General features: G+C 36.4%; 5 protein-coding genes across 7 annotated transcripts; 3 read left to right on the top strand and 2 right to left on the bottom strand.

Moving 5' to 3' along the window:
* Positions 1-15,309: 15,309 nt before the first annotated feature.
* Positions 15,310-17,653, bottom strand: LOC105168708 (protein STRICTOSIDINE SYNTHASE-LIKE 5). Its single transcript, XM_011088843.3, has 5 exons — positions 17,176-17,653; positions 16,573-16,880; positions 16,342-16,474; positions 15,625-15,916; positions 15,310-15,549 (listed from the first exon to the last, which is right to left on the bottom strand). Exons 1-4 carry the CDS (start codon positions 17,572-17,574, stop codon positions 15,641-15,643), a joined length of 1,116 nt encoding a protein of 371 aa, XP_011087145.2. The 5' UTR covers positions 17,575-17,653; the 3' UTR covers positions 15,310-15,549; positions 15,625-15,640.
* A 12,991-nt stretch (positions 17,654-30,644) lies between these two features.
* On the top strand, positions 30,645-31,597 carry LOC105165017 (uncharacterized protein At2g29880-like). Its single transcript, XM_011083895.1, has 2 exons — positions 30,645-31,010; positions 31,097-31,597. The coding sequence occupies exons 1-2, from the start codon at positions 30,645-30,647 to the stop codon at positions 31,595-31,597; spliced, it is 867 nt and encodes a 288-aa protein (XP_011082197.1).
* A 6,857-nt stretch (positions 31,598-38,454) lies between these two features.
* On the bottom strand, positions 38,455-39,042 carry LOC148787705 (uncharacterized). Its single transcript, XM_088881334.1, has one exon. The coding sequence runs from the start codon at positions 39,040-39,042 to the stop codon at positions 38,455-38,457; it is 588 nt and encodes a 195-aa protein (XP_088737460.1).
* Positions 39,043-41,579: 2,537 nt separating this feature from the next.
* LOC105165020 (two-component response regulator ORR24) lies at positions 41,580-46,773 on the top strand. Of its 3 annotated transcripts, none has more exons than XM_088881220.1 (9): positions 41,580-41,807; positions 41,980-42,234; positions 42,375-42,988; positions 43,335-43,487; positions 44,101-44,481; positions 44,720-44,796; positions 44,870-45,173; positions 45,278-45,953; positions 46,422-46,773. In XM_088881220.1, the coding sequence occupies exons 3-8, from the start codon at positions 42,868-42,870 to the stop codon at positions 45,934-45,936; spliced, it is 1,695 nt and encodes a 564-aa protein (XP_088737346.1). In that variant the 5' UTR covers positions 41,580-41,807; positions 41,980-42,234; positions 42,375-42,867; the 3' UTR covers positions 45,937-45,953; positions 46,422-46,773. The 3 variants fall into 3 exon arrangements, with proteins under 3 accessions (XP_088737346.1, XP_088737344.1, XP_088737345.1); XM_088881218.1 differs by having other exon boundaries at positions 46,404-46,773; XM_088881219.1 differs by lacking the exon at positions 41,580-41,807 and having other exon boundaries at positions 41,841-42,234; positions 46,404-46,773.
* A 14,633-nt stretch (positions 46,774-61,406) lies between these two features.
* On the top strand, positions 61,407-67,213 carry LOC105164530 (ubiquitin family protein). Its single transcript, XM_011083181.3, has 7 exons — positions 61,407-61,684; positions 63,298-63,430; positions 64,510-64,589; positions 64,674-64,752; positions 64,825-64,934; positions 65,629-65,693; positions 66,872-67,213. Exons 1-7 carry the CDS (start codon positions 61,583-61,585, stop codon positions 66,963-66,965), a joined length of 663 nt encoding a protein of 220 aa, XP_011081483.1. The 5' UTR covers positions 61,407-61,582; the 3' UTR covers positions 66,966-67,213.
* The last annotated feature ends 4,876 nt before the right edge of the window (positions 67,214-72,089 follow it).

Genomic DNA, 72,089 nt, shown 5'->3' with positions numbered 1-72,089 from the left:
GTCTCCTCTCCTGGCCTCCTGGACCTGCTTCGATTGTTTCTATCCGGGGATTTCTAGCAACTTGATTCTTAAAGTAACCTTGGTGTACGAGTCTCTCGATCTCGTCCTTGAGCTGGTAGCATTCTTCTATGTCGTGGTCTTTCTCGCGATGGAATCTACAGTACTTGTTGGAGTACTTTTTTGCCAGAGTGAATCTTGTGTGTTTTGGCCATTTTAAGACGTCGGTCTTCTCGACCATCATTAGTGCCTTTGCTCGCGTCATATTCAAAGTGGTATAGTTTTGATACCTTTGTTGGTATGCTGGCTCCTTGCTTTAGTCGCGTCGTGGTCGGCGATCTGTCCGGTCCACCCCACTATTGTGACGCCTCGAGTCCCTTCCGCGATTCAAACTGATCCTCCGTTCCCCATCTTTCATGGCGTTCATCTCTTCTTCGTCGATGTACTTTTGGGCCACGCTCATGAGCTGCTCTACATCTGTTGGAGGGTGCCTAGCTAGTGCTGATGCAAACAGTCCTTTTCTCAATCCGTGAATGAGGATGCTGACCATCATGTCAATCCTCAAATCCTGCACTTCCAATGTCTCGTTATTAAATTTGCCCATGAAACTCTTCAGGGTTTCATTGTCGCGCTGGCGGATAGTGAATAAGTGGGTTGCAGATAGCTTCTGCTTCCATTTGCTCGCAAAGTGGAAAGTGAACTTCTGAATCAATTGCTCATGCGACTTTATGCTCCTGGGTGGCAGATTAGTAAACCACTCCTATGCCTTACCTGCCAAAGTAGTGACAAATAATTTCGTGTTAATAGGACCGGATTGTCCGTACAGATTCATTACCAGGTCGAAGGTGGCCAAATGTTCCTGCGGATCTCTGGTTCTGTCGTATTTTGGCAAATCTGGCATTCTGAAGTTCGGACTCACGACTTCAATAAGGATTTGGTTACTGAAGGGTGAATTCCTGTGTTGAGGCACCAATTCTCCACGTCTTTTCAGCTCATCAATTTGTTTGCCTATCATAGCAATTTACTTGGATACACCTTCGACCTCTGCTCGGGAGATAGCAGGTCCTCTGAAATGGCTTTTATCTCTGCTACTCGATCCGACCTCCAATGGCGAGCGGTGGCTTCGTTCTGGGTTCTTCTTACTGGTCATTTCAAATGTTCTTTCCACTTCCTTTCCTCCAAATACTTTTCTTTTAACAGCTTTCTTTTCAATAGGCCTGGCGGTTCTTCGTTCGTATGCTACTATTGCATTTCTTCCAGCCTCTTCCATCATTTGTTGCAGTTCTATCCTAGTCAATTGGATAATTCTCTCTGTATTTCCCAGGTTCACATCGGCGACTGGAATGTTTTCTCCTGTGTATTCTTCCATGTTCTTGTATAGTATTCGATGTTTCCCACAGATGGCGCCAAACTGATCCTGCTCGAAAATGATGGTCGAATGTGATGACACTGATCGTCTAGGTGTTCGATCTCGACGTACTTCTTCGATTGGATCTGTTAACTAAACAAGAAAGGTTAAGACAGTCGAGGTCGTCCCCAACGAAGATAGCCCAAGTTAGAATCTCAAAGCTATATTTGAAATGTTGAATAATTGTTTATTGCTTGTATGAAAAATGACATTACCTCTTTACTATACGGATCCAGTATTTATAGGTTGACATCTGTCGCATATGGTAAGCGTGTGTATCGTGGTTTAGCCTTCCTCTTATAGGTCGAGCGTCTAGACTGATTTATGCCTGGTGATTAGGTGGCAAACTAACCTTCTTAATCCAAGGCATAAACGTGCTCAAATGATTTCCTTCCTTTCCAGCGAGATCTATCGTATCTTTTCCAGAATTACTCTTTTACCCTTAGATAGGGTCATACTTTTCTTTTTATTAATCCTACTGTTATCAAGCTCCAATCGAATATTTATACATTTGGCTTTTCAAATGGACGGTGAAGATTAATTTCAATGGTTTAGTGAGAAGCTCTAAATAAACTCTTTTAAAAATATTTTTAAATACCGTAAAAGCTTCTAAACTTATATATAGAACTTTCCTAAAATTTTTCTTAACTTCTATATTTTTCTAAATGCATCCACAAACTTTCATATTTATATAAAATATTCTAATTTTTCTTTTAACGTTCTATATTTGAAGCATTTAGCGCTTTGAATATTAACCTCTATAGCTTTGTACATTCCTTTAAAACATGTCACTTTGAAAGTTGTTCATATATGCACATTTCTCTTAATTTTTTCTTGAAAATTGAAAAGGAGATTTTAAATATTTTATCAGTTCAAGAAGTTCAGAATTAGAAAAAACTGAGCAATGTACATTGTGTAAGAGAAGGATTAAAATACATAAAAGAACTTTTTCGATTTTGTCCCCAAATCAACACAACACTAATGATGCAATAAATATTAGTCTAACTTTAATTTATTTCAAACTTTAAATTATAAGATTAATTTAAAAAAATCCATAATATCTTTCGCATATCCAAATATATCTTATATAGAAAAATATGAACAGTGATGATGCCCCTAAAATTATTGGTTCAAGTCCACAAGTTAGACTTCCTAGCTTAGTCGGGTAATAGCCCAGCTGGCTTATCAGTAGAACCAGCAGGACAAATAAGGCCTATCAGTAGGGAAAAAGGCTCACCAAGCTCACTTGTTATCTTATCGAACTGGCAGGCCTAAGAATTAAGCTAATTTCAATTAGACACGTCATCATATAACTGAGAGGCCACGTAATACAACTTTCCAACATATTTCTACACATCACCCTAAAGTATCTCTAGGTGGTTCCAACTAAATCAGTGGCTAATGAGCTAAAAAATTCACAAATAACGAACTCCCGAATTTTTAGGCAAACTTGAAAGTGTTCAGTCCAGCTCACGTATCTTAGTCAATATTTATCCACATAAATGGTTTGTTGCATATGACAACCAACTCAAAGAGCTTTCTAATGACGTATGGAACTCAGTAATTGACTCCGTATCCAACTCTGTACAAGCCTATAAATAGAGTCCTTGTGCAGTCATTTGGTAACATCACTCTTCACTCTCAAACTCTCACTTATCTTCTCCATTTTCTCTCTGTTCTTAGGCTATTCTAAGTCTATATTTTGCACTCCATATGAATATTGATCATCTTTAATAATATCTCACTAGTCCTCAAATAATCTTAAAATTTTCTTAAAGATCCTTCGACTCTTGTAGTGTGGCCAAATTTATTGTACACATCATTGGCGCAATTTGTGGGAACACTTGAGCTTTGGCGTGAGAAATGGAAAATTCCAACAATGGAGGTGACTACAGATCCTATGAGGGAGACTCTTCCCTCCCTGTTGCATCTAGACTTACTATTCCACCTGCTAATCGCACTTTGGGAGATGCTAACGTCCATGGTCCAGATCCAGCACCATGAGCTAATGCTCTCGTCCCGGCTCCAACTTTTGACCAGGCAGCTGAACCTGCTGTTTTGAACCCAATCTTCTGTGAGCAGCTTTGTCAGTTCATCATGGAGACCATCAACTCAACCCTCTGCGGTTCTCAAGCCAGCAGAATAGGTCCCTCTTCCCAGCTGGAAAGAGGGGGAACACTAGGAAGCTAAGGAATTGATGAGTAGATCCCTATTGGACTCTAGTAGGATCACCCCGCTGATTTTGTAGGTAATGAGGTAGCTGGAAATCAGCCCCCTGGTATTTGCAATCCCTAAAGAAGGAAATGGTGGAACTTCACCAACAGGTGACAAAAGAAACCATGCCTTTTGAGCATGGCATTTCTTTCAGCGAACACTTCTGGTAGAAAAACTTCCTGCTCACTTTTGAGCCCCTTCACATCTACCTGCTTACAATGGTAACACTGATCTAGCAAATCACATTTGTAAGTTTGAAAACACAGCCTTACTGCTTAAGTATACTAACGGTATCAAGTGTTGTGTTTTTCTTATTACACTAACAAATTCTGTCCAATAATGGTTCGACCAGCTTCCAACTAGATCAGTTATATCTTTTGCAGAATTCAGCTTCCTCTTCCAACATCAGTTCGCTAGTAGCAAGAAGTACAAAAATTTAACCATTACACTTTTTGGGATCAAGCAAGAAGAGAAGGCTCTGAGGACCTATGTGCAGCATTTTGACATAGCCATCTTAGAGGTCCCTACAGCCCTCCAGGATGTGCTGGTTGCGTTCACTCAGGGTTTTCCTGGAGGGCCTCTGTTTGAAGGAAAGGTCCTGCATAGGGCAAAGGACTAGTGGGAGGAAAATAAGGCTCGCAGTCTAATTTATGCAGGTTGGTTATGGAACAATGCAAACAACCTGTACCCTACAAAAGCCTTGAGTATGAGGAATGGTCCTGCATACATCAAATGACTAGTAAGAGGAAATTTAGACTCAGAATCTGATTTATATAGGTTCATTATAGAATAATGCAAACATCACTTGTAATCGAAACTTTAACTGACCATCTTAGTTCTCGAAAGAACGATCAGAAAACTCCGGTTACCTGAGAGGTACGAGTTTTTGAAATTAGACAAGGAGAAACGATCTAGGACATTGATCTGGATAAATGGCTTGGAGCTATAAAATCCTCTATGGAGTTCATACTAGGTTTGGACGTCACACATACTTATTTTGACAAGATCATAAGGTAAATAACTTGGTTAAGAACAAGGTAGAAAGTCAGTGGGAGCTTAATTGTGTTCTAAGTATTTTAGATGTTAAAACGTCTTTGATCATTTGAAATGATAGAAAGATGTTGTGGAAGTCTAAAATATGAATGTTGTTCATAAGATTCTCCATAATAGGAATTGAATTCCTATCTAGGTTTGATATCCCCACAGACTCTACTTCAGTGTGTAGCAATATCAACACAGGCATCACAACAACGGGTATCCTGTGCTGTATATGATATGACGTTGACTGAGATGATGATGACTGGCAAAATCATTGATTGATGTACTCCAACTAGAGTAGTAAGATTCTTAGTTAATAAATGATAACGTTAAATATTATGTCATGGGTTAATTTACAGTTCCAGCATTTGCCGTTAGATACTGCTATAAAATATTGTTATCATGGTTATCGGACTTATGCCTCCTAGTTTGTTGATGCGGTTTATCCTCCTTTGAGTGCTTCCACCTCTTTTATGCATATGCAGGTTTTGAGTTAAGATGCACAGTGGGCCAGTCCGTGCTGGGCTAACCCAACCAGGATCAAATTGAACTAGTAAAATAATGGGTTGATCAGCCAAAGCCTGCTTGAGAGCAAGCTAGTCTTGGGCTGATCCCAGGTATTGACCAGGACCACCTGGTCTTAGATTAGGCCTAGGTCTGGCCGATTGGACCCTTTTTTTCTAGATCCAGACAGGAGCGAATCAGGGACGCCCTTGGAACAGTTCCTCTTTTACATTAGAAAGGAAGGCCACGGAGATTCCAAAGCCAAAGTCTAGAGAAGATCTGATAATCGCATCTATCAAATCTATAAAATAATAGAGGTAAATAGAGCGGATCTATCAGATTTACAAGAATTGGCGGAATCCTTTTCCCAAGTCGGGATCGTGGATTTAGTCAATATCCGAACAAATGAAATCACTCTAGCACTACCGTCAGAGGGAAGTACATGTTCGAATGATCCTCCACAGGATCAACCGATGAAAGAAAGTGCGGATTTCCACAATAATGCCACTCCAACGTTTCTGGGAACCAGGCTAAAGGAAAATCCAAGGAGAAATCAAAAGAGAGTGTCGGAGAATACACCTTGGGCGAGGACCATGCTCCAGCCCTTACATTCATATGGCGCTATACTGAACCTGAAATATTGATTTCCAAAATACTAAGAAATTGATAGATGAATGGGTTGCAACAATCAAGATAGCAGCAACTACCCTAGAGCTCGACAAAGAAAACTTCATGAAGTTTGTGGAGTTGAGCTTGGAGGGATCTGTGAAGATCGGATGGGATAATACCCCAGAAGATACCAAAGCCAGCATCCTTACCGGAGATTCAAAAGGCGTGATAGCAGACCGGCTAGGTAGACTTATCAAGATACATTTAATCGGAGATGGATACTTCGAAGGAAGTAGAGCAGAAAAGGCTAGAGAATATGCACAGGCTCTCTTCAGCCTTGAACTTAGGAGTATTTGCGCAGTAGATGAATACATCTATTGGTTTCGCAAGTATTTCTTCCAGAGTGGAGTAGCAACGAAAGTAGCAGCTCCAATGTTCTTCACAAAGATGTGCAGTCCATGGAGGGAAATGTAGATCCAGTCATACAAAGTACCTGAAGGACAACTAGATTCAGTGGCGCGAAGAATGTCTTTCTTTAAAGACAAACTGAAGGATTGATACTATCAAGCATCCATCTAGAAGAATATGAAAAGACTGAGACGTAAAATCAAATAAACCCCTCTCTGTTGTGATAACAATGATTTTTCGACTATTATAGGAGAATCAAGCGAGCCGAGGAAAAGGAGGAAGCAAAATAGTGACTCCTATGCCAGGAGTTCCAAAAGAACCTTTTCCCGATGGAGATCATGGTGGTCCAAGTCCAAAGCCATAACATATAAATCGGGACAGAGGACAGGACCAACAAGGGCTTCATACCAAGGATCCAGACGAACAGATGCAAGATCCACCAGAATAACCCCTACAAGAAGAACTTTCAGACGGGCCCATACCCGAGCCAATGAAAGTTTCAAAGATTGCAACTGCTGAACTTGCGGAGCAAAAGGACATATATCTCCCGATTGCCTGCAGAAACGTGGTGAATTGAGAAAATTTACAGCCACGAATGATATCCTAGATGCAGTTTACTATGGCGATTTGGTACCCATCTACCAATTCGAAGATCTTCTTCAAATGAAAGCATCTATGAGGAGGAAATAGAGACTAATTCAGATGGATCTTCAATCGAGTCAGAATAATTACAACGAGGGAGATAGGAACAAGATCAAAGCTACTCTGAAGGTCAAAGATGAATGCAAATACGAGTATGTTCGATACAAACCTATCCAGATGAACATGGAGGATAAGAATGATATGCAGATGATAATCAGAGAGCATATTAGTCCTGGACTCATTGAACCCGGAGTCTCTACCTATAGTAGCCCTGGATTTCTGGTAAGAAACCATGGTGAGATTAAGAGAGGTAAACCTCGGTTGGTTATTAACTATCAAGGTATTAATAAGATATTAAAATTTGATGGTTATTACATACCTAGTAGAGAACACTTAATCGATTGTATTAAAGGGGCAAAAGTATTTTCTAAATTCGACTGCAAATCTGGTTTTTATCAGATTAAGATGGAGAATGAATCAAAAAAATTTACCGCATTCTCCACACCACAGGGACAGTACATCTGGAATGTGCTTCCAATGGGTTCAGCTAATGTACCTCAGATATTTCAAAGAAAAATGGATAATCTTTTCAAAGATTATTTTGAGTTCATGTTTGTCTATATTGACGACATACTAATTGCATCCAAAAATATTAAAGAACATATTAAACATCTTGAAATATTTTCCCAAGCATGCCATAGAGAAGGTTTAGTACTTTTTGAAAAGAAAGCAATTATTATTGTCAATAAAATTGAATTTCTAGAAATTCTTATTGACGAAACAGGGATTGAGTTACAGGAACATATTGTGGAGAAAATCCGCAATTTCCCAGACGAGCTCAAAGACAAGAAGCATCTACAGAGCTTCTTGGGAGTTGTTAATTTTGCAGGTATCTTCATTAAGGATCTTGCAAGATATAGAAAGGATTTCTGACCACTCTTGAAAGAAATGGAGAGTTTAAAGTGAAAATGGGAAGAAATCCACACAAAAAGGGTTCGTGAGCTGAAACAGGTTTGCAGTAACCTGCCAAAACTTACTATACCGTAAGACGAGGATGAATTGGTAGTCTATATAGATGCCAATGATTACAGATGGGCAGTAGTGCTCATGAAGAAGATAACTACTTGGGAAGAACCTTGTAGATATACAAGAGGGTTGTTCTCAGAACAACAAGCCAAAGTTTGGCATATCAACGAGAAATAATTCTTTGTGGTTCGGACGGCTTTTAAAAATAGCCTTTATTCTTACTTTCTAAAGACTTTACTCTAAAAATTGATAATATTAATGTCAAAGCTTTCCTAAAGAATACATTCGAATAAGAAATAGAGAAAGCCCGTATTATCAGATGGCAAGCTGAATGCCAATATTATTGTTATAATATTGTCGTTATAAAATCTCATGAAAACGTTCTTGCGGATTTCCTGACGAGAGATGGAGGCATCTGAAGCAAACTCCATCATGTTGAGACTTAGGCACCTTCGGAAAAACCTCGAGGAGCTTGACAGAAAGTTCGGACAGCTAACAGTTAATGCCCAAGTTGCTGGAAAAATTTAAAGAGCTGATCTAGACACTGTCCAAGTCATAATAAGGAGTTTCTTATTAGCATCCACCTCGCTATGGAACGACTTACGGGAACCAATTAGGACTGCATCACCTTTGGGGATGGCTCACGAGTTGAGGGAATATGACCCAAAATATGCCTTTAGAGTACAGAGCTCTAGACCTGTAGTGTCGGATTCAAGTACCGATTGCACAAGGTCATCATCAGACTCTAGCGAAACGGCAACAATTGAGTCTCAGTAAGTGCAAACTCCTGTTAATTCAGCACCTCCGAGGTTAAGGAGGGAGAGATTAGCCTTAGGTCGATGACAGACACCTCTAAGGTTAATACTAACGAGTTAATATCTTCTTCTGCTTGGCAGGACTACCAGCGTATGTGGAAAAAATTAATTTTCCACAAAGGAGTAAACCCAGGTAAGACCATTATCGAAACATCCGGAAAATATAACAGAGTCTGGATGTTAGAGAGGTCTAAACCAGAAGATGTCCGAGAATGGTATGATTTTGGAGCTCTTGCTTTAGTTCATACTATATCACCAAGTTTTTCGAAAATCTCAAAACTTCCGGTTAGTGGGGCGGTCTTTGATTCATGGAAAAACAACCCCCACTTAAAGAGAGGCGACATTCTGGAGATAAAATTCGTTTCAGTAGCTTCAGAAACTGCAGGAAAGGGGTCTCACCCAGCATTCCATTTCATGAAGCTGCAGAGGCCAAATATGGTAGCTTTCAATAAAATCAAAGTTGCTTCAGACAAAGCTCCCCTGGTATCGGCTATTACTGAAGAGAGTATCTCTACCAGAAGGGCTTGGAGTTTATGGGTCTGTCTCACGAAGATGGACAAAGTCAAGTATCCGTTAAAAATCTTCTCAAACAAAGTGAATGGATCGTTCCTATTAAATTCCATGACAGGAAAAAGCATTGAGTTCGCAGAAAACTTATTCGAGAAAAAGAGGATGTTAATGTGGGAAAATAAGCTGCCAGCGACTGAAGCCACAAGAATGAAGACATGCAACATGCTGCATGTTGGGCAATGGCATAACCATTTGTTCCCTTGCTGCGAGAAATAAGAAAAGCCCCTGTTCGGACCAAAGATTTGGGTCACAAAAAACAAACCTGAACCGGACCAAGATAAGGGAAAGAGAAAAGGTTTTACCAAAAGAAGTAAAAATTAAACGATGTAAAAAATCGAGAGGATCAGACTGTCGGCAGAGAACAACAAAAGCCAACAATCAGCAAAGTAGCCAGCTGAAAATCATGTGACCGACAAACCATTATGACCGACAGCTGGAAATCATAAGGCGATGACGAACGTAATGACGTCATCACAAAAAAAGTTTGGAGTTCGAATTTCAAGTCCGCGTACACCTATAAATAAAGATGCAAGGTCTCACGGCTCTCTCGTTGGTTTCTCTTTAGGTCTGTAATTTCTGCCTTCAGATCTGTAAGACCCTTGTGTAGATCGGGAAGGATCTTAATAATCTCGTCCACCTTTTGGCTCAAAGATTCTATTTTTATAGGTATATGGATTAACCTATTTCCATAGTCTTGAACCGTCTTTTGTATCTCCCTCAGGTCTTGAGAGATCTTTGATGTATCCGGCTCGAGTTCTTTCCACTCAGTGATAATTTTTAGAACTGAAATTATGTAGGAATTTACCCGTTTCGCTTCTCGTGGTTGGGATTCTACCATGGACTTCAGTGGAGTGTAAACGCCTCACTATATTCCCTAGTAGCACTTGTCGGACTTTGAAATTTCTCATTCATTTTTTTTCCTCTTCCGGCGTGAGAAGTCTTGGATCAATCCTCTTGGGACCGTTATAACACTTGTCAAGAATTTTCATAAGAAATTCTCTTCTCTGTATTTCCAAAATCTGGAAATATTCCCTATTTTCAGAGTAACTCGAACTTTCGTTCAGTTCCATTTTATCTTGAAAAGTCTCCTCCATTAGTGGATAAATAATATCAAAATATAATATAATCATATATTTTTCTTCAATAAGCCTAGGCTCTGATACCATTTTTCGCAAGTTGGGTGTTATCATGCCATTTAGAGATGAAATGGGACTAAATGTGTCAATTTGATAGCAAACTAATGGACTAAAACTGTTGACCCCGAAAAGTAGGGATCGAAAGTGAGAACTACCCTATCCTATGGGACTAAATCTGTCATTTTCTCTCAACCAATTAACAAAAAAATATCAAGTAACAAGAAAAAAAATCTTCTTAAAAATGCTAGTCCCGGCAACGGCGCCAAAATTTGTTGGGTGTCAAGACCACAAAAAATAATTCCTACAACACTTGTGAAAATGAGAGTAGGGTCAATTCCACAGGGACTGGTATAAGTTGATTTCTTTAAGAAAAGGAAAATAATGGGGGGAAATTTGATGATAAAAAGAAATAATTGAAAACTAAATAAATTAGAAAATAATTGAAATTACCTGACGAGGATATGAGAGAGAGATTTTTCAGTTAAGGCTAGGATCATGCTTGATTCTTGTGAGTTGATCATTGATGCAAAAATAACACTATGTAAACAAATAAATCAGTTATGGTTGTTGGTACGACCTAACAACCTCACATTTTCATACTTTTCCGTCAGCCAAGGTACGACCGTAGGCTAGATCTCTAATTAACAGAAAACCCTAGGAACGTCCACAAGATTTAATCTATTAACAGCATTAAGAATTAGAAAAGCCCGATTCTAGTCAACAAATTCCTACGAGGATAATTCGTTTAAACTAGATCATACATTCCCCATAACATAACTAATTACTAATGACATAATTAATCATGCTACGTTGCCACTAAGTATTGAACTAAACAAACAATTACACGGATTTGTAAAGTCCAATTAGCTAAGCAAACATTTTCTATAATGAACAATTGGTCATATCATTCAAAAATCAGATGTTTGTAATAAAAGCACAGAGAATAGCATGAATATTCATTTAACAAGTATAAAAAGAGCATATTAGATCTCACAACATATTACGAATCAAGCAATCACCATAGCTTAATCAGAATTTAAAGAATTTAGTCGGACATGTTAATGGAAGAACACACTAAGAAGTGGAATTTCATTAACACCGGCAATAAATTAAAACTAAAGAGGAGAGTATGAGAGTGAAATAAGCTAATAAACTAAAGTATTCTATTCATTTCCAAGATCCTCTTCTCTAATAAAGTGACCAACCCTATTTATAATAAAAGTCTCCTACAAATCTAGACGGGAGGGGGGGGGGGATAAGTACATAATTAGTTCTAAAAAGGTAAATAAATCACAAATAACATATTTTAAGGAATCCTTTCCAAATCTAAGCACATCATTCCTAATTTTCTCTTGTGGAAATCACGCCTTTCCTTTCTTCATTCGTGTTGACCAAATCACTAACTGTGGGCACATTTAATGAAATGAGCAAATCTGTTTTGAGATCTTTTCTTCCCTTTTTGATGCCTTTGTTATCCAGTTTTAGCTCGATTTTGCTATCTATATCCCATATCATCCCTTTTTAGCTGGATATGTAATAAATTCACATGATTAGGAATATTTTGGCTAAAAAGGAAGATTAAATCACTATAAACTCGTGGCGATTTGCGCAGTTATCATGGTCTATGGTAAGAGATTCATACATGGCATCCCTAATCAGATCGGGACCGAACAAACCTACAGGAGCACTACTGATCGTCCCATCACTTGAAGAACCAGGCTGCGACATAGCAAGTGGATGATCTAAATACTTAAAGACAAGGGGCGAAAGGATACTAACCTGATTAGAATAAAGGGAAAAAGGTTGGCCTCAGAGAGTTGTAAACCTCATAATTCTCACGAGCAAGAGAGTTTGGAAACAAAAGTTTTGTTAACAAGGGAAAGTCAGCATTTAAAGGAAAGAAGTGACCCAAAATCGAAAAAACCCACAATGATTCCTATTGGATGCGACCCTGCTAAAAGTATCCTTTGCAGTGGCATCTGTTGATAAATGATTGGTTGGCAAGCCAAGGTGCGCAACGAATGACGAAGTTGCCAGAATTTTTTTGATTTCACCGCCAAAACTAAAGAAATTGAATTATGCAAAGAGACACGACTGTGAAAAGAAAAAAGTTCGAAGGTCTCGTGATTCCACTTACCCAACCTTAGTATAGACACACTTGGTAAGTGGAGGGGCTTCTGATGTGGGGATATTTCCTACTTCCCTTATTGAGACCTTCATCACTTCAAATGAGACCTATAGAGGTTAAAGCAAGCAACATCACGGAAGGAATACGTAACAGGAAATAGGACCTTGCAGGACCTATGGAGTAAAACTATCTGTAGGTGATCAGAGACCTCTTAAGACAAAGGACAGAGTGTTAGAAAAACACTATCAGAGCCGCCTGTACTACCCTGTCTGCACATTGTTGGTCCTTTGGACCACCTCCTGTTTTTGTCAGTTCTTATGGTACGATCCACGGCCACCTATAAGATCAAAACAAGATCAAATAAATTATATTACAACGTACAACTTCACCCTTACATATAAATATGGCTCTCCACCTCCATAACTAGGTTCGAATTCTCTATCTAACTCATATATTCACTACATACCTTTGGAATTTTTACTGACTTGACCGTCAAAGAGCCATCGTTGGAATTCTCTCCGACTTGGCTCTAATGTATGTTTGTCTTGAAAATCCTCAGTGGCAACCCCCATCCCCTCTTGCAAATGGTTGACCCTGAGACCTTCGAGGCCCTTTCGCTTACCTGCAGATACTTTCGTATTTCTGGGATATAATATAGTTCTCACGTATAGTTCATGATCTGGTGAATCCTCTGGTGGTTTTACTGCATTTCCACTGATGAATCCTAATTTCATTTTAGCTCCTAGGACTATTCTAGCAGATCGACTCCATGCTAAATAGTTTTTGTGGAGTTAATGGTGTTAAAACTAACATCATACCTGGATTTTATGAATTTAACAAATGCAAACTTAGTCAGTTCTATTGCTTGCGGAAACTTCCTCAGATTCGACCCCTATTATTGCGATTGGTGGAGCCCCTGGCGTTTTCATAAGAGCAGCTCGACAAGTTCCTATTAACCATTCTAACAACCCTCTGCACAGCTGGCAATGACTGAGCGGCTAAGTATAGTGATTTAAATGAGGAACTTATAAAAACGTAATAGAAAAGAGAAGAAAACAAGTTTCCATTAATGCGATGTTTTTAGCATGCATTCGAGCTGGGAAACCTTGAACTCCTTTACTTGAAATCTTCAGATCTTTAACAACTTCAGCGATACTAGTGGTTATAGTATGATATGGGAAAAATTTAATAGCCCAAAATGCATATTTATTTGTTAGCTTAAAATCACTCAATGCGTAAACTTTTTGATAAATCATCAACTAGACATCTAAAAATTCTCCATTTTTGTACATATTTTATTCAATTATTTAAGTATTGATACTTTGACAAAATCTGTCAAGATTTTTTATCTTCATTTACATAATGACAACGCCAAATTAATTTTTTGATAAATTACTTTGAGTGTAATGTGACTGTCTAGAAATAAACAAGTTGAAATACTTTTTTTATGCTGAACTTACTTTTAGAAGTTTTTTTTTTTTTTCAAACTTGTCATGTAAAAAATAACAAAAAGATTCAATAGGTAAGAGCCAGACAGACCCAAATATTTTGAGTATAACTTGGGTAAAACTGAACGCATAATCTATAGTAGAGCCCATAATAACTATTACAAATACTTATTGTGTATGAGTCCAAGTAACATAATACCCACTCATTAATAAGCCCAGTATAGTCCCGCTTCAACTAAGATGAAGGTTCCCAAACTCAAGTCGTTTGCTGATGTTCGGAGATCAAAGGTTGAAAACTTCACATGAGACAAGGAAAGATATTTTCATGCAGCACGTTTTCCTGTATGTGGAGAAAGCTTCTGTCACTAGTTTGTATATTACTGGTTATGCCAAATTATGGTGGTGCACACATCTCTCGCACAACGCCGGTATAAATTGTGCGAAGCCGTGGAGAAGGAACTGAGAGATTAATTATCTTCGTTTGTCGGAAGCCTTAAAAGGAACTGAACGAATTAATTCCTCCATTGCAAGACGTGGTGCTTGGCAAGGCGCCCACAAGAACACAATATTAACCAAAATTATGACTCAAGCAATGATTTTAACAAGATCATATATATGATTAGTTATATCAAAATTTTGAAAAAGTTTCCATTAGGACTTGAAATGTGATCGTTAATTAAAATGGATAATTACACTGCCATCCTTCAAAATTTGATATGATTATACGTAGACCGAATGTAAAGAATTACATCGAGTACTTTTGATGAAAGATGTTTATTTTCATCCAACAAATAGATTCATCTATCAGTATGATTAATAAAATTAGCTAATATCAGTAAAAATATTAGAATGAAAATCTGTATTTATACTTAATTGACTTATTACATATTTATTGTAGATTAAATAAATATTTTCTTACTAAACCCGTATCCTCATATATCTTCAAACGCTATGTGAGGAAATACTTGTAATTAAATTATTATAAAGGTAAATAGTGTAATAATATATCTAATAAATTGACAAACAATAAATTTCTAATAATAAAATAGGAATTCTCATTCAAAATTTTTTTTTTTTTGGTTGACATTTAGCAAATTTAGTGAATTTTACTAACAGAGAAATTTATTTATTGAAGAAAAATAAACGTCAAATATACAAAATATAATTTCTCAAACCACAGAACTTACGTATAATTACACCTAACTCTAGGAAACCATCATATAATCAATTCATAAAATTTAAAACAAAAATACAATTGTATCAAGTTAAGAATCAAAACATTCTCCAGCATATTTGTTAAGCTTCTTTCTCAACTATATGCATACATTGGGTCCTTTATACTAGATTGACAAAATTTGCATTCATCTTACTAACTAATCTAAAATATATTCTCATTTCACATCAAAGTTTCTACAAAATTAAAAATACATATTTTCATTAAAAACTGAAAACTGAAAATAAAAACACAAACTAACAGGCCCTAAATTCTACATTCAGATTCTTTGAGAAGACACTAAGAAGCTAAAAGTGTAATTCATGTTGATGATTCCCGTACACGGAAGAAGAGTTTTGAATCCTTGGCTTTCCAAACGTACAGTAACAGATCCTGTGGAAAGAATAGGCATATAAAACTGTTTGGTATTAAATACATATCCAGTCAAGTTAAATCAATAGAAATTACCTAGGAGCGTCCGTGCTCATGCTGCTGGAGTTGCAGGATATTGGCTAACATTGAGACGAGTAATATATGGAAAGACTATTGAACCACAGTACAAATGCTCCCCTATTTTGATGCCACTTGAGACCAAAAACATATCCTGATCATAATAGTGTGCTGTTGGTTTTCCATCCAAATCAACGGCAATAAGCCCTCCATTCTTCTCAGTATTTGGTCTTCGTATGTACCTCTCAACGATCACAATGACCTTCCGAACGAACGGATATTTTTGTAGGAGCTTCCAAAGATTTGCTTCCTATCACAGTTTCAATAGAAATATGTAAAGATGCAATGAAATGTACCCCAAACTTTATACAAGAAAGAAATTACTCTTATGCATGGGCATTATTTGCAGTTGCATTATCAATGTCACTCTTAACCTGCAGGAACAATACATGCTTTGGAATTTGGTAAATAGTCCTTTAATTTCAGAAAGTTACAATTACAACCTGTAAATCATGATTTCAGTTACAAATTCCCACCAGCCATTTGGTTTTCATGGAGAAACTTGTAATGCTGACTGCAGATATGGTCCAGTGTAATTTTTTAAAATTGACAGATCTTTTGAAATGTGTCTAAATCTTAGAGGGCATCACTTTAATTATTCCTATGAACAACTTTGTTCACATTTGGTAATTTTACTAGGAGAACAACTTGTTGACAACCGATCATGTCTCTTACCGTGCCTAATGCTATCCAATATTGGTTGTCGCCATCATATCTTATATTGTCAGGTAAACCAGGCAAATCTTCAATAAATGTATCTATCGTTCCTTTTCTTGGACCTTCTATGTAGTACTTTCTGCACCTCCTCCTGCAATTTGAATAATTAACAAGTCATAGAACTTGGATCTCAACTCATAATAAGAAACAGAGGATTTCCACTCCATGAAATTTGTAAAAGAAACTAACATGGCTGTTTCACAGAAAATAACAAAACTCTGATCCGCGGAGACAGCAACACCATTAGCGAAGTATAAATCTTTTACCAGGACCTGTGTTTTTTTTGTTGATGGATCATAAGCCAAGAATCTGCCATGGGGTCTACCTTCTAACAAATCCAGAAAATACTCCTTGAAGCTGTATTTGTATGAAGCATCCGTGAAGTACAGTTTGCCATCAGGACCAATATCAACACCGTCAGTTAGCTTGAACTTCACACCCTCAGCCTCATCAGTCAGTAATTCTATCACGCCATCGCTGCTTATATTTAATAGACCCTACCACAAATGCTACTATCAAAAATTGCACTTTCTGTATCGAAATCACCTAAAATGCAACTGACATGATATTCCAGAACATTTATCTGACCCAGAATTGAAAGCACAGATTAATGCAGTAATAAGTGACGATAAATGCATTAAACCCATTCTATATATAGGGAGCATTAGTTTCAAAGATCACTACTGGTCCCCAAGTCATTCTAAAAACCCTTTTTCATATAATGAAAAGCAATTAGATAATTATTGACCCTAAAAACACTTTCAAGAATAAGGCAGATAAGACTTGAGTCACCTTGTCAGCATCTGCAACGATAACTTCGCCGTGGAGTCCTCGAACAAGTCCAAGCGGCCTGCCACCAGTGTTGACCCAATTCTCCACCACCGGGTCGGCTGCTGAAGCGTTCAGAACGAGACGGTTGACCCACCCATCTTCACAACCGGTGTATAGTGCACCCGTCTTGGCGTCATAAGCAATATCTTCCGGCGCCGGCAACTGACCATACCCGATTTTTTCCGAACCCCGTAGCATGTGACTGTTCCGATTGGGGACGAAGAAGGGCGGTTCCTTCTGGGTCAGTTCGTGCTCCGGATACGGAGCCGGGTCGAATCTGTCGAGCTGGTAGAGGAACACGGCGACTAGGACAGGTAATAGTGAGATGAAAATTGCGGAAAGCGGGGGTACCTTCGCCATTGGAGTAGTTGATGTCTACGTATTTGGAAATGAAATTGAACTAAGAAGGACATCTCGTTAACAGAGTTGCGCGTTTACAAAATCTTAAGGCTAAACTTCACATGTGTAGCATGTGTACTTGGAAAAAGTATTATTTTAATTCATTAAATATGTTTGATTTTATATTTGGTCTAATAATTATATTTATTTTTATTTAAATTCAGTAATTTACGAAATTGATTACTTTTAGTCTTTTGGTAGATTTTCGAACAATTTTACCCTATGAGTGCATATGGATTAAAACTACCTTTCAAAAGTTGTATAGGGGTAAAATTATCTAAAAATCTCTTATATTTTTAACATAAGAAAAAATATCATATTTTGTAAAATTGAGCACAAAACCTTCTTTCCGTTAGAAACTAATGAAAAATATACATTATGTTTGGATTTGTGTTTTAGTTGTTTTGCTTTGTGTTTTGAAAATAGAGAGAGAAAAATAGAGATAAGTAAGTGTGTGTTGAAAATAGATGATATGTTTGGATTTGTGTTTTGGGAAAATTTAAACTATTTTAAAATAAGTGGTATAGGTTTGATGTTGGGATTTGAGGGACAAAATGTATAAAACCCCCCTGTGTTTTAAAAAGTTTGCAAAAAGCACCTTCCTGTTTTCAGAATAGGCTAAAAGCTCCCATGTGTTTTGTAAACTCAGCTCAATCGCCCCCTCTCCGTTAAATTCAACTAACAGTGTTAATTTTTTAGAAAATGACCGTTATACCTTTACTTAATATATATTATTTCTTATTCTAATGACCGTTGGATTTTTTTGATCAAATATTGATCGTTAGATCTAATCAATTAATCTCAACCTTTAGATTTTAAAAAAATAAAAGGTTTAGATTCAACATATTATTTAATTTATATTATATATAAATAATTTAAAATTTTAAAAATATATTATTATTATATATTAAAAAAAATAACTAACTACCTCACCCACCCCTTCCCCCCGCTGCCCCCCACCCCCAGCCCTACCCCCTTTACCCCGGCTTCCCCCCACCACATCTCGTCGTCGGCGACGAGATTTCGATTAAATCATCATATCTCCATAAATTTTTACCAAATTGAGTGAGGCTGGTCTCGTTAGAATCGTCTTAAAGAGACGAGTCTGATGGTGCTAGTTTGAGTCCGAGATTCGATCAGACGGAGACGAATCAACGGAAAATATGTTCGGCGATCGTTGCTTGAGCCCACTCTCTATGATCGACGAAAACTCAAATTGAAGGTATGAAAATGTTCGTCTTGAAGAGAGGATTCTAATGGTACCATTGGGCGTCAGAAATTCGTCCGGACGGCGTCGGAAAATTGTTTCGAAGTTTCCGGCGAAAGTGGGCGAAATACCAGATTTTCTTTCTTTTTTTTTAATTTTTAATTATTTTTAATTATATTAGTTAAAATATATTTTAGTAAATTAAGAATATTTTAGATAATTATAAAAATTAAATATTTTGTCTAATTAATAATAATTATAATAATAATTATTGTAATTAAATATATATTTTAATTAATTAAAAATAATAGTTAGATTTAATAATTAACAATTACAAAATTATTTGAATTTAAATATAATTTAATTTAATATTTCAATTTAAATTTAATATGCCAAAATTTAATTTATTTTTTAAGGTGAGAAATGACAAAAAGAATACACAAAACAAGCAAAAAAACCCCTTTGTGTGTTATATAGACCCATAGAGGGGTATTTTGGTCCAAAAAATTATTAAATATCAACCTAAATCGCAGAAAAAGACTACCAAACGAAGCAGACGCGCGTCTTCTCCACTTCTCGTTAATTGCTAACAGAATGGGGGTTTTTTGCTGACTAAAACAAAACATGAGGGGGGTTTTAGCCTATTCTGAAAATAGGGAGGTGCTTTTTGCACTTTTTAAAACACAGGGGGGTTTTATGCATTTTGCCCGGATTTGAGAGACAAAATCACTGTTCATTGTCAAATTATATATTTTTATATATAAATATGTATATATATAAATATTTTATGTTTAATGTTGTACTTTTAGGAGACAAAAATTATTGTTTATTGTCAAATTATGTCTGTTTTATATTATTATATATATAAATATATATATATATATATTATATAGAAAGTTGAAAAATAGAAAAACACACACATAAGTGGTGCATTTGTGGAACATTTTAGCATTCTTGTACTATTTTTTTTGGGTCTTTGTGTCTAAAATGCCCTATAACAGCTTATATAATAGCGTCGGGTAATTTTTACTTGTTTTGAATTTTTTTTTTGATATGTTTATCTTTCTAAAAAATTAAATAATCTCTTTAAATTAGAAAAATTCGCCAGGAAGCCAATGCAAACCAAATTTTATTATCCTAGGCCAACACCCCAAGATGTCCTTTATGAAGAACAAGAGATAATTGACCAAAATAGTTATAATGGGAAACAAATTTATGAATGGAACATTGATGGATTTACAGAAAGACAAATTTATAATACTATACATAGAATGATGATGTACAGTACTATTTGTAAAGGAAATAATAATTCCGATAAAGCTATTGCAAAAATGATCATAGCTGGATTTACTGGCCAATTAAAGGGATGGTGGGATAATTATCTCAGCCAAACTGATACAGATGAAATATTAAATACAGTAAAAATTAAAAATAATATCTCAGAAGAGAAAGCAGTTTATACATTAGCCATAAACATAGTTGAGCATTTTACAGGTAGATGGTCAGATAATAGTGAAAATATTCGAACACTTTTACAGAATTTAAAATGTAAAACATTAACTTCATTTAGATGGTACAAAGATGTATTCCTCAGTAGAGTAATGGAACTCCCAGAGTCAAATGATTCTCATTGGAAGTCTAAATTTATAGACGGCCTCCCCCATCTTTTTGCAGAAAGGGTTAGAAATGTCCTAAGAAAAAGAGACCTGCACATAAACTATAATCAATATACTTATGGGAAGTTAATTGGAACCTGCATTCAGGAAGGATTAAATTTATGCAACGAAATTAGATTAAATAAACAAATTAAAAGACAGAATTTGACAGAGAAAAGCCAATTAGGACAGTTTTGTGCCCAATTCGGGATGGAAATGAAATCATCCGATAAATAAAAAATCTCTAGGAATAGAACTTCGAGGTTTAAGGAAAAAAGGTACAAAAAGAGAAAATTTAGAAAAGAAATAAATAAGGAAAAAGACTTAGCTAGAAAAAATGAATGGAAGGCTAAGAATAATACCACAAAGAAAATAAGAAGATGCTATATTTGTGGAGAAACAGATCATCTTGCTAATAGATGCAGAAACAAAAAAGCTAGAAGGCTGAAAAAGAAAATAAATAATCTTAATTTACAAGAAGAAGAAAAACAAGAAATACTCAATGTAATATTTTCAGAAAAAGAAGAATCCTCTGAATCAGAAGAATCGGAAGAGCAAAATGAACTTAAAAATATCGAAGAGAATTTTGAATATTCATCAACCACTTCTGAATCTGAAGAAGAAGAGCCATCTTGCTCATGTAGGCAGGAAGATAATTCACATCAAGAATTTTACGAATTAATGGCAAAATTTAAAGAAATGGGAAAAATAAATGTTCTCACAGATAATCATATTATTGAATTACTTAGGGAAATAAAGGATCCTGAAGTTAGGGACATTATCCTAAGCAAGATTGATAGTAATAATGCCTCAACATCTGAGGCTATCCCATTTCATGATAGGACTATTAATAAACCCTTTGAACCATATACAATAGCTGAGGTCAAGAAATTACTTAATGAAAAACATTCCATTAAAGATAACCCCTCTACTATAGAGGATCTCACAATTGAAGTCGAAAAATTAAAAGAAGAGATAAAGAATATTAAAAAATATAACCAGTCTCTTACAAACAGACTTGAAAGGATTGAAATTAGTAAGAATAAAGAAATAGAAGAAGAAAATAATAATAGGGAAATAGGAGAAGAAAAATACGAGGAAGAATTTTTATCCACTTTAGAAATAGTCACTAGTCAAAAATGGAATGTCAAAATTGATCTCTTAATTAATAACAATTTTAGGAAAACATTTACGGCTCTTGTTGACAGTGGAGCAGATATTAACTGTATTAAAGAAGGCCTTATACCTACTAGGTATTTTGAAAAAACGACCCACTCTTTATCATCTGCCAATGGCCAAAAACTAAATATAAGCTTTAAAATTCCAAAAGCTTACATATGTAATAATAAAAAATATATTCCAACAAGCTTCTTGCTAATAAAAGATTTAACTAATGAAATTATCCTTGGAACACCTTTCCTTAAAAAGATTTTTCCGATAAAAAATATTAATGAAAAGGGTATAATAGGAACCTATGATAATGAAATAATAAAATTTGAATTCATCACCCAACTAATAGACAGGGTTATAAATGAAATAAAAGATTTAATAATATCTAAAACTAACCAAATATGCTTTATTAAGGAAGAAATAAATTCAATACAGATAAATGAATTACTTAAAAATCCTAAATTACAAGGGAAGATTAAAATGATCCAAAATAAATTTGAACTAGAAATATGTGATGAACATCCCAATGCTTTTTGGCATAGAAAAAAATATATTGTTAACCTTCCTTATGAAAATGAATTTTCAGAAGCGAACATCCCCACTAAGGCAAGACCATGCCAAATGAATAGTGAATACTTAGAATTATGTAAAAATGAAATTAATTCTTTAATTGAGAAAAAAATAATTAGATCTTCAAAGTCACCATGGTCATGTACTGCATTTTATGTTAATAAACATGCAAAAAAAGAAAGAGGAAAACCTAGACTCGTAATAAACTATAAACCTCTTAATAAAGTCTTAATAAAAATACAAAAAAATATATAAAATTTTTAATTGTTTTATAATTAAATTAAAATCACAATACAGAATTTAAATATCTTAACAAATATGAATATTAATTAATTATAAAAATATTTCAAATTAATTAATTGCAATTTTTAGTCATTTTTAAATTTAAAATTTAGAACTTAAAAAAAAAATTAAAAACATGGCCATCGCCGTTGCCGCCACCTTCTGTGATTGGGGGGGAGGGCTGTGCGCTAGGGTGGAAGTGGAGGCGACGGGGTGGGGATGGAGAGTTGGAATTTAATTTAATTTAATTTATTTTTAAAAAGTAATAATTTTATTTTTTCTAATATATATTTAAAATTAATAAATTCAAACTCTTGATTTTTTTAAATTTAAGATCTGATGGTTAACATTAGATCTAATGTAATCAATAAGGATTCAACGTTCATTAAAATAAAAAATAATATGTAATATTTAAAGGCATAACGGTCATTTTATAAAAAAAATTAACGCAGTCAGTTATATTTAACGACGAGGGACAATTGAGTTATATTTAAGAAAATAAATGATAGTTTTTTAACTTATTTTTAAAACAGATGTTGGGTTGTATGCTATTTGACCAAAACCTAAAGTAACTATATTTTTAAGTAGTCGTTACACATATAATAAATAATTTTTATATAGATTAAAATATATTATAAATAAAAAAATGTATATATGAATACGTCACATTTTAAAAGGAAAAAAAGTCAACTAAGAGTTATAATCTACAATAAAAAAAATTAATATTGCGATATCATAAAATATTATTTGTAGAAGGAAAAGGACTTTCTTTTTTATATTTTATATATTATAAGTAATTGAGCTAGATGAAGTTGTTAGAAAACATAAATTGCGCTTATGTTTATCTTAAATTAAATTAAAGTAAAGGAATAATAATATCTACACGTCTAATCTATGATTTATTAATACAAATGACTCTTATCATTTAAATAATTATACATATACACAAGAAACGTAATATCATTTACACAAATCATTCTTACTTTTAAAAAATATACACTCACACCGATCAGAAATGTCAATAACATTACACAAACTACCCAAACTTTTGGTTCTCAAGGGTGGTTGTTGTAATTATAAAACAACAAAGGATAATTTATATAAATAAATTTTAAATTAGGGATGTAAATATACTTATCTTTAAAATAATTAAAAGTTGTATGACAAAGTGTATATTGCAATTTAAGGTATTTTGTAAATAAGATAAAAAATTTAATAATTATTTTGTCATAACTATATTTGTATATTTTGAGAATAAAATATGTTCGTAATTGCTAAAATCTACAAACGTACTAGGTTTGGTAATTTCATAAATGAACTAGTAATAAATCAACGCTTTTATCAACCACTTCCACATAAACTTTTTTCTCTTAAAATTATTACCTCTAAACATTTCCAATTTTTACATCTTAATCGTTTTTGTTAAAGTTGAGCAGTTTCTCAAAAGTATAAGCTTTTACAAACACCTTCTATATATATATATATATATTATGAGGTGTTATCAAAGTTTATAAACTTTTATTTTCATTTTAGATATAAATTTATAAATTTTGAATAAAGTAAAATTATGTCACTTACAAGATTTTGTGATAATCATAATTTTAGAGCTTAATAAAATTAAAATTAGAGAAACATTATTAAAAGTCTGGATAAGTTGGATTTTTTTTTTAAAGGAACTTGAAAGCTCGTAACATCACACTTTTCGATTTTATAAACTCATTTTCTAGCAATTTAATAAAATATTTTTCAATATTTTATAAGATATTTTGACAAGTTTATAAATTCTTTCAATGCTTTCCTACTCGGACTCTAAAATTCATATATATATATATATATATATTAGGGAAAACACCAAACTGGTATTATATCAAAGGCCAACAAAGTTTACATAACCACAAAGGGAACTATGCGATAAATAGCAGAGCTAAACACACAATCAAACTGAGTCGCTGCCTACTTGAAGTAAATGGACCACTTGGTTGGATAAAGCCTGCGCGTCCTTCGCTTCTCCTTCAAATAGTAGCCAGTTGAGATGATCCCTTAGAGCCTAGCCCCCAATAATGAAAATCGGGAACTCAGTGATGGGGCAAAGCAGCATGCCGTCTTCGAAGGTAATAAGGAACGGATTTGGAAAAAACTACAAGGGTGGTCGTGTTAGAATAGGTAACCAAAAAGTCAATTGAGTTGGTTTTTATGTAATTTGTTTGGACAATTTCGATGTAATTATAATATTATTTATTAATAAAGTGAGTATTCATTATTTTGGCAATTATATTTGTTGTGCTTACTAATTATGTTTTTATATGCTTAAAATCACTACAAAACTACAAACCAAATCGTATAACCTATGTAGTTGGGCTGTACATTAAATGGTGGCCATGAAACCAACTCCTGAGGGTTATGTTTGAAAACTTCCAAGTTTAGGACCTCCAGACTGGGGATCGAGAGTTCTATTGAGACTTGTACTAAATATTGCATTCATTAGATGAATGTCATGTTTCATCGACCAAAGACAAGTGTATCAATTTTAGTGGGTGGTTGCTTAGGTTGTCAAGCTAATTGAACTGACTCACGGAAAGTCATCATATGGAAGCCTTAGAGGCTTGGTTGGTATGAATGGAACTTCCCGACTCCAATAGTATGAGATTAGTCCTCAGACTTGAGGAACCATGACAGTCACATGCATATCATGGTCGTATATCATATATGACGAAAGATAATCCTATCTTGGATATCATCATTATAAGTATTTCCTAGTGCAATCAGAATGTGTAGTGTGGACGGTAGGTTCAAAGACAAAATCCATCACCTATATATGACAGTTGAGTCTCCTATGCTCTCTGAGATGGTTCGGGCTTTTAGAGTTTGTGGCATAGCGAATGGTTGAATAGAGAATGGTTTCCTATGTCAACCAATAGAGAAAATACATCTTGAGTTAATGAGCATAGTTGTCTAGTCTAGGATGGGAACCGACGCCCAATTTCATATCTTAAACTTAGACCAAGAGACGGATGATAGAAGGACCATACTCATTTGGTACTCGAAAGCCTTAATATTCATGCTAGTATTCACCTAGTCTCTAGTGCCATAGACCATTGCTAGACGGCCACCCATGGTGACAGAAATTTCTGATTAATGGTTAATTGAAAATAATTAAGTAGATTAGATTTAATTTTTATTCGTTCCCCTCCTCATAAGCCCTGGGTTAGCCTGAATAGGTGGCAACCAACCAAACCTCCCTTTGAACTTATGGGGCCTGTTTCGTGAGATGATAACTTCTTAATGGAAAGGCTTCTTAAATATGAATATGATTATAAGGTTATCATGATTAAGTAACTTTTTTTTTCTGTAGTTGGCTTGTCTCCAGCCTCTTTTTGCTTGGATGCCTCATATCTTGGTATATTTCTTCCTTTGTTCTTTTGATGTTGGCCTCGTTTTCTCATTTTTCTTATTAACTTCAGTTCGCTTGTCTCAGCAAACATTGTAATGGCTTTGAGTAGTCTTCGAATGAGCCCTCGCTATCGTCTACAAGCATCTTCTTCCTACGGCTCTGTTCCATCGTTTCCTGTTGCTGCGGCCCTTGACTTCTCAAGGGTTCCCTCTCTTTTCTAGGCTGCCCCTCGAGGTGTAAGAGGGGAAGTTCTCCCACTTCTGGTATCTCTACTAGGCACATGAGGAAGCTGATAGGCGTTGATGACTCCGATGAGGCGGATGGAAAGGTGAAGACCTTCCCTGTAGCTCCCTGGCCACCAAGGAAATCTTAATTTCTTTGCCAAAGACTACTGCCCCTTCTAAGAAAGTTAGTAAGACCCTAAAGGGTGACGTTGGCAAGGGAAAGACCAAGATTTCTCCTCAATTGGAACCCCAAATAATCGCTGAACTGGAAGAAAGATTTGTCTCTGTCCTCGTGGAGAAATACACACCTATGAAGAGGCAGGTGGAAATTATGAAAGGTTTGCCCAAAGAGATGAGGGAGACCTGGTTGGCTACCAGGAAATCTCCTGCGGTGTCTGCAAATCTTGCTCCCCTACTTCACCCCAATTGGAATGTTCATGAAAATTTTTCTATTTTGGGTTATATTACGGGTGATGTTTCTTTGACTTATATTGCGAAATTCTCTTGCCCTGGACCAATTGAAGCTTTCATTGAGCCCTCTACCTTAGATGGAATCTCATGGGGCCAAATTTCTAATGGGCGTAAGGATTTCTTCTTGCTCACTTTCTAGCTCTTGTTATTCTCTTTCTGATACCTTATAACTTTCAATTTTACCAGGTCAGTTAGATCTTACCTGGCGTAACTCTCCAAGTTGCTAATTTCTATGAGCAAGCTTCCAAAGCGAAAGAGAAAATCGAAGCAGCAAAGGCTTGAGTGAGGGGGTTGAAAGAACAGAATGAGATGTTACATGCCCAGTATCAAAGCTATCGGGAGTCGATTGCCAAAGATTAGTAGGTGCACGATCTGGCGAGGAAGAATCTTCTTGAACTAGGGAGGCGAATTGCTAGTCATATCGTCAGGGAAGTGTTGCGGAAGGTATTGAATTGTTCTATCTAGTGATGAGTATAAGGAGGTGGTGGCGAACAGTAGGCTCTAAGGGTCGTGCTTTCATAAAGTCTCCAGTGGTTGGCCAATTGGGGGATATGAAGGTATGCGTGAGCTTGTGGTCACCTGGAATAGGTGTATAAGCTAGGTTAGGTCTTTCAATGATTTTGAAGATCGCTTTGACACCAGCCTCCTAAGCATCATCAAGGATGTGAACGGCAAGGACTATCCCGATGCTCCTATTGAGGTAGAAGTTCCTCTATCTGATGAGTTTTACTCTCTGTTGCCTCGTACTCCTTTTGATGCCTTGGACAAAGAAGCAAAGGAGCGTCCGATTGCTAAAGTGGCTAAGGATGAATGGATCAAAATTGAAGTTGTTGCTAGCGAAGGTGCACCCATTATGCCTTGTTCTGTGGAGCCTATGATTGTCGAGGGTTACGATCCAACACTGCCTCTTGATGTACTAGTCCCAAATATCGAGATGAGTGCCAATTTAAGCCCTGATCCTTCCCATTCAGCTGTTGCGGATATTGAACCTACTTTTGAAGGTGTTGGTGCTTTTGAGAATCTTGTTGAGAATACAGAGTAATTTGGATGTTGGGCCACTGCGTCCTTTGAATATTTAGTCTGTAATCTGAATATTTTAGATGATGTTGGGTGATTGTTTTTGTAATCTAGTGCCAATGATGTCCAACTCTGTTTTGATGTTATGAATTTCTTCATGGTTGACTTCTTTACATGCTTTGATATATCCCTAGATGAATGTCAATTCGGTGTGAGTTGCATTTAATAAGTAGAGTTACCTAGTTATTTTTCCAGCTTCATGTTTTGCATGTCCTTGGCTCAAGGTACAGTCTTTTTAGGACTTAGGCGATTGCTTGATTCAGTTTGCGTGTGCCTTGAAATCAAAGGTCCTTATTAAATGTATGCCATGGTGGCTTATAAATAAAGGTGTCTATTCAGACCTAAACCTTTTCAGATTTAGAAATAAACATGTCCATTAAGACCTAACTCTTTTCGAACTTACAAATATGTTAGAAATGGTGCCAGAAAACCAATTGGATTGGCGATTTTGGGAATCATTTAGCAATCCTTATGAATGTGATAATATCTTGATGATTGTAGTAAACATTCTTCTGTGGCACCATGTATTTGTTGTGCTTACTAATTATGTTGAACCGTGTTTTAACGTCAAAACAAATGCCCATATAGTTATTGAATAACCTATGTAGTTGGGTTGCGTATTGGATGGCAGTTGTGAAACCAACTTTTGTGGGTTGGTCTGAAACATTCCAAGTCGAGGACCTCAAGACTGGGCATCGAGAGTTCTATAGAGACTTGCACTAAGTATTACATTCATTGCATGAGTACCGTAATTCATCGGCGATAGACATGAGATGTCTATGCAATTTTAGTGGATTAGTTCACAAGTTTGTTAACTGACTGAATTGACTCGTAGGAATCGTCATATGAAAGCTTTGGAGGCTTGGTCGGTATGACTTGAATTTTCAGCTCCGATAGTATAGGATTAGTCCTTGGACTTGAAAAATCATGGCAGTCACATGCATATGATGACTATATCTTAGATCTGGCGAGAGGTGACTATATCTTTGATGTGGTCATTACAAGCCTTGTCCACTATAGTCGGATTATGTATTGTGGATAATGAATTTCAAAATAGAATTCGTCCCCTATTAGTATATAATGGATATATCTCCTATGCGCTTTGAGATGGTTTAGACTCTCTAAGTCCATGGCTATAGCGATTGATCGAATAGGAAATGATTTCCATTGTCGATCAATAGAGTAAACATATCTCAAGTATTCAACATAACTGCTTGGTCCAGAATGAGAACAGACTCCCAATTCCATGCACTAGACTAAGGTCGGGAGATGGTCCACGAAAGGACAGTACCTGCATGGAACTCGGGAGCCTAAGGGCTGGTTTGGTTGTGTTTTCAATGGGATTTTTCCCACTTTTTACTGTTTGAGAATGTTGGAATGTGTTTGTTTTGTACCTTTTTTAGTGAGAATGCATTCCCAATTCATTTCTCAATTTCAAATTTAATAGGTCAAATAGGCTTGCCATAGTTGTCTTTTCTTGTCAGCCACTATTTGCTTCTTTCCCATCAATTAAAATTGGTTTTCTCTCTAAACCATTCCTTTCAATGGACTTCTCAAACAAAACCAGCTCTCCTCCTCCTTCCTCTTCCCCTGAAACTCACCCACGGATCCATCTTTTTTTTACGAACGTCGAGTCGTGTGGTTCGAACAACGAAGTAACTTGCCGGAAGAGAAAGCGCGGCACTCGAACGAAGGTGAGTACCGTCTGTTTATGCTGTTTTCTTCAGTGCAGAAACAGAAATATGAAATCTGTAGTAGTGATCGAGATGCTGATAGGAATTTTCTTCTCCATTAGTATAGTGTTCAGCTACGAGACCAAACTTCATGTAGTAGTTAGTGCTTGTTTTCTGCTTGTAAAATTTTTTTTTGTTGGTAAATAAATGCAATTTCTTAATCCATTCGCCCCTTTTGTCGTGATTATTTTGTGAATTAAGTTATACCAAAATCACATTTAGATAACATTAAGACCATAGATTAACAGCATATTCTCTATACGTAAAGAATTAGGAAGGAAGAGAGAGGTTGATTAACAGCATATTCTCTTTTGTACTACAACATTCATTCATATCTTACATCTCAAATCTTGAATGAGGTTGATGAAGGCTGTAGCTATGCTTTTGATGTGATACGTTTTCAGTTCCCATAAACTAACAGAGAAAAGATCAAATCTGAGTAATTTCTTGTTCGATAAAGTTTAGTGCTGAATTGAAGTTTGCTCATTACTTTGAGTGTCAAAGTATTTTTACTTGTTACTTGAGTTCGAATTGTGTCTGTTTGGATTGAAGCTCATTCACTTCTCAAGTACTAACAGCTATATGGTACTGTAAATAAATTGAAAAACCATAGATAAAAGAACTTTATACAACCTCAAAAACTATTGGGAAAAATCCAGGAAGAACCTTAGAAGAAAGGTATAATGCATTTAGCATATATAGATTAATGTTGTGACTTTTGAATTTAGAGATGGATGAGGCAACCGTCATAAATATTTCACTTGTAAGATCTATAACAATAAAAAGAATTTATAGATGGATGAGGAAAAAGTCAGTAATGAAAGGAGTAACTCCTTTCAATTTGAACTTCCATAAGAACATTCATAAGACTCAAATTCACAAATTCGATTTATTCTTATCACTTGACTAAGGCTTTTTACCGGCATTTCTCTATTGACTAATGTCCTATTTTTTTCGTTTCTATACAGAGAATGAGTTGGTATCCATATTTAGATCGTGTGCTAATGAAATAATACAATAATATTTATTATACACATATTATATGCTAATGAAATAATACAATAATATTTAGTGGATTGTACTTACTACCAATAATAAATAAAATAAGTACAAAAATTTATAATAATGATTAATTATAGTAAATTACAAATAGTGAAGAAATATTGTTTATACTTACAAATGTGAAGTTATGAGTTATGATTAATACTTTAGATATTTTTACTTACGTCGTGACTTTAACTTACATGGTAGATGAGTCGAAAGGGGAAGGAGGCATGTAATACATCTTCGGATCCAAAGTCACGGGCTGACGATGCTTGGTGGGATATGCCCCAGGTGTCTATGCTCATCGAATTAATGTATGATCATTTCAAGAAAGGACACCTTCTCTCATCAACATTTAGCAAGCAAATTTGGCGTGAGATCGGGATTGAATTGTCCCAACGTAATAAAACACAATACACAGTTGCGCAGCTTAAAGGTAAGGCTAACAGGCTTCGAATGCTCTGGCGTAAGTTTTACGATTTGGTGTACAAACGGACTGGTTTTGGTTGGGACCCAACAACGTGCACCGTGACTGCATCAGAGGATCGTTGGGCTGAATGGATCGCGATAATTGTATTAAATTTCTCCTATTATTTTGATAAATCTATTCATCATTTCTTGACATACGCCAATTAATTAAAGTGTGACTGATTGTGCAGGCTAATCCAAGAGAGTCTGGCTTGAAAAAGAAGGGTCTTCCTCATTTCGATTTATGTACTGAGATGTTCTCATCTTTTGTAGCCACTGGTAGCCATGCCCGTTCTTCTGCCATGCCTCCTGTCTCCAACAATGACAATGATGACGTTGATGTAAGCTACCCTGCAATGGCAAATGGTAATCCACTTGAATCCGTGCCCGACCAAATTCCAATAGCAAGAAGAGGTCGACAGCGAAAAGGGGAGCAAAGTGATCGGTTGAAGCGAGTTGATAAATGCATTGATGCCATAACCGCTTGCAGTGAAGCCAAAACTCGGAAGCTGACAAATGTTATAAACGATAATATTGGAGAATGCATGGCTGCGCTGTCTAAAATGGAGGGACTACCGCGGTATTTATTCTTTGCAGCGCAAGATGAGGTTTTGTTGAAGTTGAGGCGTCAAATGTTTCTTCTGATGAGTGATGAGGACAAGCGTGCTTGGGTTGAAAGCTTGAAAAAGTGAATAATTTTTTTTTTATTTTTATAGGGGCTGCATGAATTTGAAGACAATTTTTTTATATACTTGCGTGATGTTAGTGGTAGTTGTTTTTCTTTACATCATTTTTATATACTTGCGTGATAGTAATTAGGTGTAATTATTGAACTAGATTGAATATGAAATATATTTAGCTGGCTACAATTCAAATTGTTTGTCAATTCTTATGTATTTGCATTTTGTTAATGCTAATCTTACATAAGAAAATGAAACATATTATAAAACCAATAAACTACAAATAGATATAATAGTAGATTGCGTTTATAATCTTTCCAGTTAAATTTGTCCAAGTAATTTTCGGAAATATATAAACTAAAAACAATTCAATTAATTATTCACTTTACTCATTTTAATTTCATTATAATAGATGTAATTGCATTTCATCAAACCCCCGAAGTCACCAAACCCTCTTTGTTGTCATTTTGTCACCAACCCCTTTTGTTGTCAATCTTGTCAACAACCCCCTTTCTTGTCACTTATGTCACCAACCCCCTTTCTTGTCAAATTATGGGGGTTGATACACAATTGGCCAATTGTAAAAGAGTACTCTGCCGGGTGTATTTTGCATACTTGCATTAGATTACAAATACATCACCAACCATATTGGGAAGAAATTGATAGATGGATGAATCAAGCGGCGACAATTAGTCTAATAGTTCTTCTGATTTTTCCTCGGATGATGAAAACAACCTCAGGTTAATTCATGAATTGTTAAGCACTTCAATTCTGTGTTCGAAACAACCACAACATAATTCAATTCTGCAAGGCTCTGATTGGCTGAGCGAGCTTCTGTCCGGGCACCCCGATCGAATATATAATATGCTACGTATGAACAAAGATACGTTCCAGAATTTATGTCTGTTACTAAAAGGGAAAGGTGTTTTAATGGACTCGCAACGGACGCGTGTCTCTGTCATGGAATCAGTCGCAATTTTCTTACAAACCGTTGGTTTAAGGGAGTGCCAGAGAACGAGCTGCGAGCGGTTCCAGCACTCTTTGGAGACCATCTCTAGGCATATGAAAAGGGTTTCGCGAGCTTTGAATCTTGTTGCATCGGAACTGATATGTCCTCCAAATTTCAATGTTATACATCCCAGAATCCTTAACAATATACACTTCTTTCTATACTTTAAGGTAATTTATACTACATTCATTTTTTCTTGACTGAAATTATTTTTATTTTTCATTGAAATTATTTGTTTTTGACCGAAAGTATTATTGATTATCGAAATTATTTTATTTTCACCGGTATTATTTTAAGGTAATATATATTGCATTTTTTTTCAGTTTTACGATTTGAAATTATTTGTTATTAGGATTGTATCGGCACAATTGACGGAACACTTATACCAGCAAGTGTTCCGGTGTCCAGGCAAAATGCATATCGATCACGTCACGGTGATATATCAAAAAATGTTATGGTTGTTTGTGATTTTGACTTGATGTTCACATATGTCATGGCTGGATGGGAGGGTAGCGCAAATGATGCCCGTGTCTTCATGGACTGCCTAAATAATGATCTGAATTTTCCTTGGCCACCAAATGGTATTACATTTACATTAGTGCTTGTGGAACAGCATTTTACAGCCTTAATTTATCTCATGTTGTTTCAAGTAAATATTACTTAGTGGATTCCGCTTATCCCAATTTTCCTGGATTTTTGGCACCGTGCCGTCAAGATCGTTATCATATCAACTCATTTAGAGGTAACAATCGGCAAGCCCATTCACCAAAAGAGTTATTTAATCAACGTCACTCACAGTTGCGTAATGTCATCGAGCGGGCGTTTGGTGTGCTAAAGAACAGATTCCCAATTCTGAAAGGACCTATGCCGCCATACAGCTTAGATCGTCAACGAGATCTTGTCATCGCATGTTGTGTGATCCACAACTTCATACGAAAATTTGGCATAGATGACCAATTTTTTGAACATGGGGAACGGGGAGAGTTTGACGATCCCGACAATGAAGCAAATGACCAGTATCGTCGTTTGCCTCAACAATCGCAACAAGACATTGATACGCAAGCGGCATTCCGCGATGCAATGGCCGGTCATTTGTGGAATGATCGAGATACCGGTAACGACAATACTGATTAAATTATTGTAATTGCGAATGGAGTTGAGGATTAAAGTTCAAATGTATTTTTATATGTCTTTACATATATATATGTCTCCACCTATATCTATCTATCTATGTACATATATATATATATATTCAATATGCCGGGTGAAATATAATTTCGAAATATATAAATAACAATAATCAAAATATAATCAAATCAAATGTCACTATTTGTATTAAAATATATAAATAACAATAAGGGAGACACTATTTGTATTAAAATATATAAATATAAAAATGATATTGATTGATACAAAAAATTATTATAATTTTATATAAATTAAATACACATCAAATCAAATGGTGGACAAGATATGGTTTTCTATCGTGAATGGTGGACAAGGGAGATGGAGGACGTATTCGTCCAATCTCTCATATACTGCAAATGGCTTGGTATATGGCGCGCAAACGAACGCACCATGCAAGCCATCAATTCCGCCATACTCGACGTGAATAGAGATTTCAACACGCAAATAAGTTACGCTTGGGCGCATAGAAGGGTCTGGCAACTGCAAGATTGCTTTTATACATTCCAATGGGTGGGAAATCACTTGGGCGTTACATGGAACTACGATGAAAGAAAACTAACGGCCGACGACCAAGTGTGGAATGCCATTGCCCGGGTATGTTTCAAAATTTTTGTTATGTTTGGATATTGCAAATTTCGTTTTTTTTAACAATACAAATTGAAATTTTTTTTCAATATGCTAATGAATAGGAGAATCTAGTGGCTCGTTGCTACCAAAATGTGTACGAGCCAAAATGGGAAGAGTTGTGCGAGCTCTTCGATGATGATGAGAACATCGACATTCCGGTACCGGACGAGGAGGAAGAAGATGACGATGATGTTCTTTTCTCGGAGATTCCAAATATGGCAGCCCCCCCTCCCCTCAACATGACGAGCCTCCTACCGTCATTTTTGATCCAATCTGCATTGATCCGTTGTCGAGCTCAGACGACGAAAATAGCACGTCCAATGCGGCGCCGCCGGAGGAACCCCCTAGTACACCAAAATGATTGTAAACTTTTTTTTAATTTGAATCTTGTTTTTTATGTAAGGCATTGATGCTTAATTATATTTAGTGCCATTTCACGTCTTTTTTAATACTTAATAATAAAATTTGTTTGTCTTTTACATGAATCTTGTAATTATGAAAAATATATTTAGTCCCATTCACGTCTTTTTTTTCTATTAATATATAGAACAGTAATTCATATCAACGAAATAGATATTTTTTTATTACATTTATATAAAATGACATCACAACAAATTAAATTGAATTATCATTTGATCATTTTTTTTGTTCCATCGAAATTGATATTATTCTTTAATGTAAATACATTACATGAATTACTAAAAAGAAAAGAAATAAAACAAAAGATTCAATCACAGGTGATGTGTATACCAGAAGTTAGTAAACTTTATCAATTGGTGCATTCTTGAGGCCATTTTCCCTTTGATTTCATCTTACAGAACTTAGTAGATATATATATAAGCCAAAATTACTGGGTTATGGTGATGGCCTGGACTTGAGCGAGTCCGGTCACGTGTAGCGGCAATTGTCATAAGCTACACCATAAACAATTAAAACCGTTTCAATTAAAATAAAATTATAGAATTTTGCAATAATGAAATGTCTCCATAGTAATTTGCAACAATAAAAAGTGTCAATTTATTTGCATTTGTTTTTCGACTGATTTTACACGGATGGTCTATGATTTATTGAACTAAATAAATTATAATATAACTCATGTTGACACTGAACAATACATTCAATTCTCTAAAGTTTGTCATATTGTAATTACATGCCTTTCAATTTTTTTCGTTTCACAGTTAATCACTCATATGATTTAAATATCTAATAAAATATTTTTACAATTTTTGATTTCTTTTTTGTTCAATTCATTCTTTTGTTTTTCATCTTCATTTTTGGATTTATTTGCACCAATGAAATTGGGTTTTTCTTTCTGGACAATTAATTTATTTTAATTTATTATATAATTATTTAGTTCATTATTCATGACAATTAATTTACTCTTTATTTTCCTGTTCAATTTGATTAATTAATAGATAAATTTAAAATAATATAAATAGAATTAAAATAATATAAAAAGAAGACAAATATTCAATCAATTAGGTCAACCCTCATAACTAATTTCTGTCACATCAAAAGTACATATACCTATATTCAACATTTTCACACCTATATACATACATTTGGAAACAACTAAACCAAACATATTCTCAATTTTCGCACAAAAACAATAAAGCATTTCCATCCCATTTCCAAAAGTTAGAAACTAAAAATGAAAATGAAAACACAACCAAACCAGCCCTAAATGTTCACGCCAACATTCACCTAGTTTGTAATGCTATGGACCGTTGCTAGATGGCCATTCATGGTGACGAGCGTTTCATCCTTTAGTCACATGTCTAGCATGCTTATTTCGTTTGTTATTATGCTTTTGACAAACACCAAACGGCCGAAAATTTCAAAGGGAACACCCATTTGATTTGTTTTTAATAATTTTTATTTCATGCTTCCACTGTGTTCCCGTGCCATACTGATTCTTTATATGGTATAAGAGCTTGGTTCGGTATTGTGGCTTTAGGATTAACATGTTATTATGTGTTGAGCATGAATAACGTGTTTAATTTTCTTTTGAAAATCATGTTTTATGGCTTTGAAGCATGGTTATATGTTTAGAAAATACATATTAATTTTTCTTTTAAATTATGGATAACTATGCATCTTTTGAAAATTGGATTTTCTATAAATCCATAGTTTTATTCAGTTTTTTAATTACAAAAATTAAAAAAAAAATTGAAAAACGCAGTAGCCTGCGCGCTGCCTAGGACGCGCATCAGCTGGCGTGCGTGCCGGAAGGGCGGCAGCGTGCAGGCGCAGTCCTAGTGCGCGCACGTGCGACCTGCAGCAGACGACCGTTTGCTATCCGAACGGCTGAGCCGTTTTGTGCGTTTTCTTTCTGAAAAATTAGATTTTTCTATTTTCTGCTATTTTTTGAAATTATTAATTTTGGTAAATTTTAATTTTAGTTAAATTGAAGTTTTTTAAAATTAAATTGTGCCTTAAATTAATTTAGAAATGGTTTCCAAAAAAACAAAAAAAAAATGTACATTGGATGTATGGTTGATATTCATTTTTTAATTACATTATTAGCATGTTACTTTTTGTATTTAATCATGTTCTTGGTATATGATGTTGTATATCTATTGTTAAATACATAGATTGCATTTAGTTATTTAACATATTTATATTTGATATATGTGTCAATTATTGTTTATTGGATAAACAATGGGGTTGATCACAAAACCCAGTGGCCAAAAGCATGGTTTAATTTTATGTTGGCTGAGGCTTGTGTGCCTCTTTATTTTAATTCCTTCTTTCATTTTTTAGCCTTGAAATAATAATGCTTTCTTTCTCCCTCCTTTTGTACTCCCCCCAACTTTTGATTAGGGTTTCCAATTTCAATTTTATTGATTGTAGTTAGGAAAGTGAGGTTTTATTTATTTTGAGTAAATGTAAGATTCCAAGGAGATGAAGGCCTAGACCCGTTGGATGGTGTCTATTCATACTTAAGCCCTCTCAGACTTAAAATAAAGGTGTCTATTCAGATCTAAGCCCTGACAAATATAAGCTCTTTCGAACTTGGAATAGAGGTCCACTACGGACATGGGCCTTTTGAGGGTCCAAGATAAAATGTCTTGTAGTATAATCAAAGTCTCTTTATTTAGAGGAGAATTTCACATCATACAACTAAAATGTAAAACTTCCTAAGGTTTTGTGCATTCCATTTTTTTAGATCTTTCCCTGACATTTCTTGGATGCGGTATGCTCAATTTTTGGCTATTTTCACGACTTTAAAACAACCTTCCCAGTTCGGGTCCAGTTTTTCAGGCTTCCCAGTTCTTCAAGATCAAGTACCCGAACTTGGATGCTTCTTGATTTCACCTTCTTGTTATACGTTTTCTATGCTTGCCTTTTATACTTTGTACCTTTGCATAGGTCAGCTCTCTTTTCTCAGTAGCATTATCAAGTCTGTCACATGTTGCTCAGATTCTACGCTTGATCATACATCTTTTCTCACGCGGATTTTGCCTCAATTTCACTGGAATTGCTGCTTCTGAACCATACATCAAGCAGAAGGGGGTTTCACATGTGTTGTTTCTGGCAGTGGTGTTATATGCCCATAACACACCTGGTAACTCTTTTGCCTAGTTTTCTTTAAGACCTTCCAGGCGAGTTTTTAAGTTCTTCAATATGATTCTATTTGGTTACCTCCATTTGCCAATTTGCTTGTGGATCTGACATCGAGGTGAAGTTCTATTGTATTTTCATCTCTCGGCACCAATCTTGTATATTTCTTCTTTGGAATTGGGTACCATTATCTGAGATCAGTACCCTTGGAATGCCAAATCTTCATACTATGTTTTTTCTAAAGGAACTTCATCTTCATTTTCATATATCTTGGTTACAGCTTGTGCTTCCACCCATTTGGTGAACTGTTCTACTGCTACGATGACGAATTTTCGCTGTCCAGGAGTTAGGGAGAAAATGTCCTAGAATATTAATCATCCACTGATCAAAAGGGCATGTTACTGGGATGCTTAGCAAATTAGTGGGAGGTACATGAGATAGGTTGGAGTTTTATTGACAACTTTTACGCTTCTTTGAGAATTCAAATTTGTCTTGAGGTAATGTGGGCTAGAAGTATCCTTGCTTTAGGACTTTGAGCTAGTGCTCTTCTTCCACAGTGATTCCCACAACTTCCTTCATGCACTTCTCTAAGTATGTCTCTATTGACACATTTCAACAGTATACGCTGTGGTGTTCTTCTGTACAGCTCCGCTTCATACAGTGTGAATCTGGTAGATTGTATTCTCATTCGCCGCTTTTGAGCTTCATCTGCGAATCTTTCCCCTTGGAGAAATTTTATGATCAAAGATCTCCAGTCGTCATTAGGTATTTGAACTTTTAACAGTGGGAGACTTTCATCCTCTTGGTTTACATGAAGTTCTCTGTGATCGGGGAGATCTCTATTTTTGCTGTGTTTGGATACCAACAAAGTGATGTTCCTGTGTTTTATCCCAAAACCTGTGCTCGCAAACTTTGATAGAGCGTCTGCCCTTTCATTTTCCTCTCTTGGATTTTGATGCAATTCAAACATTTCAAAAGCTTGTTGGAGGTTACATACCTTTTGTGCAACCAGCTGAGAATCCGTGTAGGTGACTATCTCCTTAGCCCCCAGTTGCAATGCCAAATTCATCCCTGCTATTAATGCCTTATACTAGGCCTCATTATTCATTACGGCAAAATTTAGTTTTACTGCTACCTCAATCTCAGTACTTTTGGGATCTCTAAGGACTATCCCTGCTCCCCCCTAAGTTGAGTTTGAGAAGCCATCTACTTGAAATAGCCACTTGCCTTTATCTCTCTCCCCCTCCTGGTTGTTCATCTCGGTGAAAAATCTGTTAAAAACTTGGGCCTTTATTGTTGTTCTTGGTTGGAACTCCATGTGAAACTCCCCTAATTAGATTGCCCATTTTACTAGCCTTCCTAACGCATTGGGTCTAGTCAAGACTTGCTTCAAAGGTTGATTGGTTAGCAAGATTATAGCGTGAGACTGAAAATAGGGTTTTAGGTTTCTTGCAGTAACGATAAACGCTAATGCATACTTCTCAATCAGCAAATAATTCTTCTTAGCGCCTTGGAGCATGCGACTCACGTAATAAAATTTAGTTGATCTAAGAACAGACTTTGGCAACGTCTTGACAGGTTCTTATTCTCTCACATGCGGACCTAAGCATTCCCCCTATCTCGTATTCAATACCTCACAAGGAACGTTTCAAATAATTGCCCACTCCTTCTCTCGGTCAAACAAGAAATGAAGAAAGTTCCGACACCCTTCCGTTTCCAGAACATGTGGACTAAGCACCACGACTTCAAGCACTGTGTGACTACTTTGTGGCAGCATCCTATCCAAGGCAAGGGATGTTTGCTTTCCAACAGAAGCTCCACTGGATTAAAACAGCTCTAAAATTATGGAACACCGAAGTATTTGGGAGTATTTTCCAAAATATCACAGATGCTGAACAAAGAGTCAAGGTTGCAGACTGCTATGGGGACCCTTCTGATGAGAACCTCATTGCAATGAACAAGACAACAACTGAGCTAACATTTGCTTTATCTGTTGAAAAAAGCTACTGGAAACAGAAGGCAGCTTGTAAGTGGATTAAGGAGGGGGAAAAAAACACAAAGTACTTTCATTCACTAACTAAGAAAAAGAGGAAACAATCAAGGATCTACAAAATCCAACATAATGGAGCGACACTCACTAAAACAGAAGATATCAAAATTTCGATTGTTGACTACTTCAAGTAGGCCTTCACAATGGATGACAGGGTGAGTGTTGACGACCTTTATTGGGTCACTGACATTCTCTTAGAGAAGGACCAACATCATCTTAATGCTACCCCCACAATTGAAGAAGTGAAAGCAATTGTCTTTGATATGTGCCCAGATAGTACGGCTGGCCCTGACGGATTCTCGGTACATTTTTTTCAATGTTTAGTATCCGTGATCTGTGCCCTTACTTAATTCTTTAAAAATTTCTTCTTTAGGAATCAATTGTATCTCCATCATATTACCAGTAAGTCCCACAGGTATAGCAAACTCACCTGAACTTACTTTGTAGATTATATGATGCTTTCTTTGGTTCAGTCCTTTCTGGTTCAGGACTATCCCAATTCCTCCAATTCTAAATCCATCGTATGGGCTGAGGTTGGAATCTTGTCGCATGATTTTTTCCATAGTTTTGTTGGATACCGTCATTCTGGAAAAGATCCTGACAATCTTCCAGAGGTTTGAAGCCTATCACATTCGTTGTAATTATTCTGACTCGGTTGAAGATCCATTCGATGAATCTCTCTTTCCTCCTCATAGAGGCTTTCGTCTGACGGAAAGTCTTCGAATTGGTAAATGAGTATCAAATCGGCATAGTAGACTGCATCCAGTATGTCATCTGTGGCTTCAAATTTTTCTAATTCACCACATTTCTACGGGTAGTCGGGTGATATATGTCCTTTTGCACCGCAAGTCCAGCAATTGCAATCTTTGAAACATTCTTCGCGCCACTGAATCTAGCTGTCCTTCGGGTACTTTGTATAACTGGATTAGCATTTCCCTCCATGGACTGCATATCTTTACAAAGAACATAAGAGTTGCTACTTTTGTTGCTACTCCACTTTGGAAGAAATACTTTTGTTTCTTCTTATCATAAATAAATGAAACTAATACAATTCAATCATAAAATTACTGATTTTAATTTATGTACGCATAATTTTTATGCCAATATGTTCTCTAACTGATTAATGCAACTAATTTTTGTGTGCATGTAACATGTGCAACGTCCATACATTTTTATACATAGTTAAGAGATTACATTGATAATTATTAAAAGTTTAAATTTAATTATCAATAAATTACAAGTTGAAATATATTCGAATTATCAACTATCAACTTATAATTTACTGATAATTAAATTTAAATTTTTTAATATGTTGATACATTATCAATAAATTATAAGTTGATAATTAAATAATTGATAATTTATAAGTTGATAACTAAATTTATTTATAAGTTGATACATTATCAATAAATTATAAGTCGATAATTGATAATTAAATTTATTTATAAGTTGATTCATTATCAATAAATTATAAGTTAATATGCACAACCTGCAAGTTGCAACCTTGCATAAATTAAAAATAGAATTTAGTGACGTTAATGCGGGCTATAAATCTCATGCCCCAGAACGCACAGCAACATCTCTGTTTCCTCTTTCCACTGCTTTTCAAGTCTCTTCGAATTCCCGGTTGAAGAAATTCATGGCATCTTGCGGAGGCCTGTCTAACTTTTCCCTACCACGTCCCGGATTTGCAAACATTGGAAAGACTTATGAGCCAGCACGCCTAATTCTTTCCATATCCAGCGCTAGAAAACATAAGTGCGACGTTAATGCTACCATTGGAGGCATTAAACCAACTACTATCTCTGGCCGCACCCCCCCCCCCCCTCAGGATTTTCAGTTTATGTTTCCCACATGAATTTCTTGTTTCTTCTTCCCAACAAGTTCGCGTAGGCATTTTCTTGACGCTAGCATTCGGAGAAGAAATTAATAATTAGTCTTTTCATGTATATACAGGAATACGAGCAAAAGATAGAAGAGAGTTGACAGGTGTTACAATCGAAGGGAGAAGATGATCCGTCGGAGAGTTTGGTTTTGGTGGATGCCATCCAGAGGGTAGGACTCAGCTCTTACTACCAGGAGGAAATTGAATCACTTATTCAGAAACATTACGTGGCAAGCTGCGCCTCCATATACTGATACTACAGTCCACATGATGTTTCACTGCTTTTCCGTCTATTAAGACAACATGGGACAACTACATTTCTCCAGGTTTCTAATTCCTTGTCTTTGCATTAAACCTTTTTAACAAGTATTTTCAGATCAACCTCTCCAGGGTTTTTTATTTTTCTCTTTGTAGCTTAAGATATATAGAAATTGAGACTGTTTCAGTGATGTATTTGTATGTACAGATGTATTCAACAATTTCAAAGGAAAGGACGGGAGATTCAGAAGAAAGCTGAGCCAAGACATCAGAGGACTGATGGAGTTGTATGAAGCGGCAAAACCGAGTTTCCAGGGAGAATATATTCTTGATAAATTTAATTATCAATAAATTATAAATTAGCAATGAGACCTCTTCTATTCAAAAAGAGTTTCAGTTATACTAAATAACATGTTCCACATTTTACGCCAGCCATATTTCATACTTCCACCACTTCATTAATAAATTAGTTCTAAATTAGAACTGGATTCTCTACTCCAATGGCCCATTCATGGGAGCGAGGAGACCTCTTGTATTCAAACTCTATCATAAGCAGCAGTTTTCTCGTTTTCCTATTGCCTCTTTATCCTTTTTCACATAAATGATCTTGATTACTTATTCATATCTTCATCTAAATGACCTTGATCTATTAAACGCCACCTATCCTGTTAACATACTGAGAAGTCTTTCAATTTTGAAGCATGACTGTGCATGCCAAAATTGGTGATGATTTTCCAACAGGCATGAGGGTTCTTGCTGTGGATGATAACCCCACCTGCCTCATGCTCTTGGAGTCTCTACTTCGCAAATGCCAATATCATGGTCTCACAATCTCCTAGTTTTCTTCTTTAGATTTGTATATTATATTTAAGATCCTTTCTATGTGTCTGAAACTGTTGGTTAAATTTTGTGTTTGATGCATACTTTATATGTATTTGCATCCTGGTTTTGGGAGATTGCATTTTGAATTTTAACTCTACTTTTGCTGCCTAGACTACGACTGGCTTGAATTCTTTTCCTTGCTTTCTGTTGAACTGTGAAGCAGTAGCATCACGAGTCAATATAGAAATTACTGTGCCCTCATAATGTTTATTTCTCTACCCTTCTCTGGTTCTCTGTTCCTTATAATTTCTTAAGTTCTATGATAGTTTGCTATGTAATCTTGCAGTCACCACAACAAACCAAGCAATTACAGCACTGAATCTCCTGCGAGAAAGCAAAGACAAGTTTGATTTGGTTATCAGTGATGTGGATATGCCCGACATGGACGGCATTACGCTCCTTGAGCATGTGGGGCTTGAAATGGACATTCCGGTCATATGTAAGTGAGCAGAAGTCAAGCCATTATTATTTATCACTTTGTAATTTAATTGGGACCATTTCTCAATCTTCTCATGTCTTTCTACATGCACCCGCATTTTGAAATAAGTAAAGACGTCGCTTCACCATGCTGACATTTTTCCAAGGAAACGTCGAGTGTCTCTGATGATATTGATTGGTGTTCCTCCATTTTCCATGAAAGAAGAACAAAAATGCTAAATTCATGCATAACAGTCGAACGATATGTTTTCCTACTCAGGACATTGGGGGGGGGGGGGGGGGCTCGCACATTAATCATGTATTGGAAGTTCTAGTGAACATCCCAAAAGCAATTGAACCTCTTATTTTGAAAACTGTCCCCCAAAAACCAAATGGATAAAATTTTCTTTAGCTGATGACACCACTTTTCAATCAGCTGTGAGTAATCCCAATAAGCTGAAGGATAACAAAATTCACCAGTTGTAGCATCTAGTCTAGGCCTATGTACCTCTGAGGGTATGTATCTAGAATTACTTGCAAGGAGAAAAAAACCGGTAGGAAATTGGGACATGCTTTTCTCCTTTTTATCTATTTTTCAAGTGAGGATTTTAATTTTAACTGGATTTTGTTTGCAGTGTTGTCATCGTATGATGATAAAGAACTTGTAATGAAGGGGATCACTCATGGAGCTTGTGATTATTTGTTAAAACCTGTCCGGATTCAGGAGCTAAAAGTCATCTGGCAACATGTAGTAAGAAGAAAGAAGCTGGATTTCAAAGCATGGAGAACTTCTGACAATGCTCACCTTAAATCTGGTGAATTACAAGAAGAGTTTAAGGTGACAAAGAACGTTGATCACAATGTAAAATCTAATAAGAGAAGGAAAGATCAAACCAATGACAAAGAGAAAGGCCAAGGATGTGAGGATTTACCAACCAAGAAAAAGCGCCGTGTTGTTTGGTTACCAGACATTCATCACAAATTTGTTGCAGCAGTCAACAAACTGGGAATTGACAGTGAGTTGTTTAACTAATCATGATAGGATCAAATAGTTGTGTCTTTAGAACTGCAGAAATGTATTTGTTATGCTTTATTCCCAATCTGTACACTATTGCAGATTTAGTAATTTTACATTGTTAATTCTTGAAGCTGATTAGTTATTACCTACAATGTCCTGTGTCTTCTGAACCAGTCTCTTTTCAACCAGAGACCTCTTACCCTTACTATTTGTCTTTCGATATGCTTTTGTTGTAGAGGCTGTACCTAAAAAGATCCTGGAGTTAATGAACGATGAAAGGCTTACACGAGAAAATGTGGCCAGCCACCTCCAGGTAAAATCTGGTGCCCAAGTTATATAGGCTAGCAGTCCAGTTATATATGCTTACTAGCTTATTTCCGTTTCAGAAATATAGGCTGTACCTGAAAAAATCCTTTGGCTGTGCTGATTCTGCTTATGGACAAATTTTTAATGAAGTAATTACAGAAAATATTGGTACCGGGCAATCTATGGATTCTGGTTACAGATCATATCCAGCCACCAGGGTGCCAAGTACGCTGAACACTCCGCCCGGTCCAAGTTCGGCTGATCTTTCTTCTTCAGGAATCATTCAATGGGGGGAGGCAGACAGTTTGATGAACACCAATTGTCATCAACCTAATACCCACGCAAGCACGCAAACAGGGAACCAAGACCTCAAAATGCTTCATGGTATGCTAATGCCACTGAAATGGAAAAAGAAACACGGATATTACCTCTATAACTGTCACACTTTGAACTTTACTTTGTGCTCTAATATTGTTATGATTTCTCAGAATTAAATATCAGTGGAGCAAGAAACTGTGGTTTCCCTAACAATACACTGATGCTAGAGGAACACTTTTTTAATGCTCCAAGGGAGGAAGAGGTTTTTGGAAATCAGTCCTCTACTGAAATTTCGTCCTCCTTAACTTCAGATTTTTCATCCATGTTGCCAAATTTTGGTAGTTCTAGTGACAACTGGTCTGCTGCTGTTCATTCCCCGAGCGTTTTCCATGAACCCGCTCCTTCAATTTATTTGAGCATTCATACATCAGCTCATGCGGTGATAAATCCACATGAAGTTTCTCCTATAAGCTCATTAGTGAATGCATCACCAAACATTAAGATGTACTTGGATTGCCCAACATATCCAGCTAGTCAGGATGCAGGGGATAACATGAATCATGACCCAGTACTAGACAGGAATACACTTCACCAGGAATTTTCTGATCACACATTTTGCTTGGGAGACCCTTTACTGGTTCCTCGAGAAGTCCACTTGTGTCAGAGGCATGAATGTCGTACAAATGATGAGGTTTCCAATTCAGTGAGAGAAAGTTATTTTGATGATTCCTTGGCAAGACAGTGCCAAACTGATAGCTTTGGATTTGAAACAAGCGAAGCCACCAATGAACTAGTATTACAGCAATGCTACCTCATTGGAAGAATTTAACGAGTATCATGAAGCAGGTATCCTTTATACTTATTTCTTTTCCTTTTTAATTATAGGTTTCTTTTCACACTAGCCCGTGATGGTAATCTTTGATTGGTTCAGAGTTTTCTAATGAATTGACCTTCCATGAACCATCTTTATAGAAAGTTTCTGCATCAGTTAGAACAAAGTCAAATTACTAGTTAGTTGCCCGCATTTGACGTGTCCTTGAAGTTAGATAAATGCATTACTTTCACAAACTTGGTAATAGGTGTTGCATCCCCTGAGTGACCCAGCTTGCCATTTTTAGTCACTTGTGGAGCATCTAAGTTGCAAATAGCTGAACTAGCACCGTAAATCCATAGTTATTTAGGTTTCATTTTTTCGGAGCTGTCAATATCTCAAACAGTGAGTATATTTCATGTTTGATCTATTGAGTAACTATGGCCATATGCATTTTTTTGTTAATACGCCTGACACGCTTTCAGGCTGATGACAATCTATAGGTTGGTATTGAAGAAGAGGCATAAAGAAGGAGGAAGAGTCTTTTCCCGAACTTCTGCATGTTAATATACATTGCAGTTTTTAGTGAGCGATTTCAATAAGTTGCAATTCTGTTCCTTTCCATGCATGATTGCATTTTATTGTTTCTAATCTTGCAGCTTGTATGCAAAACTCATTTTCGAATGATGTTATCTCTTTTTTATCAGTATCACAGAGCAAATCAGTGGACATGGAGCAGTTTAGATCAGGAAAAGAGAAAGCAACAAGAATAATGATACAAACTTGAGATACCATAAGAGATTTTTGAGAGAAAATGATTCATACAAGTTTAATACATGAGTTTATTTTAATTTACCCCTTTTATATTGAAAAATGATTATATTACCCTCCTTTATCCCCTTGTATTTTGAAAAATGAAGCTGTTTACCTTCTTACCTAAGGAAGTAAATTGCTTTAATTTTAGAAACATAGGAGGTAAATTGCTACATTTTGAAGAACACGGGGTAAATTCTATATTTTAAAAACTGCTGAGGGTAAATTGCTATTTTATTCTTCATAATTAAAGGGACTGTTTATCTATTTTCTATAATATAAGTAGGTAAATTGCAATTTACCCTTATAGGTACATTTAACTATATGTAATTGGAAACATAGTAACTGGTGGTTTATTTCATCAGTTTCATATGTATGAATACCGGAAACTAACTCATGAGCCAACTCCTAAGCATACTGTCACACTGATCGGTGGTAATATAGTAAGACCAGACAAGTAAACAAAGCAAGCATGAAGCAGCAAGAATACATAACATAGAGTATATGATTATGATCAGTTGGAGGAGTGATAGTCAATAGTGGCAGTGGTAGTAGCAGGCCAACCAGCATTAGCAGTTTGGACATGCAGATGCTGACGTGGGTCCATCCATGTATGTCGATAGTATTTCTTTGACACTCCACGTAACCAGCAAAACAAGCTACTTTCCGATCCCCGCTTCCTTCTCTCTATGTAGCGTCCCAGTCCCTCATCCCCGGTCCCTAACTACCCAGCTAGCTGTAGTGACAATCATATATATATAAATATATATGGTTAATTAATTACTCATAATCATGACTACTGACTAGCAGCAGCTGCTTATATATATGTGGTAAAGGAAATTGACTGACAGCTGCAGCAACCAATAGAAGGAAACAATGGTGATTTGGTGAGGTGGAGTACTGCTGGACTTCTGTTGAAATTAATTAAAACAGGTTCCCATATATACATTTGTGCAGGTTGCATAGTCGGGGTCAGGTCGTCGGACCTTGGTACCTTGAGATCGGGTCGTTGAACCCTTCTTCGAGTTTCCTACTAGTGGATCATGAGAACAGAACACACATTAGGCTTGTTGGGTGGCCCTCATCTAAGGCCCTCCGATGCTTAAGTTAGAAAGAGTGGGTCGAATTCGATCTATGGAGAGCTGGTGAGACTAAAAACGTAATAAATGCACTTGGTATAAATGTTCATAAATGCTGGTATTTATAATGTACGGTACAACATAAGAGGGTGCCACATGGCATCATTTGGCGTTCGAGTGTTAGGTGATCCAACGACTGCCAAAGCGGGTTAATCAGTTGGACCGAACCCCACTAGCGCATTAATACGCGGATCCTGTCCATCCCTGTTAATATATTTAGGGTTGGAGGGAAAAGTTTTCCTTCTTTGCTGTCAAGGGTAATTTACCTCATTATTATTCCCCTACTTCTACTAGTGTCATTAATAACACTAGGAGAAGTTGATCAGTCATCTGTCAGATTGCGAGATCTCCACCGTTGATCATGCTAACGTGGCATCATCCCGTGGTTCATAAAAAGGCACGTTGTATCCCATCTTCCCTTATATATAGTCCTATATTTGAACTTCTTGACCGCAATCTCCAGTCTAGTCGCTTTCGATCTTCTTCAGTGAGCTTCTTCTCTTTTGAGTTCCTTTCCTCTAGGTATTTTTACATTAGTTCCTGCTTTCTTCAATGTCTTCTAATTTAAGGTCTAGTTTAGGGTCTGAAATGGGCTCAAGCTCGACTTCGGGGTCAACTGCGGCCTCCCCTAGGGAGGTCGTGGGAACATCCAACGACCTCATTTCCCCCATGCATGCTCCCCGATCTCCTCCTCATCGCAGGGCTTCTGCTGTCGGGCAACTGGCAGATTCGGCCAACTCTGATGATGTTCCCATCCAACAAAAATATTTGAATATGATGCGTAATAATCCCTGGGCTGGGATCTCTAGAACTGTAAAAACACCCATCCAACAGCTCAAAAGAAAATACTATATCCTTGATAATTTTGAAGTAGTCATTCCTCGCTCTTTCGATAAGATGCATCAACCTCCAAAGGGTTTATGTCCCTTTTCCATAATCCATTTAGAAGCAGGTTTACAGCTCCCGTTACCTCGCGATTTAAATAATATCCTCCTTAGGTTAGATCTTTATCCCATGCAACTCTCCCCCATTCCATTAGTCATATTCTTCTTTTCCTCATAGTTATGAAATACTTAGATCTCCCTCCTTCCTTTGATAATTTCTGGTCCCTCTATTCTTTCACGACCTCAAAGAGGTCGGGAGAGAGGGATTGGTTCTACCTTACCACTGGCAAAGATTTTCGGTATTTGGATGATCTGAAGTCCAATGTTAGCCCTTGGCTTGAGCGGTATGTTTTCATTCGACCTCCTCTTGGGTAATCCTGGGATTTTCGCCTCAGCTGACGTACTTCAATACTTGAACCCGAAACATATTGGAAGGGGTCCGAGCGCGACCTTATCAATTATATAACTCTGTATTAGTACCTTCCCAAATGTCTATTAACAGAAAAGGTGTTGAAGCTCGTGGGTTTCTCCCCTGTGCCCATCCCTATTAAGGGTTCCTTAGGTGACTACTTTTCTTCCTTTTCCTTCATAATGTGCATACTAAATTGGACTCTAACTCTGTTTTTCTATCTTGCAGCTTTTGAAGTCATGCTTGCCCGTATTACCAACAAAGTGAGGGCCCATAAGGGTACCCTTCCCCCTTCTCTGCATCGTGAGCTAGCTCGCGTCCAAACAGCCACTCTAGAGAGCTCGCAAAACGCCTCTGGATCAGCTGCTGCCCCTCGTTGTCTCAACAGCTCCTCAGTCTCCCCCTCCTCGCACTGCTTCCTCTCCAATCCAAATCGACAACTAATCTCCTAAAACCCAAGTGGAGATCGTCGAAGCTCCAGTAGAACCTAGCAATAAGAGAAAAAGGGGTAAAGGTAAAGAGAAGGCATCCCATTAGAGGAAGAGCAAAATCCGAAGCCGTAGCCCACAATCCTCCAAATCCAGCTGACAAAGAAGCTAGAAGCTCGCCTCACCGCCGACCAAGCCAATGAGGTAGAAAATTGCAAGAAATTGCATACTCAAGAGGAGGTCTGGCAGCAAGTAAGAGAGTCTCAGCGAATTCCCACTAGAAGGGTCGTTGAATTGTCTGGAGAGAGATTAGCCCCAAACTGGGGCGATCTTTTCTTCCAGTAGTGTTCTACGCACCCGGGCTGGTCAAGACTCTTGGGAGCTTTACAAAGCAGTGCCTTGAACGCGATCAGGTCATCCTGGCTAAACCTCCCATACTACGGTTGAGGAGAACTTTGCTCATAACATGGCGCAGGTAAAAATTGATCACTGTTCCTTAGATATTATTTCAGTTCATCAAGTCTAAATTTCTTACAGACGATCGCTTTTGACCACAACCTCTCTCTGCAATGCTCCATGTGGCGGCATGACAAAATCCAATCCGATGCGAAGGTGGCGGAGTTAGAGAGATGTTTAATCGAGCTGAAAGAGATGAATGACCAACTGCGATCCGAATTGGAAAAGAAGTCGGCCAAACTCTCCGCCAACTCGAAGAAGCTACATCCACGGCCCAGTGAGATCGCAAAGCAACCTTCAAGTCAAGCAAAGAACAAGGATTTGAAGCTGGGGTTGAGGCTGGGATGGTGGAAGGTCGCACAACTTTCCTCCAATCTTTTGAATATCAAAATTCCATCTCCCAAGCTTGCCTACAAGGTATCCGTGATTTCATGTAGGCTCTAGTGTTCAGAGACACTGTGGAGACTAAGACTGCAAGTTTTATGATCTTGGGCTTCAATAAGTGCCAAGATCAAATTCAGAAGCTTCAAGGGTTCGTCGAAGGTTTCAATTGCAATCAGCTAGATCCCCCGTTGGATGGGAATCTCCAGCTATATCCTGCGTAAGAAGAGGCATCCCCCAGTGAAGATGAGTTCGCCATTCTTCTGAAGGAGGACGATCAAGGAGCTAACCCCGACCAAGAATAGGCAGCTGGCCATCTTTCCTTTTTGCTTTTTGTTACTTTTGTCTTTGGAATCGTCAAATTTGAACAATCAACTTTAGACAATATTTTTTGTATATGTAATGACTGATCAATTTGAACTGTAATGACCATACTCTTTTCCTTTTAATTTGTCCCCTCGCAAGTTCGCTTATCATGATTATGTCAGCAAAATAACCTTTCATAAAGCATGTTTAGGCTAGGCCTTTTTGCCAGTTAGAAATCCATTCTAGCGACCTTTCTCAGATCCTTGGGTTTTGGGACTTTTTGCAAGTCAGAAATTTGTTCTAGTGATCTTTATCAGAACTTTGAGACAGGACCTTTTTCAAGTCAGAAATTCATTTTAGCGATCTTTCCCAGATCTTTGAGATGGGACCTTTTTCAGGTCAAAAATCCATTTTAGCGATCTTTCTCAGATCTTTGATACTATGGACCTTTTGCAGGTCATAAATCCATTTTAACGATTTATCTCAGATCTTTTATACTTGGGACCTTTTTCAGGTCAGAAATCCATGAGCGATCTTTGCGATTTGGGACCTTTTTCAGGTAAAAAATCCATTAGCGATCTTTCTTAGATCTTTTACTCTTGGGACCTTTTTCAGGTCAAAATCCATTAGCGATCTTTCTCAGATCATCAGCAATCTTTTTCAAGTTAGAAATCCAGCAACGTTCTTTCTTAGATCATTGTTACTTGAACCCTTTTCAGGTTAAAAGTCTTTTCAGCGATCTTTCTCAGATTGTTAACACTTTAAATTTTTTTCAGGTTAGAACTCCAAAGTAAATCTTCAACATGAAGTCTTTTTTAGACTTAAATTATAAAATGAGCCTTTCTCAAGCTGTATCCTTCATAATTTGCGACCTTTTTCAGGTCCTATATAGAACAAAGTGATTTTCAAAGTACACCACCCTTTGCCAGTTTCTTCGAAGCGGACCTTTCTTAGGTCGTTGGATTCTTTTTAGGCATAAAACTTCTTTAAGTGTGCACTTTCCATGGTCTAGGCAGATCTTTACCTTCCATATCTTGGAGAGCGTAAGTTCCCTTCTTCTCTACTTCTACGACCTTGTAAGGACCCTCCCATGTATGGTCTAATTTCCCTACATGCCTGGATACTTCAACCTTCTTCAAGACGAGGTCGCCAACCTAGAAACTCCTTTGGCTTCACTCTTCAGTTGTAGTTTTTGGTCATCAAACTCTTGTATCGCAATATTTTTGCATAAGCTCGGTCCCTGCATTCTTCAACCACGCTGAGATTGAATGATCTAAGCATTATCTTGTGGATTGTATTGGCTCACCCTTGCCGTTTCTTCACCTATCTCCGCTGGTATGATCGCCTTGCTACCATAGACCAAGCAGAATGGGATTTCTCCTGTTGAAGTCCTTGGTGTAGTTCTATAAGCCCAAAGCACACCAGGGATCTCCTCGACCCACCACCTCTTAGCTCCTTCAAACCGTGTCTTCAAGTGTTGCAACAAAATCCTATTCGTCACCTCAACCTGTCCGTTCACTTGAGGGTTCCCCAGCGCTGTGAAACTTTGTTGATCTTGAGCTCTTTGCACCATTCCATGATCTTCCTCCCTTGAAGCTGAGTTCCATTGTGCGATACCAGCACCCTTGGGATCCCAAACCTGCAAATAATATTTTTTCAAATAAAGTTTATTACCTCTTTTTTAGAGATCTTTGTCAATGCTTCCGCCTCCACCTATTTGGAAAAATACTCCACTGCAACAATCAAAAGCTTCTTTTGAGCTACAGCTTGAGGAAAAAGGGCCAACAATGTTAATTCCCCATTGGTCAAGAGGACATGCGACCTTGAGAGCTTCTAGTGGGGTCGCTGGTGAGTGCAGCAACCCTGCGAACTTCTGACAACTGTCACATTTTTTCACAAATTTCTTTGTATCTTCCACCAAGGTGGGCCAATAATACCCTTCTCTTAAAATTTTCTAGGCTAGCGACCTGCCTCCTAAATGATTCCAATAACTTCGTTCATGAACTTCCGTCATCACATATTGAACTCTTTCACCATCTAGACATTTTAGCAGTATTCCCTCAGTGGTTCTCTTGTATAGCTCTTCCCCCAACATAGTGAACTGATTTACTTTGAATTGTAACCTCCTCGCAGCAATCGGATCATCAAGGAGTTTCCCTTCTTTCAAGTATTGAATGAAGGGAATTCTCCACGAGCTCATCTCATTAATTACATGGATAACTTTTTCATATATCACCGGGGCTTCTCTTATTATTATTGCGATCTTCCTCTCCTTGACCCCTTCAACCATGGCCCCAAACTTAGACAAAGCATCTGCCTTTGCGTTCTCGTCCCGAGGGATCTGATGAATCGTACACCTATCAAATCTGTCCACCATCTCCTTAAATTTGGCTAAATATTGCGTCATCGACCATTCCCTAGTTTCAATTGCCCACTTGACCATTCTTCCAGACACATCAGGCTTTGACATGATTTGTTTCAACGGGTGGTTCGTGAGCACCATAATCGGATGGAATTGCAAGGTCGCAACTTCCTAGCAGTCGTCACAAGGGCTAGAGCTAACTTCTCGATCTGTATATACTTCTTCTCTGCTCCATGCAGCATCTTGTTCACGTAATATATAGGGCTTTGTGTTCCTTGCTCTTCCCGCACTAGAACTGAGCTTACTGCTTTGCCTAAGACTGCCAAATAAATATACAACTTCTCCCCAACCAATGGATTATCAAGAAGGGGAGGAGTGGTCAAATATTCTTTCAACTCTTGTAAAGCTTTTCCGCACTCCCCTGTCCACTCAAAATCTTTCACTTTTCATAAAACTTTAAAGAAAGGTAAATTGTGATTAGCTGACCTGGCAATAAACTAATTCAACGCTGCAATCTTCCCAGTCAGTTTCTGGGCATCCTTCACTGACTTTGGCGACCCCAACTGCATGATGGCCTGTATCTTCTCTGGGTTTTCCTAAATCCCTCTTTCACTTACCATGTAGCCAAGGAGCTTCCCTCCTTTTACCTCGAAAGTGCATTTAGAAGGATTCAGCTTCATTACATAAGATTGCATGATTGTGAAGGCCTTCTCCAAATGCTCCACGTGGTCGTTTTCATCTTGCTCTTCACTAACATATCATCTACATATACTTCCATGGTGGTTCCTATTTGGTCCTTGAACATTTTATTCACTAACCTTTGGTAGGTTGCCCCTGCATTCTTGAGATCAAAGGGCATGACATTGTAACAATACACCCTTTTTTCTGTTACAAAGGCCATTTTTTTCCTATCTTCCTTTGCCATGAATATTTGATGGTAACCTTGATAGGCATTCATCATGCTGAATAGTGCACACCCTGCTGTTGAGTCTACCAACAAGTCTATTCAAGGTAGTGGATAGGGGTCCTTCAGACATGCTTTGTTGAGATCTGTGAAATCAGTACACATGTGCTATTTCCCTGCTACCTTCGGCACAATGGCAACATTGGAAAGCCAGGTCATGTACTGGATCTCTACTACGAACCCCGCTTGCAACAACTTATTTACCTCTTCCTCAATAATTTTATTCATCTCGACCCCGAATATTCTCTTCTTTCGTTTCACCGGTTTGATCCAGGGTGTTATTTCTCCTCAAGAATTCTATCATCATCATTTCCATTTCCTTAGTCATCTACGATCCAATGTTGGTAGGTTTATTGAACTCACCAAGGATGAGCTCCACCTCCTTGTATTCTTCGACAGGCTCTAACCTTTCCATCTTCCCCTTCTTTACTTCCTCACTCTGTCCTTGCTCTTCTTTTCTTTTCTCCTTTCTCACTGCAGCTGTGACGTCCGTAGAATTTTGTACGTAATTGGAAGACTAATTGGTAATTATTAGAAATTTAAATTTAATTAGTAAATAAATTATAGACTGAATTTGGAATATAATAAAATTTGAACGGATTAAATTGGAGTTCGTTATAATATTTGGGGGCAAATTATAGTAATTAAGAAAATTAGGAAGAACGTAAAAATAATTATTTAGATTTATTAAAAAAAAAAGAAAATAGGATGGTGGGCCGGTGGCAGCCAACCATTAAATATATATATGAATGTTAATTGCACACATACACATACATTCACAAAAACACACACACTCATACACACACAACAACGCACACACATTTCGGAAAAAAACAGAGGTATGGATGTTGAATTTTAATTTTTAATAATTTATATAATTATATTATTTAATTACTCTATTTATTAAATGTTGATTATATTAAGCGATATACTATTTAATCGGAGTATTTTATGATTTTGGCTATTTAAATTAGTGTCCTATTAAATATCACAATTGTCTATAAAAATGATATAGTTGGGTAATTAAAATATTAGATTTGTTAGATTTAATTATTACTATAGCTAATTTACACAATTCCATTGGAATGATTAATCAAATATGTAATTCTATGTATTATTGCTTAATTAAATTGTATAGCAACGGTAAATTGACAGAAAATTCGTAGAAATACTTCGAAAATTATATTTTAGAAATATTATGTTATTAAAGAGGAAAATGAGGTTTCAATGGTAATATAATTTACGAATGTTATTAAAAATAATAGTTATAAATATATAAGGGGTTTGATTAAGTGAACTCTTATGAATTATTTGGTAAATTAAATATATTGATTATACGTATTATAATTTATTATAGGACGTGACGACAAGGTAGAGGGTTGAGCAGTCCCTCATAAAATAGAAGCATTTTGGGATATAAGGTAAGTATAGCTAATCGAATTTATATATATCTGTATGTGTAGTATTGTATATATTATATATATTGGTTTCTTGGATGCGATCATGGACTTGGCTTTATATTATTGTAAGTGGCTTTCGTATATTAATTATTTATATAATCAGTTGTGGATTATTTGAATATTGGTGAAATTATTATTATGTGTCATATGTGTTTGTAATAGTTGGACGTGAGAGTGGTATGATTACGTGATCGTATAATTGATTCTTGATGAAATCTAATTGGGAGTTGTTATTGAGAAAGTGATTATTATAAAGAATAGAATGACGAGTGTGAATGGAAATAAAAGATGATGCTTACCTAGTTGGAAACACAGTCAATGGTTTATGAAAATGTGATTGATGATAATGTGATTGATATTGAGATATGAAAAATATCTGAATTAAGCTAGGTACCATGGCGCGTAGGGTACCGGGGTATTCCGGGGCAGCAGGGAATATCCTATGCTGTTAGCTACACACTGGGGTGGTGTGGGGGTACCACGTTTGTTGTGATGTCCTGTGCTATATTGCTACACAGCTGGAGTAAAAGAGTGTGGGGATATCACACAACGAGTATCTTGTGCTGTATATGATATGATGATGGCCGGCGAAATCATTGACTGATGTATACCAATTAGAGTAAGTGGGGCCCTTAACTAATAAACGATAATGTCGCATATTATGTCATAGATTGATTTATAATTGTGAGTAGGTATTACTGCTTATATTTGATGTTGCTATTGATAATGACTGTTAGTCAATGTGACTGCATGTACGTGAAATTGTTGCCTGTGTATATATATATAAACCGATCAGCTATACTTATTGAGTAGGCAGCTCATTCCTTGCCACGTACTTTTCAGGAGATAGGTCACACTGATTAGTCACATTGGACTTTGAGCAGTGCCGTCGTCTTTATTAGGTGGGTCAGCCGTGACTTCTAAAACTAGAGTTTTTGATTGTGGGTTGTTAAATATTCTGATCTTTTATCGGGATTTGTATTTAAAGTTGTGGTATGATTTTCTTAAGGTTATGTACACGAGGACATCTAGTGGGGGTAAATATGAACTTTTGGTGATATCTAATACCTTTTGTGATATATATATATTGCTGATAAATTAGAATTTATTTTACGAGTTGAAAGAGAATTACTTATAGAATGAGTTCTGATTAAAGAAAGGATAAAATAATAATAACTAGATGTAGCGAGTAGGGGGTGCTACAGCAGCGACCTGCTTGATGGCAAGGTTGTAACACTGTTGTGCATCCCTTTGATTGCATCACACTTCTCCCATTTCATATTTGGAAGAAAACTTCATTTTCAGGTGATATGTGGACAACACTTATTTAAACTTATTCAATCAGGTCGTCCGAGTACTACACTGTAGGTGAATGGGCTATCTACCACCAAAAACTGAATCATACACGTTTTCCTCTTAGGTTCCTCTCACAGAGATACTGGCAGATCAATCACTCCTTTCGGAACCACTTCATTTCCTCCAAACTCGACCAAGGGTGTCCTCATAGGTCTCCATTTCAGCTCGCCCAGGTCTATCTTCCTGAGCACATTTGTGAAGATAATATATACTAAACTACCACTATCAATTAACACTTTATGTACCTGGTAATTCGCGATGTCCATTCTAATTACCATCGGATCATTTTGATCTACCGATCCCAAGCTCAAGTCCTTGTTTCCAAAAATGATGTCCTCCTAAGGTTCTAAGCACAACACTTGTCCCCCATTCCTGCATCTGTTGTCCCTCGCATATTTCTTTCGAGTTCTGGCAGAGTCTCCCCCTGTAGGACCTCCTGATATGGTATGGATGACTCCTTTCGTCGGTTCGTTGTCACGAGGTTCGCTCCTACCTGCATCATCCTTACGACCTCGATCCCTGCTCCACGATCTGCTTCTGTTTGCTATTTCATTTTTTTTCTCAATTAAATTCTTGAAGTAGCCGTGCCTGATCAACCTCTCGATCTCATCCTTTAGTTGAAAACACTTCTCTGTATCATGGTCTTTGTGCTTATCGAACCTACAATATTTTTTAGAGAACTTTTTAGCAGGAGTATCTCGCGTTTCACCTGGCCATTGAAGAAACCCCTTCTTCTCTACCATCAGCATGGCTTTCTCTCTAGTGATGTTAAATGGAGTATATCTGTGGTACCTAGGTTGATAGGGCCCCCGTCTCTCTCGATTTTTTTTAGATTGGCTCTTGCCCTCTTCAAATCGCTCTCCCTTCACGTGACCTTGGTCCCTGGTCCATTTGTTGTCTTTCATCACGGTCATCTTCTCTTCATGTATATACTTTTGTACTAACTCTATCAACTGCTATATTCCACCTAGCGGGTCGCCAGCCAATGTAGATGCAAAATGACCCTTCTTAAGCCCATGAATCAGTATGCTGACCATTATATCAATTTTGAGATTGTGCACTTCCAACATTTCATTGTTGAATCTCCCTATAAAATTCTTAAGTGTCTCATTATTCTTTTGCCTAATGGTAAAGAGGTATGTCGCAGGCCTCTTTGCTTTCCTCTTACTCACAAAATGAAAAGAGAATTTCTGCACAAGCTGTTCGTATGAGTCGATGGTCCCACTCCCCAGATTAGTGAACTAATTCTTGTGCTTTCCCTTTCAAGGTGGTCACAAATAGCTACGCTTTAATCGGGTCGGTCTAGCCATACAAGTTCATAACCAGATCGAAAGTTGCAACATGCTCTCTCGGATCCTTTATTCCATCATATTTGGGAAGATCCAAAAACCTAAAGCTGCTATCCACGACCTCCAACAAAATCCTATTGGTGAAAGGAGAACTTCTACTTTGAGAAACGATCTCCCCTCGCTTCTTCAACTCCTCAATCTATTTGACCAGTTTCTCTATTTGCCTACTAACATTATCCACCTCTACCGGTGATATGCCCGGTTGCTGCCAGATGGCTCTCTTACTCGTTACTTCGTTTGACATTGTTCTCTCAAGACCTTTTTCAGGTACCCGTGATGCCTCACGGTCGTGCTCCATCTCTACTTTTGCACCCTTGAATAACTGCCTTCTCACTCTTTATCGAGCTGGAGTCACAGTTCTCCTCTCATATTCTACTTAGCTTTCTTGCTGGCTTCTTCAATCATTGTTTGCAAATCAGAACGTGTCAGCTGCAATACTTGTTCTTCTTCCCATATAAGAGTTTCTTCCATGTGATGATCTCTCCTAGGTCATGTTTCCATTTCAAACCCACTCGTTCTCAGTTTTCCACAGACGACGCCAAAATGATGCAGGTCGCATAATCGGGGTCGGGTCATCGGACCTTGGTACCCTGAGATTGGGTCGCTAAACCCTTCTTCGAGTTTCCTACTAATGGATCTTGAGAACAAAACACACATTAGGCTTGCTGGGTGGCTTCAGCTAAGGCTCACCGATGCTTAAATTAAAAAGAGTAGTCGATCTATAGAGAGTTGGTGAGACTAAAAAAATGTAATAAATGCACTTGGTGTAAATATTCATACATGCTGGTATTTATAGTGTACGATACCGCATAAGAGGGTGTCACGTGGCATCATTTAGGTGTCCAAGTGTCAGGTGATCCAACGGCTGCCAAAGCGGGTTGATCGCTTGGATCGGGTCAGCTCCGACCCGACCTGCGCATTCATATGCGGATCCTATTGTAATGGTGTATAAGATCAACTCTAAAGTGCTACTGAACATACTTCAACCGATTATGGATCTTTTAGTAGACCCTACTCCCTAGTCAAAATATGTTTATACCGAAAAGGATGATTAGTGATAATATACTACTAGCTCGAGCTATTAGATGGGTATAATCGACGATAACTACCTCCTTGATGTATCATGAAAATAGATATTCCGAAAGCATACGATAAGTTGAATGGGAAATTTTGCATGCAGTGTTGAAGTTGATGGTGTTCCCTTCTATGATTATAAGATGGATCATTCAGTGTGTGTCAATGGCATCCTATTTTATTCTACTAAATGGACAACGAAATGGTTTGTTCAGGGGGTGCATGGGGCTTAGCACAAGGAGACCCCTTCTTGTCATACCACTTTGTGCTGATCATGGAATTACTGCTTGCCATTTTGAAGAAACGTATCTCCCTTTTGGCAGAGTTTCAAGTTCAGTGGAAGTGCAAGGAGGTTAATCTATTTATGTTATCATTTGCTGATGATTTATTCTTTTTCTGCAAAGCATCTAAGAACTCTGTAGTCATGTTGATGGAGGCATTCCAACTTTTGTCTACTCTCTCAAACCTCAAGGTGAATGCGGCTAAGAGCATCGTTATACTCTCCAAATTAGTAAAGGACCAACTTCAGGCATTGCAATAACTAGTAGGGTTTGCTAGAGGCTCGTTGCCTATAAAATATTTTTGGGTACCTCTAGTGGCCTCTAAGTTGATGAACGCAGAATGTAGGCCATTAGTGGAGAACTTGAAGAGCATAATTAATAGCTAGAGCTTGAGGCATTCTTTTTTGCTGGAAAGCTTCAATTGATAAAGTCGATCCTGTGTTTCTTTTAGCTCGCACTGGGCAACCATATTCTTGTTGCCTTTTGGTGTGACTAAGCTTATTGAACGGAGGATTAGGAAGTTGCTTTGGGCTGGTAGGGGAGATCGAGGTGCAGCTAGATTTGCATGGGAACATATTTTGCAAACTTGTGCTGCAGGGGGCCTTAGGCTTCGGTCGTTGGCTAATGTAAACAAAATTTTGTACTGTAAACATCTGTGGAATATTGCTAGCAATGACCGAAGATTGATTTGAGTGTAATAGATCACACAGTTTAGGCTGAAGCACGAACCATTGTGGATGTTCCTTCTTCACATGATGCCTGGTATTGGAGGAAAATGTTGCACCTCCATGAACTGATATAGTGCCTGCTACACTATGACATTCATGATGGGGAGAATATTTGGTTCTAGAAGGATTCTTGGCACTCTTTTGGTATATTGTTGCATAAATTTCCTGTTGGCCCCCTTCTCTCTTGCTTGGGTGATTTGACCAAGCTTGTAGAAATCATTGAGGAAAGGCGATTGAGCCTTCCGCAGTAGCTGCAATAGGCCATTTTGGAGAGTGAGCAATGTCTGGAGGCCTATTTTATGGAGCCAAGATATGGAAAAATGGAGGGCAACTCAGGTGACATATGCGGTCTGTGACACTTATTAGATTATCTGCCCGAATCCACAACCGGTGCAGTGGTCTTCCCACTTGCATGTCCCGTTGAGTATCCCTAGTATCACTTTCTTACTATGGTTGGCTATCCAAGAGAAGCTTTTGACTACGAATAACCTGTGGTTGCAGCAATTGGGCTTAGATTGCCCCTTATGCAATGAGCAAGCGGAATTCGATGTTCACTTGTTTTTTCATGCCCGTGTATGCAACATTGAATCAAGATCATCCATCAAATTGTGCAATGGAGATGGTCGAGGCTTAATTAGTCACAAGGTGTAAAATGGTCAACGAGGAGATGTTGAGGGAAGCACCTTGTGAAAGTAGCCATAGGGCTACGCGTATTTAGTGTATCATTTGTGGATGGAGAGGAATATGAGAAAATTCCAATTTGCACAACGAGAATCGAGTGTCCTAGCAACATTAGTGATTGAGCAAGTGTTGTTCGAAATCCTAACCTACTATCGGTCAGTAGTTACTCTATTAGAATATAGAGAATAACATTACAGGGTTCTAATTGAGTTCCTCGAGTTTGTTGTACACTTATTAGAACCCTATAAATTAATACTTTAGGTTAAAAACTCAATTAGAACCCTTTAAGTATTAATTTATAAAGATTTTACTGTATGTCACTTATTTCATATTTATTGAATATTTATAATATATATTTTTTTTAGAGTTTGAGCGCACACATCGAACTAACATATCTGTGTGCTAACATATCTGTACATAAAATCAAAATCAAAATTCCAACTTCGAACCCCCAAATGATAATCAATTTGTAACTTTTCAGTAGCTTGTATAGAAAGGCTCGGCGCAGCCCCCCAATTACGACCACCACCGCCACGCAATTGACCTCTTTCCGCCCTACCATAAACAATTTCGGTACACAAATTGGTGGACTGATGGCCAATCTCATCGAAGAGGATGAAGGAATGGTTAATATCACTGTGCGGACCATCGGTCCTTCCCCTCCGTCTCACCTCAGGGTCCCTTCTTCGCTCAAAGTATCGCATCTTATGTCTTACTTCCTTTTTCTCTCTGCTTTTTTTTTCTGTGCGTTATCTTATGTGTAATTTCGAGTCCTGGGAATGTTTTAAATGATAAAAGTAGTTAAAACAACAAAAAGATGCAAATTCCTTTTCACGGTGGTGATGGCTCCGTTGATGTTATAAATTGATGCTGAAAGGATTAAACCCGATAAGTTGATCATGTTGGTTCCATTTTTTTTTTTTTTTGTTTTCTTTCTGTTGGTGGATTATGTTTCGCTGATTACTTGAATATTACTAACTTGATTGAGTTCATACATACCATACCTAGTCTGGGGGGAGGGGGGGCAACATGTTACAATTGAAAATTCACCTAATCATTCTTTGGGGGTCGGAGTCCATAAGTGTCCTATGAAGTCAAAACACTGGCATCTGCAAATATTAACTTAATCATATTCTATATCAGAATTTGAGCTGCTATGCCTTTCTCTTATCTACCTTATTTTCAATTATAACCACATTGTGACTTTATTGTGCGTTATATATCTTTTGACTGTTGGAATAGGATGAATCATATCTTATTTATAATCCACTCTAGCTCTTCTTCTAAAACCACAAATTGCTAGTAAAATTAGTTTACATGGATGTCCTACTCATGATGTTGAAGGAATTTGCATTTATTGTCAGAGCCTGCAATTTCTTGATGACATTCTGCATTTAATAGGAACATCGTTATTTTTTCTTGAGGCCAAGCATCAGATATGAAAACGCTAACAAGAAAAATAATTTATGAAAGAGTTACTATACAAGGCTTATCTAAAATTTTTTGCATTACATCATATCATGCTAATGATAAAGGCATCCTGGTTTTGAAGTAGGATAGAGAACACTTGAATGTTCGAATAGAAGTAGACTACTTCATTATTGGTGTTCAATTATGTAAATTTATTATCATGATCATTATGCTACCATTATGTATCTCGTCATTCTTAAAGTTTCTTAAAGTTCTAGTTGTCTAGAGCGTCAGTACCTGAAGTTTCTATAAGTAATTGTTTGAATTTTAATCAACAAAAAGGATCTAGTAGATATTCATAAGAAAGTCTGAGGATAAGCGAATGAAAGATTGATCATAACGTATCTTTTAGCTTTATATGCTTTGATTGATAAATTTTTTCTATACACAAAGATACTACTTAATTGCTTTGAACTTGAACAGTTGTCCAGTTGCTAGGATGTTTCAAAACATTTCTAACAAAATGATCTTGTATTTCCTTTCTATATTATAAAGTTTGGAGAATAAATGGCTCTTACACACCTAGTTGATAAATTAGGTTTTCTTGTGTTTTAACAATTAATTCATCCACCACTCAGATGCCAGCCATGTTAGAGTCTGTTAATTATGTATTACGACTTCAACATAGTATAAACTGGTGATCTCAGTATCTCATTCAACATAAGTTCAATGGTGAGGTTATGGAGTATCGAATGAATGGAGCAGTTTATATTTCTTTTCCTATATGTGTATTTCTTACTCTCTCTGTCCATCTTTTTTGTTTCATTGAAAGGACTTCATCACAGAAGATGCTGTATGAAGGATGTTTTTGTTATGTTTTGTGTTTACTGACAAGCAGGTTAAAGAGTTGAGGGAATTGATTGCTGGGACTAGTCACCTGCCCCTTAAGAATATGAGGCTTGTTTGTCGAGGGAATGTCTTGCACGATAGTACAAATGGTGATGATATATTGGTGCAACTCCAGGATGGAGGTAAATATCCCCACTAGTTTTAGTTGTTAGAACTTGCGGACCTGGATGTGTGTTAGTTTGTGATGATTAGTTAGATGATATTTTATCTTTATCTTTTAATACGGTTATGCATCATGTTGTAGAAACTTTGTCGAGATTGTACTCAATTATAATAGAGGAAATCACATCCTCTAAGGTTCCCGTTCACATACCCATAATGTGCTTTACTTGTTGGTTTGTCTGCATTATGCTAAAACTTAAACTGCTGCGTATTGCTAAGATTTGCAATATTTTGTTTGATTCTCAATTGTTCTTCCAGTTTTACAATGATCAAAGATCAATAAATATAAGACGATACCCATAATGTGCTTTACTTGTTGGTTTGTCTGCATTATGCTAAAACTTAAACTGCTGCGTATTGCCAAGATGGCAATATTTTGTTTGATTCTCAATTGTTCTTCCAGTTTTACAATGATCAAAGATCAATAAATATAAGACGATATGCTTTTAAGATGGCTTTAGGACAATTATTCTAATTAGACCACTGCACTCATAACTTGAAAGTTAGTATTGGACCTTTCGGAATTCATCTGATGTTAGTGCATCTAATTGATTGCACTCTACGTGGCATTTTCTTTTCCCCCAAATGATAAGATCCTTTTGATACTGTGGACAAGCTTGAAAGTACTAACTTTGTTCCATGGATAAGATTAGCTCTGGTGAAATAGTTATCTTCCTCTCTGTTTATGCTGACATTCAAGGCCAGTTTTCTGTTTCATAATAAAGTCTGATTTCCTTTGTCTATGCAAGTTAGTTCTGGTGCTTCATTTTTTGAATTTATTCTAAATAATGGTAAGAAACTGAAGGAATATTTGAATTTACCCTATGCCATTATTGATTATTGATTGCTTCAGATTTGGAGCTTAGTCTGTTGAAATTTGGATTGCACCCATACGTGATTGTAGCCTTATCATGGTTCTTCTTTTCCCCATTAGAAATCATAGATTTTGCTCCATTTCTGTTTTGGCATTTTGCAAGATTTCTTTCTTGTATTATTCTGTTACTATCTTTGACTAAATATCACAATATTTCTTTTGTAGAAACTGTGTTTGTTGCCATCAAACCCCAGCCGCCTGCTAAGCATATTAGCAATTTTGATGACGACGATGGCGAAGATCTTGTCAGTTTGAAGTTTTTCCTGGAATCTCTTTTCTGTTAAACCTCTACATCTGAGAGTCTAATTTTCTATCTTTTGTTTGTATAGAAATTTCAACTTCCACAATCAACTAGCAAGTGGAAAAGAAGGCTTTTCTTTGTTTTACGTGATAAATTTAAGTTTCCTGGTGAGAACTAGTTCTACAATTCTATTTTGCAAATATGATTAGCAAATTCTAATTAGTGTTGTTCCCTTGCAGATATGCTTTTGATGGTGATTTTCTCTCTCAGTCTAAAGATGTGGACAACAATTGTAGTATGGTTTATTCTGGCATCTGTTGCCCATAGATTGGGTGTCGGGCCTCTATATGTCAGTCTTCTACTATCCTGCAATTCATTTAAGACGTTGCAGATGTTGGCTTAATTATGCTGGAAACCTTGCACTATACTCTTTAAACTTTTTGCAAGTTTATCAATCACGCAAGCATGTTTATTGCAGAGACTCACCAAACAAGCGGATTTTAGCCATAATCCAAATGTTAGCTGATTAATTGCTTCCAGTTTTGCAGATTAAAGATATTGAAAGTCTAACTGAACTAAGTATATTTTGACCTAGTCATCCTCTGTATATAAAGCATTTTATCTACACCCAAGTGTTCATACAGTGAGAGGACTTGGAATTTGGTGAAAATGTTAAGCATGGATTAATGGAGAATTAATTGCACACCATAATTTTCTGAGATGGCTGCAAAGAGCGTGTCTTGGCGTGTCTTGGCGTTTAAATTCTTCTTGCATTAGCTGCATATATTTGCTTCAATGAAAAAACAGTTTGCATTGCGAAATTAGATGTAAACTTAGGTTGTGACAGAGCTAATACCTTTTGTGGCCATGGCAAACATAGCATTAAGCTATTTTGAAGTGTGATTTTATGTTTTAAATAAAAAGGCATAGAAATTCTATGTCCATAGACAACCAGCACAAACAAAGACCTTGCTCTATTTGGATTTACATTTTGGTCCTTCAAGATACTATTCACTTAATTTAATGCTACCATTATGATTCAGATACTTGGAACTGGATTTCTTATCATTTTCTACAACCTTGGGCATCGGCAACCTGGCGATATAAGGTACATGCAACAGCCAGCAAGCTGTCTAACTTGTCTAGGTCCCACAATGACACAGTCATGTCTTTATGTGGTTCCATCTGTTTATAATGATGCTTTTATGCAGTTCCATTTCTGTTCTACTTGGCACTGCAACTTTTAAGAAATTTTCCTGATCATCTGGAAATGTATTGCAAAATCTTTTTATGGGTTTTTGGACATGTGGAACTATATGCAGAAACATCTAGTGCTAAGATGCATGGCATTATCATTGTATGGTTTCCTTCTCTTATATAGCATGCCATAGTATTTAGAAAAACTTGAGAAAATATGCTTTCTGAGAATGGATAAGAATGTAACTTTCGAAGTTGAATATTTTCTTCGTATTCTAATCCAATGATCTTTATACCTCTCTGTAAATGTGGTGATGTGCTTTCTTTTAAGCAAACAAGGGCACAAGAGCCTGCCATCACTGTGTTACCCATTTCTGATCTCTTTCCAGAATCATATTCCAGACTTCCTGATTTCTAGTACTTGCTTCCTTCAACATTTCATTTTCAAGTTTTGGCATCTTTTCAAAAATAGTATCAACTGTGGACTGAGACATCCCTTATATATTTGCATAACTTCCTGGTACGTAAGTAGGATGGTTGAGTTGAATGCATCGTTCTGCATGACATGAGAACAAGAGAGGACGTCAGATTGGATAATGGAGAAATTTATTACAGCTAAAGTTTAGTCAGTCAAAGCCCAAAAGCATCAAAACTTTCCTTATAGCACAATAAAAACTCCACCTCTTTCTCTTGTATGCTGAATGCAGTGGTCATGGTGGAATGGTTTGGGAATCTAGAAATTGTTGTTAAGCAGTCAAATCTATGGATTTTTGGTTCTTTGAGCTCATGCTGGCAGTTTCAGCATAGTTAATGACATTGGATGTAATCTCTCTGGAACTTCTAAGATGTTCTTTGAGCTCATGCTGGCAGTTTGCTGTCATTTTGGTTTATTATGTTGTGCCTTATTGCATGTCTAATGAAAATTCTTGTAATCTTAAATACCTGCCTATGTATTAGCTAGCTACAGAGATATTGACAAGAAATCTCATAGAATACTGTTCAATATGTTGCCACTCAGCATGAGCCTGTTGTACCCTTTTGAACTTTTGCCCATTAGTTGGCTGAGGTTGTATTCTGGAATCTATGCAGCGCATATTCTATATTCAATGAAGATTTTAGGGAACTTCCTGGGACTCTCAATGCGGATCGCCTCGACAGGGACATCAGACTTGGGCGATTCTGAGTGCTAGGTGCTGTAGTTCATGGAGCAACAGCCCCATTTTTGTACTAATATCTGTAATTAGAATTTTCAGAAAACATCTGTAAAAGTCTGAGTCTAAACCCAGATTGTCATCATTGAAGTGTTTGCAGTTGTACGACTAAGTTAGCTCTCCTTTCAAAAAGATCCGTGTAGGAGCGGTCTGAGTTTCCTTGTGACTAAGCATGTGTTATTTTTCAATTAGTAATTGTAAATATCCACTTATTGTTTAACTATTACTATTTGTTTCGTTAATTGGAATAGAATTAGTGGGAAGGGGATGATATATAGTTAGACGACGACGACTACCAATAACGAGGAATAAAATGCACAAGCATTTGCTGCTGGTAGTGGTGGTTAATTCAGTATCCCTTCAAACTCATTATCAGTGTGTGGATCACCAGCTCACGCCCCATTACAATCCTAATGGTGTATTATTATGTTATCAATAAATAGTAAATTCTACTTTTAATCATTGTCATTAATGATTACCAGCTTTGAGGTAGGTAAAGGCAAAGGTAACACAATATATGGTGCTGCATTAATTAATATATTTTGTAAAAGTCTTATATGAGGTAAATTAGAATATTAAAATTATATATATATATATATATAAACCTACTTTTAACAAAATTCCAGTTAATAAAATTGTATCTTCATACCAAGTTTGGTTACAAAAGTATTCTTCTAAGTCGTTACCACTTACCATTAAAAAATGCTAATATACAAAAAAGTCACAACAAGAAGGGTGAGTGAAAAACCTAAAATAAGGCAATAAATCAAATAGCACCACAATGTATGAATTCTATAAAGTATAAATATATATATCATACGCCTAATTAAGGTCAAATTCAACATGAATTAACCTTTTTTTTTTTATTTTAGAAGGAACTAAATAATGGAACATAAGTTAATAAAGTACTTGTTTAAGAATAAAGTATACAAAGACTCTTGTTTACTTCTCCCGATACTATGGAGGTAAATGGATGATATTATAACAAATAACTAAATCTAAAATCTAAAATTTTAATTTTAATTTACAATTAGTATACCAACCAATTTCAGGAAAATTTAGAATTAAAAAAAATGGATATTGATAAAACATAACAAAAATAAAAAAATACAATGACGTACAACTAATAATAAAAAAAAATAAGGGAAAGGTCTACAAAATAGCTTACAAACATTAGAATAATAATAATTTTTTTTTTGGGTAAATGCAATTTTCATTAAAAAAGAAAAGTATAGTTCAACAGTGCTCCTCATCAGGCATCTTCCTCGATAGGCTAAAGGATACGTCACAGTTTATACAAAGCACATTTACTAACAGAGCTAGATAACTTAATACTGAGAATACGCTGACGGACATCTTCCACAATTAAGTTAGCCACAGCGCTCGGAGCCCTCTCCTCATGTTCAAAACGTCTCAGGTTTCTCCCCCTCCAAATATGGTATACACAAGAACCAAGCAGAGTACGGTAGGCTATGCTGATGATGTGCTTCCCTCGCCATTTCCTTGCTCCCCATTCAATATCTATAGCCCAATCCCGATTAGGCCAATGGAATTGTACAATGCTCCAAACAGTGCTGAGGCATTGTCTACTAAAGCTGTAATGGAAGAACAGGTGGTTATGAGACTCCACCATGTCTTCATTGCATAGCACGCAACACCCAAGATGGGATAGCCACGGTTTATCCGTCGTGGCTAGCTTCTCCAAAATAGCAAGCCAAAGTATGAACATATATCGAGAAATCTTCAGAGGACCCGAAAGTAGTGAAGTCCAATCTACTTTCGGTCCTGCTGGTACCATAAGCCGATAGAGCTCTTGGGTAGTCGGTCTCCCGCTCGAACACCTCCATACAATACGATCATTCCCTCCATGGATCGGGAGTAGTGCCTGGGTAATCTTTAGGCACTCTATGTCAATGATGATGGGTCAGTGCCATTGCCCTTCCCTGATAACACTCCTAAGCTTCGTTTCGCCCGATAGCTCGAAGAGATCAGGTCCATGTGGGAATTTATCAATGTGGGGTCCGAGGTGGTGCCATGGGTCTTTTCAAAGATAGTAGCTCCATCCATCTCCAATCTGTTAGTGAACCACAGGTCGAAGTACACTACGTAGTAGTAGCATCTTCCTCCAGCCCCATGATCCCCCACGATCAATAACAATCCAAACAGAGGTATCCCGTAGCCTCCCGTGGTAAAGCCACTCCACCCAGATAGAGGTCCTGTCGCACCGGATGATGTCACATAGTTTGTTGCACATCAAGGCGTGATTAAGAGTACCAATATCTCTAAACTCTAGTCCACCCTCCTCCTTTGACGTACATACCTCCTTCCACGCTACTTTTGCATAGCCACTAGTTCCCCGTGCCATTCCAAAGTATAACTATATTCATATATATTCAGTAAATTAACATATTTGGGGAATCAATTTAGTAAGACTAAAATAATAAAGAAAAAATAAGTTAATTATGTTAAAAAAAGAAATAAAAAAAAGTAAAGAGAAACATATTGTTTTCAGAAATAAATTTATAAAATAAGTCAAAGTTAAAAAACATGAGTATTAAAAATAAAAATTGATATTGGCAGATAAAATCACTAATTTTATTAAATTAAAATTATTTATGAAAATTCAATTATTGAGACAAACCTTTACTATTTGATTTTCTAATATTAAATAATCTTGTATGCATATTATTATGTTTATGGTAATGCAAAATGCTTTTTATATTAATAGAATAAAAGTATAATATACATAATATATTATTGAATAAGAAATAAATAATCTTGATTCGTATGAATAAATCAAGAAACTAAATAAAAAGTATAAAATTAAAAATTTTAATACAAAGGCCAAATATAATATTTTGTGCAATAATATTTCAAATTTATAAGTTCATGAAGTATGTTAACAATACTTTTGACTATATTAATTGAAAGTTGATAACGAAATACAATGAGTATGGTTATAGGTCCACGCAATACAAATAGTGATACTACTTACATGTCCAGTTAGATTACAATTTTGTTAACATCAATACATTTTAAACTAAAAGACAATTAAGATATATATATATATATATATATATATAGAGTAGTAATAGCAGAAACATAATATACAAAACCTAATAAAAAAAATTAAAAAAAAAGGCATAAGAAAAAAAAAGTAAAACTAATAAAGAATAATCAATTTTAATAAATTGGGATTTCTTGTGAAAAATCCAAAATGCGGAACTTTGATTCATTAATTTTATTTTAATGTTGGATTTTTAATATATTATTAATTGGTGTTAATACAAGATCGTATGAATTATATAATTATATAGTGAATACGAAATGCAAATTTGAATTTTAAGAATTATAGTTTTTGGTTGATCGTATTAACTATTCAGGAAATGAATAACAAATAATAGAATAATGTTTTCCTCAACAATTGCTATCATTTTGTTCGAAAATATATATAAATGTATATGCCAGCGATTAAGAATAAATTATAAGGGGCTATTTTGATATTATTTTAATTACAAATATTTTTTCATTGTTGAAAAAATTATAAGTACTCCATAAAAACCTTAATAAATATCCTTCTACAATGAATTATTACAAGGAGGTATTTTTTAGAGTATTTATAATTTTAGAAGATACTTATAAATTTTCAAATAATAAAAAAAATATTTGTAATTATAACAATCATTAGGAGAACCAATTATAATTTATCCTATCAATAAAATGAACTATATATTTTCTCTAGCTAATTATAAGTTATATATTTACCTCCCAATAGACACACACACACATATATATATAAACAAAAACATGAAAGAATTGAAAAATAAAAATTTGGTTGTACATGCAATCAAATTCGAAAAGTAGAAAGAATAACTTGATTTGAACTTCTCTAGAATTTTTTATTCGAATTGATATCCAAAAAGTTAGTTAGACTGACGATTTTGGAGAACTATTCAGTAATTTATGTTATTGCCATGATAAATATGGTAAGTATTCATTTTTGGCATATATCTATTATGCTTACCAATTACGTTAAATATCACTTTAATGTCACAATAAATGTCCACAAACCAATTAGATAAACTATATAATTGGGCTACGCACTGGATGACGGTTATGAAACCAACTTATGAGGTTTAGTTTGAAACATTTCAAGTCGAGAACTTCAAAACTGGGCATCGATAGTCCTACAGAGACTTGCATTGAATATTGCATTCATTGGATGAATGTTGTATTTCATCGTTGACAGACATTGAACGTCTATACAATTTTAATAGGTTAGTTAACAGGTGGTCAGTTGACTAAACTGACTCGTAGGGAATCACATATGAAAGCTTAGAGGCTTGAGGTATGACTGGAGTTTTCTAAGTCTGATAGTACGAGAGTAGTCCTTATACTTGAGGAACTATGGCGTCACGTGCAAATGGTAGTTGGATCTTGGATTTGGCAAAGGTGATCACATCATGAACATGATCATTTTAAACCTTGTCTACTACAGTTAAAATATGTAGGGGAGGACGGTGGATTTCAAGAAGAGGATCCATCCCTGTCAGTATGTGAGATCAACTTCACCTATGCATTTGGAGACGCGTTAATGCTTTCTAAACCTGTGGCCACAGTGGTTGGTCGACTAGAAAACAATTTCGTTGTCGGTGCGAATGCTGTCTTGAGCATTAATACATAGATGCCTAGTCTAAAATGAGAATCGACACCCAATTTCATGCCTTGGAGTAAGGCCGGGGGCGGTAGACGAAAGGACCGTGCCCATATAAAATTCGAGAGTCTAAATGTTCACAAAGATATTTACTTAGTCTCTCCCACCCATAGCAGCGAGATCTCTTGATTAATAGTTGATTAGGAATGACTAATTAAATTAAACTTAATGAATCAGTTGTGCAGCCCAAGTCTAGTTGAATGTGAACGTAAAGGTCACACGCAAATTATTGAGGAGGAAAAGTAATTAATTTGAAATTAATTCCAAAAAATATAAATAATTGAATTATTTACATGTGGGATGATCCATTCGATGGATAACCTAAGATTAAATTAATTGAACAATTTAACTGGACTTATCTTAATTAATAAATTAGATTTAT

Source organism: Sesamum indicum, linkage group LG6 (assembly GCF_026168435.1).
Source record: "Sesamum indicum cultivar Baizhima isolate 11 linkage group LG6, ASM2616843v1, whole genome shotgun sequence".
Lineage (NCBI taxonomy): Eukaryota > Viridiplantae > Streptophyta > Magnoliopsida > Lamiales > Pedaliaceae > Sesamum > Sesamum indicum.
This window is presented reverse-complemented; position numbering and strand designations above follow the sequence as displayed.

Coding starts and splice junctions, on each gene's coding strand:
- LOC148787705 (XM_088881334.1), bottom strand. CDS start 39,042: ATGAATTTGGCATTGCAACTGGGGGCTAAGGAGATAGTCACCTACACG.
- LOC105168708 (XM_011088843.3), bottom strand. CDS start 17,574: ATGGCGAAGGTACCCCCGCTTTCCGCAATTTTCATCTCACTATTACCT. Junction 16,475..16,572: donor ATTTTCTGTGAAACAGCCAT/GTTAGTTTCTTT, acceptor TTCAAATTGCAG/GAGGAGGTGCAGAAAGTACT. Junction 15,917..16,341: donor ATTGGATAGCATTAGGCACG/GTAAGAGACATG, acceptor AAACTGTGATAG/GAAGCAAATCTTTGGAAGCT.
- LOC105165020 (XM_088881220.1), top strand. CDS start 42,868: ATGACTGTGCATGCCAAAATTGGTGATGATTTTCCAACAGGCATGAGG. Junction 44,797..44,869: donor ATGTGGCCAGCCACCTCCAG/GTAAAATCTGGT, acceptor TTTCCGTTTCAG/AAATATAGGCTGTACCTGAA. Junction 45,174..45,277: donor AGACCTCAAAATGCTTCATG/GTATGCTAATGC, acceptor ATGATTTCTCAG/AATTAAATATCAGTGGAGCA.
- LOC105165017 (XM_011083895.1), top strand. CDS start 30,645: ATGAGTCGAAAGGGGAAGGAGGCATGTAATACATCTTCGGATCCAAAG. Junction 31,011..31,096: donor CTGAATGGATCGCGATAATT/GTATTAAATTTC, acceptor CTGATTGTGCAG/GCTAATCCAAGAGAGTCTGG.
- LOC105164530 (XM_011083181.3), top strand. CDS start 61,583: ATGGCCAATCTCATCGAAGAGGATGAAGGAATGGTTAATATCACTGTG. Junction 64,753..64,824: donor TGATAAATTTAAGTTTCCTG/GTGAGAACTAGT, acceptor GTTCCCTTGCAG/ATATGCTTTTGATGGTGATT. Junction 64,935..65,628: donor TGGGTGTCGGGCCTCTATAT/GTCAGTCTTCTA, acceptor ATTATGATTCAG/ATACTTGGAACTGGATTTCT.